The 60948-nt window shown below is 37.5% G+C and overlaps 2 protein-coding genes across 3 annotated transcripts; one reads left to right on the forward strand and one right to left on the reverse strand.

Moving 5' to 3' along the window:
* Positions 1–33309: 33309 nt before the first annotated feature.
* On the forward strand, positions 33310–39070 carry LOC108682620. Its single transcript, XM_018171822.2, has 3 exons — positions 33310–33501; positions 35723–36161; positions 38837–39070. The coding sequence occupies exons 1-3, from the start codon at positions 33486–33488 to the stop codon at positions 38919–38921; spliced, it is 540 nt and encodes a 179-aa protein (XP_018027311.1). The 5' UTR covers positions 33310–33485; the 3' UTR covers positions 38922–39070.
* Positions 39071–41139: 2069 nt separating this feature from the next.
* On the reverse strand, positions 41140–60390 carry LOC108682618 (Krueppel-like factor luna). 2 transcript variants are annotated; one of them, XM_018171820.2, is made up of 3 exons: positions 59228–60390; positions 41927–43542; positions 41140–41841 (listed from the first exon to the last, which is right to left on the reverse strand). In XM_018171820.2, the coding sequence occupies exons 1-3, from the start codon at positions 59267–59269 to the stop codon at positions 41649–41651; spliced, it is 1851 nt and encodes a 616-aa protein (XP_018027309.1). In that variant the 5' UTR covers positions 59270–60390; the 3' UTR covers positions 41140–41648. The 2 variants fall into 2 exon arrangements, with proteins under 2 accessions (XP_018027309.1, XP_018027308.1); XM_018171819.2 differs by having other exon boundaries at positions 41927–43545.
* Between the last annotated feature and the right edge of the window lie 558 nt (positions 60391–60948).

The raw sequence follows: 60948 nt of genomic DNA on the forward strand, positions 1-60948 counted from the left end.
GTTTCTCGATCGTTCGAACCAGAGAGGAGACTGGAGGGTAGATTGTGGTTGGAGTTTCGGGATCGTTCGAACCAGAGAAGAGACTGGAGTGTAGATCGTGGTTGGAGTTTCGGGATCGTTCGAACCAGAGAAGAGACTGGATGGAGTGTAGATCGTGGTGGGAGTTTCTCGATAGTCAAACCCTCGCGATCAATCAGGCACGCCGTTAAATTATGAGACACCTTTATGATCGATTGCCCTGGAAACTAAACAAACTGGTTGCTCTGTCTGCACACAAACCTGGCGATGATTCGATCCAGAGGAGGGACTAGAGTGCAGATCGTGGTGGGAGTTTCAGGATCGTTCGATCCAGAGAAGAGACTGGAGTGCAGATCGTGGTTGGAGTTTCTCGATCGTTCGAACCAGAGAGGAGACTGGAGTGTAGATCGTGGTTGGAGTTTCTCGATCGCTCGAAACAGAGACTGGAGTGCAGATCGTGGTTTAAGTTTCTCGGTCGTTCGAACCACAGAGAAGACTGGAGTGTAGATCGTGGTTGGAGTTTCTCGATCGTTCGAACCAGAGACTGGAGTGTAGATCGTGGTTGGAGTTTCTCGATCGTTCGAACCAGATAAGAGGCTGGAGTGTAGATCGTGGTTGGAGTTTCGGGATCGTTTGATCCATGAGGAGGACTGGTTAGTACGGTGGGAGATTCGTTGGATCGAGGTAGAGAGGATTGGAGAGGAGATTTGCAAAAATTGATTGGATTAAAGGGGAGTGAGATGTGGAGATTAAGGCAACTATGCATTATGCAAACAAATTTTCTCGCTCATAGTTACAGCAAACGATTAGATTTTCAATAATGTTTCAATAATAATAATCAGATTTGCAAGCATAATAATAATAAACGTATAGTCATTATTTGAGCGTCATCATTACAGAAGATCAGCGGTTAGTTTGAAATCTTGGAAAAGAAATATTATGGATGCTATATCAAAAGAGTAGCATCACATTTATAGCCTTAACCTTTCGTGCTTTACAAAGGGTTTAATTATTTTTCATGTCATTAATTTTTCTACGTAGGCGCATTACTTGTTTTACCGCAATCGAAGTCTTTCGAGTAGTTTTGGTTGAGTTTTTAAAATTTAATAATGTAACAAATTCGAAATGTTAGGCTATGTTTCTGATTTCCATCTATAGAATGAAATAATGGAACTGCAAAACAAGCAAACATACTCGGGATTTATTACCTATCATAACTGAAATATTAACATTAGTGCATGTGCTGTTCGCAAGTGTGAGCAAATACAATCCTCATTGTTCACTAAAATATTGGATTAATTTCGTGACTGGAGGTCGGTTCAGAGGCGGGGGCGACGTGGTCTTAGGTTGCCGTGTTCGGTGCAATCGTCGATAACATCGCGACGCACGGAATCGAACGCACGCAAGCAGGCGCGTAATGATACGATTGGCGACCGTTGCGTATTGTCTTACGCACGGCTGTCGTGCAATTATTGTGTCACGCATTGTAGCTCGAGGTGAAGTTGAGGCAAATTATGCGAGCATGGAGGGCATATACCAACATAATATGCTCTATGCCTGTTATGCGCATCTTTTTCAGTGGATCAAGTTACCAGATATACATAAATATTGGACCTACAGGTTAAGTATTTGCATTTTTGTATTTTCATAAAGCGCGCATCGGCCATTAAGTTTTTCACTTGTGTTTGAGGTCGACTATTAAATTTCAATCAGACTGGTACATCTAATTGAGACTGAATATAATATTTCTTATAGACTGGTACATCTCATTGAGACTGAATAGAATATTTCTTATGATCACTGAATGTGAGAGTTCGAGTAGAATATTGTTCTGGTGATTGTCGTAGGTGGAACAGAAACTGTTTCTAACGTGTTCCCTTCCTTGTCTTAATCTTGTGGTCCATATTGAAGAATATGTCACCGACGGCGAGCTAGTACACCATATTATTCTGATGGGTTATTTATGTGTTTTTCCTTAAGAAGACACGCATGCCCCCAACATGGACACTATGCATCAATTCCATGGTAATGAATGTACGGAAAACCGTCACCAGCCTTGCTTGGTCTCATGACTTGCCTGCTTATTATTCTCGAATATCCATTGCAAAGTTCTTCTTTGGAACACCGGCTTCTAAATCGCCCTCAAGAACGTATTTTTCAATTACCATAGGAAATTTCAATGGAGCATAAGACAATATAAGAGCCTCGGTCGAGCATTGCAGTGCCCCAAGATTTATGGCCACATAACCCGCTATAAATGTATTACCATAATGAGCGCCTTCACTTCTATTAAAGGGCCACGTGAGTCGTGTATTTTATGACAGTTTTCATGTATTTTAAGCTACGTTTTGTCTACCTGAAATGAAGGACTGCGTGGGTGATCCTGTTGGCACACGCTTGGCAGCGTGCGCCATTAAAGATCATTTCGACGTCCAAAATTCTAAATATTCGTCAATAATATCCTTTCAGTTATAATTATTAATATTCTACATGATTGTGAAAGAACAACTGACAACAATAGTATTTATGCTCATAAAGTCTGTTTTGTGGTTAAAGCCTGGCGCTCCGAGCACAAGGTGGTTGTTTCATTCGATTCTGAAATTTGTATGCATTAAGTTAAAATTGAAAAGACGATGAAATCATTTTTTCCATTTATGGAAACAGAAGTAAAATTTGTAGTTCTTTACTCGGTTTAAAATGTGTGAGAAATTCTTTCTCACCAACTATTTATTTTTTCGAGACTGTACAAATACTTCATAAACAGCCTTTATTTGGCGCGCATTGCAAACTTCTTTTGTTAGGTCGGGTAAGGGAAACCAAAATCGGGCGTTGTATGCAAATTAATTAAGACTTCATTCCACATTTTTCCACAGTTCCGAACGGCGGTCAACTCTATCAGCAATACATTCGAACTACAGTTTAGTGCCACCTGAAATTTGACCAAAACCGGCAAATAAATCAGTGTCAATTAAATCAGATTAAATCAGTTCGTCAATTAAATCAGTGCCTTCATGATCGTCATACTCGTCATTCGTTAAGTATTTCTCAAACTTCCTATGAACCTTGTTCTCTGTTCCTTATTTTGTGCAAATGCCGAGTTATTTTTCTTTTGTTTGGTTTGCAACAACTATGCTTAGTTTGCTCCAGCCTCTAGGAAATTGGACACTGTTTTAAGAATACCATAATTTGAATAATTTTAAGCAACTTTGTGTTAAGATTCTATTAAATTAATATCTAACATATTCCTTATATATACATCAAAGCCTGTTTCATTTATAAAAAATCGAAATTAAGGCTGATTCTTAAAAAGCTATAGCAAATCAATATTAAACCTGCATCAAAGTTGTTATATATATTTATATCAAATCTATCAACTTACAGCAAATCTACATAGATTATTCAGATCTGTATGTTAAATCTATATCAATATATCCAATTGACAGAAATAGGGTCGTGCAATTCGCGATGGCAATTGACTGTACTGGCATGGAATTTGTCATCCTAATTTAAGTCTGTGACCTTCTTTCAACGCAGCAAAACCTCTTGCTATCCAAGCTGTCTTCTTCCGTCTAACTTAATACTCCTCTTACTTATTTATTCTGAATTTTTAAATTAAAGTCCTGATTAATTTCATCATATAGTATTTACACCGGGCGTTAAAACCTCTGGTTGGTTTAACGTGTTCATTATAGCTTTGTACCAAATCCCTGATATTAACGCGCTTATTCATTTTGACGGCTAATTTCTCTACGAGCCTGATGAAAACTATACTTTCTTTCTAGTATAAAATTTAGGTCCTTTAATATGTCGACGTGCTTTTCGCCCTCCTTGCGACGTCTTTTTTTTTTTGCCGCGTCCACGTTGTCTGGCGTCACTTACTATACGTCACAGCTCCCGGGAGACGACACCTGGAGGCCTTAAACTTGGAATAGGCCAATCTTAATGAGTGCCAATTCTCCTTCAGTGCTACTGTTACCAGAAGAAAGGCTGTTTGCAGCGTTTTCAATGAAATTTCTCTATAAATGCAACCTTTCGAGGCATTCCTAAAGCTATTTTTGGATGCGCTTTTGCCGGTTTTGGTAAAATTTCCTTGTTCTGATTTCGTCACATAAAGGGACTTATAAAATCAAACTCATCTGTGTAAAATCCTTACACATGTTCGTTCAAATTTTCTTTCTTTAATAGACACACAATAGTTATACTCCAATTAACGGGATCTGTGATAACGGAATTCTAAAATTGCAGGGATTGTCGATGCACGGCAACGCCAGGCTATATAACCAACTAAGATAAAATAATTACTGGGACATTCATTATGATTGCAGCAGTAATCACTTTAATCATACTATAATGATGATTAAAATGAAACTCAATTAATCAACAGGAAATCATGTAGCAAATAACGGCATAATTTGAGTCGCAAATATGCCTGTTTTTCAATTGCTGACGTCTGCAGATAAGAGTCGAAAATGGTCAAACCAAGCGATATTTAAACCTTCTTCGCAGTTTGTTAAAGTTTTTATTATTTTCTAAAGACATATATTGCGGTGAACAATGATCTGTCTAAGAGTTTTATTCACTTTGAATCAATGAACCACCAACAGTGACATTAAGTAAGATTTAATATGTGGAATAACTTGATCAATACAGATTGAAAATTTGAAATACTTTATCTGTACATTTTGGTCATATCATTTGTTCACCGGAGAAGCGGATATTGGATTGCCCTGCATAAATGCGCGAATAAAATTCTGATTATCTCGATAATTTTCAGTTCCACAATTGGAAGGAAGTAAAAAGTTATGCTGTTACAATCCGATGAATGTAATTTTATCGTTGATTGTATTAAACGTATCGATTTTTTAACTGGCGTTATAAACCTCATATATATTTTATATGGCGAGAAAAAGAGACTTTGAAAACGAAAATTTTACTTACCAACGTCGATGTCTCGCGAGCGCGTATAGCGATTTTCAATAAGAATTTATTTCCAACCCGTCGAATCACACGACCTAATATAGGCCATATCTTTCAAATACTTCCAATAAACAATTCAAATAAATCTATAAAAAAAATTACATGCTTAATAAAGCTTCGACTGACATATATACTTAGTGTACGGAATGACATCGCAGATCGGAGAGCCCCGAATGGGTTTACCGACGCGTGACATTTTATGAATCGTCTCTTTCAAGTACTTCAAATGGATAATGCAAATAAATCTAACAATAGAAGACACGATATATATAAGGCTTCGACAGACAGACGCTCAGGGTTTGAAATAACACCAAAGAGCCCCGGGGGGTTGGGGGGGTTCACCCGATCCGGGGTCGTCGCGCCCCGTATTCTCAAGAGCCCCTATATGGTGCACAAGTGCAAGCCCTCTCTCCCGCAGCCTTATATGGGCCCGCCTGAGTCTCTATTAACTCGTTCATTTGTATTAGAAGGGCGTAAGCTTTACCGCTGAGCTATCCCAACAAACTTGGAGAGATTAGAGCTTTTCTTGGGAGGAGTTACACCTTTCAAACAAACCTCTTTTGTTTCCACTGAGTGTGACTGTAGTTATTGAAGTGTTATTGGTGCATATCTGTCATTGGACCCTTATATTTGTGAAAATACGACTTAATTACATTCCATAAATTCGCAGACATGACTTTTTATGAGGTATCTACAGCAGTAACATGCAATACAGCAGAGTGAATGACTTAAATTAAACATGATGTTACATAAGTGATGTCTCCATAGCCACCTATAGAGCAGTGAGATTTTTACTGAGTTATTTTGAACCATAATTTCGCCTACTCGTTTCATTCAAGTTGGAATCGAAGAAAACTAAAAGTTCCAGTTATTCTCCTTTTCTACTTTAATTGCTTTTTACTTATCGTGATAAGGCTTTTTAGACTTAGAATCAGTTGAGTTATTTAATTTAAGAACAAAATTAAATTCATAAATGAATTTCGTGAGTGAATGTCCCGTTGCACCTCACTGTCCATGAAACCTAATAATATATACAACTATATACATATAAGAACATATTAGCTTACAGATAACATGAAAGTTAATAATAATAATAATAATTAATATAACCTTGTTCCCAAAATATAAGTTTGCAAAGAAGTCAATGAAATTAAGTTAAGGTATAATTATTTAAATTTCAATCTTTATTTCCATTAAATTACACTCTATCAGATCATGCCCATGACAGCCACCTATGTTTCCTCCTTTCCTGTACACCAGCGCGAGGAGGTTTCGCAATAACCACACTGATATAAAAAAAGCCTCCCGTAATCTGCGTCAAATGAAGTCGGGCACTGCAATTTCACGTCACTAATTTGTTTGGCGCAACACCTAAACCGACGGCGCAGGGGCAAAAAATGACGAAATCACATCGAGTCTCCGCGTGCGTAGCTGGAGAATCGCGCGTGCGAGGCCGGAAAGAAAGACATGCCGTTTGACCTGCGAGTGATAACCTTCTTCTTTAAATTAAACGTTGCAACAATTCTTATTTTTAAGAAGTTTTTGCACGTGAATTTATGTTTTTTTCGTTTAAAATCTGTCTTTCGTCAGCGCATCAAGCAATCCTAGTGACACTATACGCCGATGCGACATACATATACAGTACCCCTGGTTATTCAAATAACAGTGATTAAATAGATAAGACGATGCAAATCAAAGCTCAAAGAGACTAAATACAAATTAAAACGACACTCATCGTTGTTTTCACTATACTAAACAAAAAACTAAATAAATTTCCAGATGCTAGAATAATCTTTTTTGATACACACTATAAATACAGGGTATCCATAAAGTCTGGACACATAGGATAGTTGAATATTTTTGGTACGTAATTAAAATTAAGTTTTATTCTCACTATTTATTTTATTCAAGTAACATCTTCAATATGAACGTCATAATTCTTTTGTAAAAGCTATAATTGATCTGTGGATGGAAAAAATACATTATTAATTTTGAATACTATTTACTAAATATTTAACTTTACTATGTGTCTAGACTTTACGGACACCCTGTAGGCTATTAGCTCACAAATTTGCGTAACCGGAATAAATCTAATCCCCCAGCAGCTTCTGCCCTGACGATAATAAAGTCAACGAGAGGCTACAGGCGTAACGAGAGAGGCTATGCGTAAAAATGCTATCAAAAATTGTGTTGTGATCTGCGATGGCGTGTGACACTAGCCTCGCGTGGAGGCCGCATCATCTCGTTACTGTCATGCGAATTCGTCAGCGCATCAAGCAATCCTGGTGACACTATACGCCGATGCGACATATACTGTATATACCCCTGGTTATTCAAATAACAGTGATTAAATAGGATAAGACGATGTAACAAAAGCTCAAAGAAAATAAATACAAAATTAAACGACACCCATCGTTGTTTTCAGTATACTAAACGAAAAAAAACTATTTCCAAAAGCTAAAATAATCGTTTTGATGCACATTATAAATAGAATATTAGTTCGCAAATTTGCGTAACCGGAATAAGTCTAATCCGCCAGCAGCTTCAGCCGTGACGTTAATAAAGTCAGCGAGAGGCTATAGGCGTAACGAGAGAGGCTAGGCGTAAAAATGCTATCAAAAATTGTGTTGTGATCTGCGATGGCGTGTGACACTAGCCTCGCGTGGAGGCCGCATCATCTCGTTACTGTCATGCGAATCAAGTGCTCAGCGATGGCTTAGGCAAGATTGTTATTTCACACTTCAAATCGCAGTGTCATTGATGCCTCGTATTCTTCGTAATCCGTCAAGGTCTCGAGTCTTCAATTGGCGACTCGATGATTACTTACCTTATTAGTAGAAGGTGGTTATTGGTAATTCCTTATAGTTGCAAGTATTTTATTTGCACAATTATCTGTAATAAATTCATCATCACTATAGAATACGGGTTTGCTACACATGAGCGTAATGATACAAAAGTATCACACAAACACAGGGAAGGTTAATGAAATCGCGGCCCCTGTAGAGTGCAAGCGTTGAGAGAAACCCGCGTTCGACAAATTGGTCCTATATTAATTTATGTTCATTAAAAAAATAGATGAGCGGACTAGAAACCGTATAGGAAAGGCATTTAAAACTTACATTAAGCTTTGCAATTTTATCTGTGATTTTATTTTATTTGTATTCATAGAGATTTGAAGAATTATGGTCGAAATTATTAAAAACATATCACAGCTATCTTTATTAGCAATTACATGTTATTCTTCGTTCATCTTGTTGCAGGACAGTTTACAGACCAAGTCTGAGGAGCCATGCAACAAATGACATCGTTTTCTCATCACAAATTCGACTAGAACTTGGGGAAGCTCGAACCCGGGAAAATACGTACGTGCGCCGCGATACTAATTACTAGGTCCGTACAAATTAAGTGTTAAACCATCTCAAGCTTTCAGGGAAAACCTAAGATGCGTACACAGTTTTTGATTCCAGCTACGCATATTCGTCCATGTCGACAACTTCTCACTGACTCACATAGATGAATATGCGAAACTGAAATCACGTCTTGAAGGAAGGTTATGTACAGCCCGTTATGATACTTCAGGTGGGAATATATTTCACGATACTTCCTGTTATACTTCATGATAACTCTGGAAACTCAGCCAGTGGCTCACGCTAGATCAAAATCAAACTCGAGTATGATCTTACTGTGTTTTGGACAAATGACTTTTATGTTTGAAAAAACATAGCCGTGCTGCTTCACGCTTACAAAAGCCTTATAGCAACTCAATAGCGCCGCTGTGAAATAGCTCACCTGCGTTACTGGCACTTCAATGCATATAATGGCCAGCCGACAGCTCGCAATCAGTAATACGTACACGGTGGCACGTTTGCGCTAAGCTGGAATAAAAATATAAAAAACGAATGAATTGAATAACATGCATTAATAAAAACACAAGCTTGGAAACATTCTTGTACTGTGTAATTTATTTCCTATCGATGCCATTTGCAGCGGTCATGAACCTTTTTTGTACATTTTTTCATTATTTACGGGTTTTCAAGATTGTCACTTGTCACCGAGTATTACCGGAGCTGTACGCTACTTAACTAAAAACTTAATTTAACTAAACTTACGCTACGACGCAGGGACAAGAAAATGCCGAACAACTATTTCTGAGGTCCTGGGCATCTCAGCTTCCTGGTTTTTAGGTCAGCCATTTCACGGTCATGGATCTGCATGGGATTTAACGAGCGGAAATGTTGAGAGCCTCATCCACTCATCACCCAATTATAATTCACGTTATAAACCGTAACTGCCACTAGGCATATGACGTTGAAATAAAGTTGATATAGCGAAATCAACTCAAAATACACGTCATTTTTATTGAGGTTAAAACGCAGACCGTTATATGCAACGTTGCAACAAGCAGCCTCTGAAGTGGTCCGGCTATAAAAGCAGGATTTAGAAGCGCTGACCACGCTCCTAAACTGAGGTCGTAAATCTTTTAGGACAAATTGCTTTGGTGGCTCATGAGGTGACCGCCATTTTAATTGTTACTATAATTTACGAGCTCACTTTTACTGAAGACGGATCACTTCAAAGCCTGCGGAACGAACGCCATTCAATTTGCATGCGTCCGGCAGAATAAATGTCGCAGCAGCGGCTCCGTATATCATTTGCGATACAACGCGATAGTTCGGTTGAAAAGTTGGACGTCGGCCAACCGGTGGCCGTTGATTTACCGCCCTTAAATGTTTTCGACCGGTTCCTCTAAATCCCAACTGAATATGTTTCATTGAACAATTTAATTGTCAATTGAGTGCTCAAAAATATAGCATTACCCAGAATGAAGACTTGAGTGGAATTCCATTCTAGTTATATTTTTCATCGATTTCTGTTTTCAACAATGCTTTTATTTTATTGGTCTCTATTTTATTTCTATTCTATTGATTTGACAAAAAAAATCATGTGCAACGTTTTTTCTTTATTTTTCCGAAGAATAAATCTCTTGTCTTGAGGAACGGCATTCACAGGGATATCATGTCACATTGTGCTGAATTTAACAGGAAAGAACAAGCGGTTATCTGCTATCTGATCTGCGCGGCCTCCCTGACTTCTAAGAAATATACTGACGTGGCAGTTTCTTGGAGACACAGGAGGCCTGCAAACATCTGCAAGACCCTGAAAATGTTGCAAAACATCGCATCTTATCATTCTTTATCAAAGCTAACACATTTGTAAGCCGACTCACTGAAGGCACTCAGTGAAAAATTCCCGAGTTTTCTGCAAATTTAGTCTTAAAAAGTGGAATGAACCCTGTAACACTAGGACAGTTTTTTTTCTTGGCATCTTGTTCTTTTCTATTTCTGACGCTAAACAACTTTAAATTTTTTGTTCTTCATGAGCTGCCAGTAAACTAAATTATATTTTCTCGTTTTTCGAAACGATATTTCATTGTAATATGATTATTTTCATTTACCAATAATTCATTGGTCACATTTGTTTGATCTCTTCGAATTTAAACTTGTTAAAGTTATGGCATGAATTACAACCTCTCCTTACATATTGTAAGACACATACAAACGAAAAAAAGGCAAACTATCCGCTATTCTTTTGCCTGACGTAAAAGTTTACGTGAAAAAAACATGATCAAAGATTTTTACCTAGATAAAATATTTAAATTTGAAAGCGTCACTACTTGATTCATTAAACCTTACTAATGATATCCGCAATATTTCCTTCGGAAGAAGTAGAGTAGATCAACAACAGATACGCCGGAGACGGTCACGTTCTTCTCATGTCCATACGAGGCAGGCGAGTTTGTCAGGTGCCAGTTAATCACTTCATAAAGGATGTTCCTTCAAATTACGTGGGTTAATTTTGCAGGAATTCGGGTTACACGTGCAGAATTAGATTATAATAACTCAGGCATAGCGTAGTTTTGACAGTCTTTGACCTATGAAAATAAAGTAAGACATAGGCATAAATAATGCATGCTTCGGGACGACAGACTGAGATATAACATGACCTTGAATTTAGAAAATTATTTAAATAACTTCCAGAAATGATAATTGTACGCATGTTAACTCGTTTGCGATGAGATACTCTATTTCAAATTCGATGAGCAATAATGATGCTTCAAAACTAAATTAACTCCACAATCATAATGGCTGAGAGGAAATCTAGCTCGCAGCTTTCATGTCGACATCGACTCATTTTATTTCTTTTACGCCTTTCTGTTAGTCACTCTGCTTTCTGACCCTTTGCCATCAACTATTTATTCCGACTACGTCATTAACTTTGATTCATTTATTATTTTTTAGCACTTTCCCATTCTTTCTTCAATCACAGTCTTTCACGTCACTTGTTGCTATGCAAATGTTCTCTTGTTATACTTCTCATTTTTCCTACACTAATAATAATAAATTGGTCATATTGTCCAAATAGCGACAATTTCTGTACGTAGCACTGATACGCTTTTTTTGATGGGTCATTTGAATTTTGGTATTCACTAAACTTAAGAAATATGTTGATCTTACACGTGCAATATTGCTGTAAAAATTTCGTCTTTGTGGGTTCACTCGTTTCTGAATTAAACGAGTCACCGATAAAAGTAGAAAATTAAGTTATATCTTCAACTAACATGAGAAATTTTAGCATGTTATACCTGCGCAAAGTCAAAAATAATCTCCTGTATGCGAGTTTAATTGTTTCATAATTGGGTGCCAAATGAATTCGGATCTCCTCCTTGGTTGAACTTTCATTTCTAGAAAAATTTAGAAATATATTGATCATACTTCGGCGCAGAGGCTGTAAAAAAGCTTTATGTTTGTTCAGTTGTTTCTATATCAGGTTACTCACCAATTAATGTAATGGATGACTAATACGAGGAAAAAAATTAGATTTAGTCTCTTTATTTCTGTGAGTGTACATCTTATTCGCCAAACCTTGCCCGGAGCTTCGTTTGATGATGAAGCAGATCGTGGTAGGCAAGTGAAGCAATCACGCTGCCTACGATCTATTGGTCGTGCTGTCGTCTTATCTGATTGCTCCAGGGGCATTTCCTCATTGCCTCTTTGATGCCCAATCAGGCATTTGGCAGCCTCGTTAAAACTAGAATTCCCTCATAATGGCATTTATCAGTTATATTCAATCTGATCGGACGACGCGTGGTCAAAGGCCTGTCAGAAACTGGAACAGGCATTCTAAAAAACGACATCGTGACTTCTTGTTCGTCTAACTTCGATTTGGTTTCTCTTCTTAAAAAACATGACAGCATCTGATAAACTTTGAGCGGGTCATCATTCATGAGATCCAGCAATGAATGAAGCATTAAGGCTTTTCAATATTTCACTACTTGAGAATTGAGAGATCCCATCGTTTCGATAATTTTAATATATGTGTTTTTTCTGTAATTAACGTTTCATGTACACGAATGCGTTGGAATTGTGTACAAGTTGCAGTACATTTGCCTTAAGTCCAATTCTCGAACCCCTCACAAATTTAAATTTAATCATTATCAGGTTTTTTGTAATTTTGCGGTTTAAACGATTCTCAGGGTTTTGCATAACTCATCCCAAAGGACCTGATGCTTAATTACTGTAAATCTTATGCGCTACAGATAATTCATGGACGATTTTAGAGCTCATTTGAGTGAGCGAGGCCGTTCCAGCGGCAGCGCGGCGGCTTCGTTAATTAGGTAAAAGCCTCATCCATCCTCTTTAGGCACATAATCACCCCCACGCGCTCACATCCACTATAAATTCTTCACATTTGATTTCATAAGCAGTCGTGGTTTTGACTTATTAAAGCACCCTGAGTTCCTTCAAGAGGCGCTTTATGCTCAAGACCAATCGATTGGACACGGCATGAGAAGACCGAACAAAAGCGGCTTTTCGGACCTTTACCTTACTTTTAATTGCGGGCCCAGACTCCCTTCACTTGATACATTCTCAAGCGAACAGGTTTCAATAATTCGGATGTTAACATCTACATCAATTTGCATCAGTTTAAAATGAAAAACGATTTCGGTTGTGTTTTATACGCGGTTTTGTAATCTTATTTGCAATTTGTTAAGTCAAGGTTTAGAGATTTATTCATGGCATCTCAACGATAAAATAACTATAAATGAAACTAATAAATTATCCGTTAATAATAATATCTCTAATATAATTACTTTTTATTATTGCAAAGTTACTGTAATCGTTTGATTGGGTGATGTGTGTTACTTTTGAATACTTGAGGGCGGCTGAACTTACATCAGTGCAGCACAGTTCAATAAACAAAAATTATATAATATATTTTAATGACAAGTATAGTCTTTATCTTGCATAAATTTTGCCACAAAATCTTGACCATAATCTTAAATTTAGATTTCAAGACAAAACGTCCATTGAAATTTTTTTTTAAAATCAGAATTAAAACAGGGCAATGAATTCTTGACTGCAACTCTGGTCGTATAAATTGAAACTTGACTACGGTACTCCCGCACGAATCCTACAACGAGTCCGTGTAAATCCGTTAACAAAGAAAGAATGTTGTTGTTAGCGCGAGGTGACTGCGCCTTGAATGCTTCTGAGCTTATATGGCGGGATGCCCGACGCTGTTTATGTCCCTGGCTCCTTATAACTGCGGAAAGGGATCGAAGTCCTTCAGGACCTCAGCCATCAAAGATCCTCTCGAACTGTCAAGCTCATCAGTCAATGCTCGAACAAATTGTGCAGAGTTGTTTGTCTACTGCGACGAAGATGTGAGCATTACTCTGGAATCCCTGCGTCTTGAGTGCATCTCATTATAGAGATGGAAATGCCGACACTAACTTTGTTTTTTTTGCGAAGCATGTTTGTGCAATATTTTGTACTGCATGTTTGTGAAATATTTTGTAGTGCATGTTTGTGAAATATTTTGTACTGCATGTTTGTGAAACATTTTGTCCTGCATGCTTGTGAAATATTTTGTAGTGCATGCTTGTGAAATATTTTGTACTGCATGTTTGTGAAATGTTTTGTACTGCATGCTTGTGAAATATTTTGTACTGTAGGTTTGTGAAATATTTTGTGCTGCAAGTTTGTGAAATATTTTGTACTGTAGGTTTGTGAAATATTTTGTACCGATAGTTTGTAAAATATTTTGAACTGCATGTTTGTAAAATATTTTGTACTGTAGGTTTGTGAAGTATTTTTACGTGCATGTTTGTGAAATATTTTGAACTGCATGTTTGTGATATATTTTGCACTGCATGTTTGTGAAATATTTTATACCGCAATTCACTAAACATTTTATCGTCGGTCAATGGGATCCCTCCTCATTGAATATCGATAATTTATTTGGGTTGCGCTATAAACAATTAAAACGATTACTATGATAACTTATAATTTACTTCCCTGAAATGTGAATAATTTAGAGCTAAACCAAATTATTTATCTTGCATATTTATCATGAACCTATCGAAACATCGTAAATTATACAATAAAAATTAGCATAAACAAAAAAACTTTCTTCATTGCGATTATTATGTAAATGAGACGGGCATGAATAATAATTGTGAGTGTCTCAGGACGCCAAAGAACGAAGACATTATTAAGGCGAATCAGGCGCCGTAAATTCAACCGATCAGAAGCCACGTCCACGAATCAAAAGGCGACAAACCAAACACGAAAATTACCGCAACCTCATTTTCTCAAATCGATTCGCTGACCATATGAGGACTCAATACTCGGTGCAATTTGATTCATAATCTTTTTTTTTTTTGTTCAATAAACATACGGTAGTTAATATTCATATTAGAGGCAATCTGTGAGTGGACGATAACGCAGTCTTGCAAACACATCGGACAAATAGCCACACATGTATTAGACTGGGTCATTGTTTGTATAATTGGATGGCAGCCCAAGGGTCGGTTATAATTATGTATACTCTGTAAAACTTGTTTTGATTGTAGTCGCCAATCCTTACTGGATATTTGGACTTATTAATCGCCGCCAAACTACCGCCAATTCACTGGCAACTACAATAAAAGGATATAAGTTTTCAGTGGGGATTGTCCAATGCAAATGCGCCTTTCGTAAAACAGTCAAGACTGAAGAAGAACGGGACGCATAGTGGCAGGTACAGACGTAGAACAGCCATAGAATTCTATAAGGAAGCTAATGCTTCGAGCTTCCAGAAGCATTTGCGCAGTCATTCTCAATTTATTGCTGTTTAACTCATGGGTCGGGGGCCTGATCACAAGGCAAAAATTATCTTCAAATTCTTCCACATCACTTTCAATTATTATCCACCCATTTTATGAAATGCGTTTAGGGAGTTGCTAATGTGCCGTAGTTAGCAGGCCGATAATTTTGTACATACGGTGTAAAGAGCTTGGCAAGAGCAGCTCTAAGCTTCCAATTAGATGCATTCATGAACCACTGCTGCTTATGGTAATGGTATTAATCAAGTCCCAAATACGGCAATGAGCATTGTTAGGGACCGCCTGTAGATACAATAATTTTATCGATAGTTAGGTTACGTTTTTGTCATTTTGTTTTTGAGTTACTATTACGTGACCTCGTGTAGACCCGCCCTGTAACTTGTCATTGCTATGAGATCCACCACAGAGGTTAGTACTTGCATTATTTATCGTGTTGATCTTCGTGTTGACATAGTGGTGGATTATTTGATTATATTTAATATTTATATTAGTTTTTATTTGTGTTATATTCATTTGTTAGAGTTCCGTTGATTCAAGTCCTTAATTTGTATTTATTTGTGTTTTTTCAGCGGGCTCCGAACTTAGGACGTGATTTGGAATTAGTGGGCAAGAGCTAGAAAGCCACGCGGTTTATAGTTTTGATATTTGTTTTCTTGTATTTATATTTCATTTATTATTATAGTTCTTTATTTATCAGTTTTTATTCATCCTTTTTATTTACGATCATTGGCCAAGTGTTTGGGGTCAAAGAATGCTAATTATTGATTAGTCCCCAACAGCATCACGAAATACCGGCAGAATCTTTAGTTTCTAAACGCACGAACAAGCTATGTAGATGAAAAAAGGAATGCTATGTGAATTAATTTCTCCTAATTCTCACTTAAATTATTTTGTAATTTTGTACTTACATTAACGATAGTTACCAGGCCTTCTTATACGACTGACATTGAACGATTACTACTGCATTGGCAGGAAAATGTTTGAAAGACATTAACCCCTACCGCACTCTGGGTAACAATGTGAAGTGTTCAAGACCCCAAACCGCAAACACGGTCGATGAAGTGTACCTACGCAACCTGTGGTATGAGGTATGATGAACTGTAACCTATACCAGTTGTTCCACATCATAAAGTAATCTACAGATGACCTATTAAATTTCATAATCTCATATGGATGCCCCTTTCCCTTACTTATAAACAGTACGGAATGGATACAAAAACGTTAACTAGTATACCAGAAAAAACCGACTCAGTGTGGTGTTCTTATGTTCCAAACAATGGATTAATCAAAAAGACATATTCTCGTGGAACAGACCCTTTCTGACACTTGTCATCCTTCCAATGATTTTGATTCCGGCATTACAAATCGACAAGAGCAAACCTAGAAAATTTGTAATTTGCGTATGAATATAAGTGCATTAGAACACTCATGTCCATCAATTAATACAACACCTGATTATCCTGATAACACATCAAATCAGAAAACCAACAAATCGCCTTCTGGTATTAAAATCGTGAGTGGTAAGGCGTTAAATCTTCTAACCCTTCACATCCAAGTACTCTGAACGGTGAGTATGTAAATTATGAACGCTTTGCGAACCACGCGAACCTCATAGTTTTCACCTCGCTGTTAAGATCGCATTTGACATGCAGATCTGCGGAATGAAGTTGCAAGTGAAGATCCACTCAGGACTGTTGATCCTCGGTCAGATAGCGGCACACTAGCATCAGTTGGGAGGTTAGGAGTGAGTAGGTTATGTGATAACCTTCTATGCAGGTTATCACATAATTTTGAATTGTGTGATAGTATTGTTTTTTCTTCAATCTAGAGCAAAAATCTAATGTTATTAATTAGATCTCCGCAAATTAAATTTTTAATGGGAGCATAATGCATATATATGTTTTTATAAAATTTAGTTAGAAAGGCTGATGTAAAAAAATTTGCATTCAATAATGTAACGCTTTGCTTCTATATTTGTGCGACTACAAGTGACCTAAGTATATGTACAAAATGTGCATACATTTAGAAATATTTGTAACATAGTTGAACAATTAGAAAATTTATATTTATTTACTTCAGTTTCAGCAGTGCAAGATTTGAACGAGACGTATTTCTACGTAACAGAATCTATAGCTTCAGACTGACTGAATAAAGAGACTGACTCATAAAGAATTTGGCTTTCCATACTTTCACTTCTATACAAAAGTCTGCTATACCCACGAGTGCATAAAGAATATATGAGAGTGTTTCCTTTGCTACTTTTCGATGTTGTTCGCATAGTTCTTTTGCAATTATTATGTCTAACATTACCGATCAAATGTACAGCTCACACCACGGAAGAATAAGGTTGATAGTACCTTTTCTATAACTTTAAAGATCTTACTTTCATGTTCCCATTCGGATATTATCTTCAAAACTTCGTTGACGAAAATTTTGTTACATCAAAGCAAAACTTAGAATTTGAAGTTGAGTTCATGGTTGACTGCGACGCGGTCGAGCCAACTCGATGACTTGTTAGGCTCATCATAAACGCAATGTCGGTACCTGTAATTTGCGCATGTAAATTACTTTTAAGTGGACGAGGGTTCTCATGGAAGCAACATCAATGCTGACGCACGGACCCTTGACAAGATCGACCAACTCCCACATGAATATTACTTGCAACTTGATCATGTTGAGCTCTCCGGTGCCGTGTCGATGTGTAATGCTGCATTTACAATTAGAAATCTCACATTTCGCCCATAAAATTACAATTCGTGGAATTTAGAATCGAAATATACCACAGATCTTTTGAAAAATTAGATGTTGTGCATGCATAAAGCGACATTTTTTGCCAGTTCAATGCCGTTTTCTTGAGCGCTTTAGGTACTTTTTTATTTGGAGATCAAACATTCTTGAAATATTTGATAAATGAGATGCAAGTCTTTAACATTAATTCACTCATTTAGACCATTCGTACTTTCCTGCTGACATCTTTTCATCACAGGATGAAAGTTGTCAGTTTGTTGGCCGCCAACAATACATTTATAATTTCATGTAAACTATATAATTTGTCATAGCAGCAGTAAAAATAAAAAACGTCGTGCTTTAATGCTGGCATATCAGACCATTGTGCAGAAATTTATGCCGCGCCTAGAACTTCTGTTTCAATTTCAAGTCTTTATCTTGAACAATTGAATTATATTCATCTACAATTTTTGTATCCACAACTATTACCACCAGTAAGAAAATAAAGCAAACGACATTTTACAAATATTAAGCAAAAGATTGTCTTTTTATTCGCATCTTTTTAATCTAAAATGTGACATTTTAATTTTAGTCTCTGATAAATCTTCTTACATTATCAAAAACTTCAATATTATTGCTCATTTTTAAGCGAGAAATCGTAGTCTTTTACACACTAATTCTTTTACCCTGAATTTAAACACCTAGACAGCTTGACAATCAACGAGATGGACGTCCAAAAATGCACAGAATTTCTTGAAGCCTTCATAAAAAATTAAGCTGACCGAGGCCGCGTTTGACGGACAGAAGGCTGCAGGCTACGCGGCCTGAATGATGGCCTGTGGTTGATTACCAGCCTAAAGTGTTTTATTATGGACACGATTATTGCTGTTGATCCGCATAAAACAGCGCAAAAATTCCCATCAATCCCGCCATCGACCCATACTGCAGAGATGAAGCTCCGCTTATGAAAATCTTTGGAAACATTCTGCTGCGATATTGTTGTTTTCGCCAATGAATATACATAGAATAGAATAAAAATACCTTATTTTTGCTTTGATTTCTCAGAAGATCTCAAAAAATTCTTCAGAACTTTCATTTTTCCGTCCTGGATTGAATGGCCACTTAATTATTTCGCAATATACTTTGTGAACTAATGATGAAGAAAATTAATCGGACTTGATTTTTAAATATAAAATTGTTAATTTTATTTATTTTAGCATATTTATTCGTGGCTTTTGAAAAGCAAAGCAATATAGTTTATACCATTGAAATTTTTCACAGTTAGGTTTGGGATCTAAAAACATAGTTTGCAAAACATTAATAGTTTAACTAAAAACTCATTTCAGAAAAATAACAAAGTTACTTTTAATTCAATATTTTGGATCCGTAATCAATCTAAAGATTTTGTTATTGTTTTTGTTTTTGTTGTGCACTAGCATAATTATTAATATTGGAAATTACATTTATTACTGACCCAAGGAAACTCATTTTCTACTGTTGATTTATAGCATGAAGCTTTTTTATCTGTTGGTTTGTTTCATCAAAGTTATTTTGTTCATCAATATCGCCTACGTGCCGATAGTTATTTTGTTCATCAAAATCGTCTTTGTGTCGATAGTTATTTTCTTATTTTCTTCATCAAAATCGTCTTTGTGTCGATAATTATTTTGTTCATCAAAATCGACCATGTGTCGATAGTTATTTTTCGATAGTTATTTTGTTCGTCAAAATCGTCCTTGTGCTGATCGTTATTATGTTCGTGAGTAGTATATGCAGGAGGCGCAAAGATTGTCTGCAGGATACCCTAATAGTGTCTGCAGGAGTGTCTGCAGGAGTGTCTGCAGGAGTGTCTGCAGGAGTGTCTGCAGGAGTGTCTGCAGGAGTGAGTAAGCGACAGCGAGCGGCCTGTAGCGCCAGCGTCTCGCTGCCATCAGGGCCGTGGCTGCGGTTGGTAAGTGTATCGGTATTGACTCGGACGAAGGTCTGGCTTCATTGTTCAGGAGTGAGTAGCGATTAATAGCCAATTAGGTCTCTTAAAAATGGTTGATCTCTTTTCGTGCTGGCTTCAGATGGGGATAAAAAATTAATTTGAGGTTTTATCTCCCCATAATGGAACATGAGCTCCCGCGATATGATGTGGATTTACTTGAGCTGAGCGATTATAGTAATAATGTGCAGTAAATATTATGGTTCTCTTCCGTGTGGGCTTGAAGTTTCATCTAATTTTCTAGCGATGAAGTTGTGGTCGAGCTCATTGAATCTTAAAGTTTATTACTCGTCTGAAACTGTTTAGTTTTTACGAAAAAGTGTCCACAGTAATTTCGTTATTTCCTTAATTACGGAGCAGTAAACTTAGGATCATAATTGACCTTCACCTAATTTATGATTTTGATTAACGACCTGAGTGTTCATTTCATGTGAGGCGAGTGGCAAGACTGAGAAATAAGCTAATTATTTGAGGTCTCCATCACTGGGGTACGATTATACATATTTATGTTCACCTCAAGAACAGACACTTCAGATCTTTTTATGTATTCACAAATGCCATATTTACGAATCGCGTATTTTCAAGAATTTTAACGAATAAACTTCGATTTTGTCTAAATTATTGATTATTTTTTTCAACAAAAGTATGTACATAATTTTTTCTCGCTCTATAATAGAAGAATTGCTACATTAATGCTTTGATTTTTCTTATTGCTACGCCATTGCTGGACGTTTGGATTCTGGACGTCAAGTGTAGACTTGTTTTCATTCGTTAGTGCTGCTAGATGTTATCTGGCAGCCTTCTTTACAGGTGCCAATCATAAGAGCTCGAGGCACCTCTCATGTTCACAGGTAAGCGGTGGTTGCACAAGCTTTAACTTTGTGCTCACCCACCGTAGAATTAGTAGATGCTACCGTACAATAATCCAAACTCAAGAAATAGCTACGGCTCTCACTACAACCAACACCGAACCTGCGATTAAAGTGCAATCAGTTTCTTGAAGTGACTTGCATCTTGAATTTTCTGCTGAAGGTGATTGTCAATTTTAGCTCCTGCTTGAACATGCGTTATGTTAGTCCAGCGGATCACTTGCCATAATTTCCTGACTCGGAAACATAGAGATCAATAGAAAAATTGGTAGGTGAGACTCAGATGACTATAAGAGATACGTTCAGATGCATTATCGCACATCAGCAATACCTCCTGAAACACTGGTATTGTCCCGAATAATTGACAATGCTGGATGGGTCCCGGACAAAACTTATCCTCAAATATGATTCGTTTAATGCCAAAATCGGAGCTTCTTAGCAATCAATGTTAAGACGAAAATTACGTCTTGATGTTAGGAGCGTTAAGTGTACCTAAGCAGTTAGCCTGTAGCGCCGCAGAGGCTGAATTCCAAGCTTCTCCGAATTATAGGAATTTTGTTTGAAGAACCGATCGCTCTATTCAATTCAGAGTCTCTTGTTATGCCATTTGATTAAGTTGCCTTGTTGTTATAGAACAAAATATTGTCCCGCTATAACTCTACAGTAACTGCGCATTGAACTTTTAACAACTTCTTCAGTGTTTCAGGATGATGGCTGCTCTTTGATTATTATTGTATGTCCATAATTTATGATGTGATTGGCTTTTAACAAATTTGATAATTTTCTTCCGATCGACAACAAGCGAGAAGATTGTAAATATTATGATGCTAATTATTTTCTTCAATTCAAAGGTTGCTGATATATTTTTAATTTTAAGACAAATGGTTGTTCTACAGATATTACATTTATTTATATATTTTTACATAAGTGGGATTTATTCATATATACCTCTGACGTACGATGTGGATCGATATTTTGTGCGATATGCCGATATCATATAGTCATTATAGTGTGTTTAATCTTCGCCGTGTAGCTAACGGGCTTGAAATTAATAAAAAATTGCTCATATCGCTCAAACCAAATTCATAATATTGGCAACTAAAGAAGTACAAACGTTGACGGCATTTGATTTCACTGCAAATCTTGAACTAGAGCGTAGAAGAGCGATCAGAAAATGATTTGATATCTACTGTTATTTATAAGCGACTTTCCTGAATTAATTCATTTAAAAAGAGAAATTCCCTCGTGCATGAATTGAGGTTGCCTGCTTCTGATGTTTCTCAGTAATTCGGTGTACGTAATCTAAAATATGAATAATTTATATTTAACTGCTGGTTTGATTAGTATTCTGCAGTCATAAATGACTTATAATTCAATCCAACTTAGGTCATTCTCTCTGTCACTGACAACTTTTGACAAGTTGACGAAAGGAAATGTCTTGATCACTGACTAATCCTATTTATTATTGCACTCTTTTATGTATTATGTTAATTTATGTTATGTTATATTATATTATATTATATTATATTATATTATATTATATTATCTCACATTATATTATGTTACATTATATTATAATTATGAAATTATAATTTTTATAGAATTCATTGCATTATCCTACTTATGAATATATCGACAACACCTTATCATAAACATAACCACAGTGAGATACTCTTCAAACCCTGATATTTATCTCCGCCCTTCGCATCTTTCGCTGCCTTATCAGGCAGGGTTGTACGGCGCGCCTGCCGAGCAGCAATCTTATCTCTTGACGATATCTTCATATCTACATCTCTTTAAGATGTGCTTACATGCAACGGCTTGCTAAATACGTGACAAACTTTCTAACATCGCCATAAACAATCGTCATTTCAATTTAAGTTTTAGTTATTTTAACGGGCGCTATTTAGTCTGAAACCTGACAATTATAATTTTTTATCGTATCATATATTTTTTTAGAAACTGAAAATCTCGAAATCAATTTTTTTCAATAAAATTGAAGAAAATTCTAACTTATGCGAGATTGAATGAAAGTAACATGAATCGTCCCTATACAGAGGATAGCAAATAAATAAACTACACTCAAAAATCAAGGCAGAAAAAATGCATGTTGCAATTAATGTGCAGAGGAGGTTTACATTGTAAACAGTATGAAGTGAAGAATATTTTTAGAGCCTTGATTTAATTGCTCCAGTCTCACAAGTTTTTAGTGTCTTAGCAGTTAGGCTCTACACTACCGTGCACTTGCTGCTCCTACACTACCGTGCACTTGCAGCTGCTGCACTACCGTGCACTTGCTGCTGCTGCACTACCGTGCACTTGCTGCTCCTACACTACCGTGCACTTGCTGCTGCTGCACTACCGTGCACTTGCTGCTCCTGCACTACCGTGCACTTGTTGCTCCTAAATATCCTTCGTTTTTCCCTCACTTCAAAAATTAGATACCATCTAGATATTTAAAATATCTTCTTCGAACATTTTACCATCATTGCCCCATTTTTATTCTTGTTCACAAAGCTCAAGTCAGTATAAGGAAGCCGCTGGCCGGCTAGTCATTATGCCTTGTTTGAAGCACCTTTACATTAAGTTGCATAAGATTTATTTAAGAACTGATCTGACACCGATATTAGGGAAGCGGTTATCGGTAGCGGGCTCTGTATTGTGAGCAGAAAGTTAATATGCAGAGCACGCTCGTCGGCAGCTATTTCCCCATGATCTCGGGCTATAATTTGCAGCTTCTAAGAACGGTAGCAGTGATGCTTCATAGCGCTTCAGTCTCTTGGCCAAATTCATACGACATCGGCTTACGACTTGTTTTTTTATATAATAATGCCCGAGCTTAAATGCCATGAGAATTTGTCTACTTTACTAAATAAGTGATACGTTTTCTCATTACATGATGATACTAGAATTAGCTATAATCTTTGTGTGGTCACACCATATCGCGGAACTCAATAATTGGTCATATTTTTTATTTTTTTCGGGAATAGGAGCTTACTTTGTTCATATTTTAGTGTGCTTTAATACGAAAAAATATCGAATATTTTACCTAGTCTCCGCAATTTGTTACAGTTACAAATTCCGATGCTAGATGACTAATTTGCATCTGTTTATTTTGAACCTTTTCATATCATTATACAGATCAGTGAAATAATCGACGTAGCATGTGCATAAGATTAATTATCACAAGCCGGGCATGTATCAATTTATAATAATTAGAAAACCTTCTTTGCATATTATTAGACGATAATCAAATTCACAGAAGCCGTTGACTACCAATTATAGGCATCGCTCATCGTGTAATGCCAAATATATGCAACAAACAGTAGCCAATGTTGGGCATCTCCACAATGATGAACGTCCATAGCCTTCCCTTCTTTTAATTTACTCGAAAGGACCTAAGCATCTGTGTTAATGGCGAACGTCGGTCTATTGCGCTCTCATGGTCCATTAATACCCTGTGTTTGAGAGTCCAGCCCCCTGGTGTCAATTGTAACACTTACAGTGGGACACCTAAGTCTCAACACCAACAATTACACTTCTTTACGAGCCAAAGACCGAGGTGTTTTAGCGCAGCTTTATATGCAGCGCATATATACGCAAACGCAGAAACTCTGCGGCTCGGGATCTCTGCGTGGTTTGAATGCAAACGCCTCATTAGAGTCAGCAAGGGATTGAAAATGAGTGCGCTTTGAATAACTTTTTTGTTGCCTTTTGCTATGCGATTTACTGGTAGGTTATCACCTTGCCACCGTTTTTGCCGTAAATTCCATGCTAGGCATATCGCCGTGCTAGATTTTGTTTCTTGGCCTGATCTGTCCATTAAATCTTGAGTAAATAGCATCGAATTCCTTTGAATCTCTTACAATGAAACCCTAAGGAAATGTTATGGAGGACAGCTATCGAACAGTCATCTGAACAGTTTTCCGTTCTTTTTCGACGATGTGATGTTGATGATTAGAGGCTATGAATATGAAATCGATAACCATGGCAATCATGCAGGAAATATTAAAATCTTACAGAAGTGTCTGCGGGGACACTGTGCAGACTGGTTCGGCCCACTGAACCAGTTGTTGCCAAGTATTGAAATAATTCAGCAGGGATGAGCTTTATCACACCTCATCACAAAGGGACGACGATAGAAAATTATAACATTGCAATTTTATGATCAGATGCGCAAGAACTGTTTATTAACCTTACGTTTAAAGACGGAAAGTTTCACGATCCTTTATGTCGGGATGCAATGATTTCTGGCATCTACTCCTTAAAGCTGTAAAAATGTTATCGTTAAAATAAATCGTGTTCATACACTGGACGATAATGTTTTAGACGAATTTCAATTGTCAAAGAAAGTGGTTCGTTAGAATACAACTATAAGGTAAATTTTTCCTTTGTTAGATCTGCAGGATCGCAGGATCGCTATCAGCGCTGCGTCGAGGTCACCTTAGTTGACGTCTCATTTGATCCGTTTCATATGATGCACCTTTTCATCAGAAAGCCTCATTATTTCGGCTCTTGCTTTAATTTTCAAAAGTCTCTTTGTCACGAAACCTGTAGAATTACAGTTCCACAGATAATATATCATACCCTTTCACGAAACCTTTGCTTTCTGAGGTCGTTTTTCAAAAGCCACAGAACCTGCCGATCCTTTGAACTTCTTCCGCTCAAAATGAGGATTGCTGCTAAGCTTTTCTCATGCATTAACTCGAGTTGCATGGAGCTATTGCCATGGTACGATGACAAGCAATTCATGACTTTATTTCAACTTGGGATGTCGAACCTTCACTTTGGCGCAGTAATGGCCTCAGATAATGAACAACTTGCACAGTCAAATTGCTGCATCCACATTTCGACGTCGTGCCTTTTGGATCCATCATTAAGGGATGGCAGAGGTCCAAAGAAGGGTTTTACTGTGGTCTCATGGTACTAATTAATTCATTGCAATGAAGGCGCCCATTAAGCTAACCTTACGGCACACGCTCTGCAATTGAAAGAGCGCACTTCTTCAAGATCATGTGAACTCCAAACGTAACCAAATTTGATCGATGGTGCGGACTTGTGTGTGGTCCCGTACGAGTCTCTAATTTGTTGTATCAATCCGAGTTTTTCGTGACTCAGTCCCGCCATCAATTTCGGGCATGCGAGGCAATGAGGTGCTTCAAGAGCTGGGCTATTTTGAGGTTTCAAAACCGAAAATTACTTCATTTTTATTTGATTTGCGTGATTAAGAAATTCTGGCTTTGCTGTAATTTCGGCTTAAAAAATTATTTCGTCATGAGGGCCATTGAAGTGTGGAATAAATTGAATTTCGTGGAAAACTTCTCGGCAGAACGCATGTCCGGATGGGGAATATAGTTTTTAAACGTAAGATGGAAAACGATAGTACGAAAAAATAATTCAGGATACACATAAAAAACTGGTTATGACAGGTTTCGGGATTATAAACGTATCAGAATTATATAAATAAATTTTACTTATGACGATAAAATTTCATGCACTGATAAAAGCAATCCAAGCAAAATATTAACATTTGAAAGAAATGTAAGAAATGTGGCGTGACGAGTGGCTTCTAGTTTGTCATACTGGTTCAATAAAATTTATTCCTCAGCGGCCGCCACTATTATAAAAATTTGATTGTATATGAACAAGAATTTGCAGAGAACGTTTATTTTCATCAGAGTTTATTTCCGTCACAACGCAATTCACTAAAGGAAAGTTCACTATTATCGCTCTGTAAGTTCAATACGATACTACATCGCGAAAGCAATATCGTACGATGTCTATCACGTGTTGTGTGTTATTTAGGACATCGTACGAAGCATTCTTAACTATTTCATTCTGTGCATTATAGTCCATAATGTATTTCCAGAGAGTGCATCATTATCCATACGAGGCTGAGCAAAACTACACCATAGGTACCATGCATTAATGACTGCACCAGACTCTGCACCATGATCAGCGCAAGCTTCATCAAATGCCTCGCATAATTCGACGAGATATTTTTCAGAAACCGCGAATATTATTAGCAGGCACCTCGACAGCGTATACATGTATTCATTGAAGCCATTTATTAGAGACACGTGATGCAAACAACTCGTGCATCAGACAGCTCTCGCTCACAATTCAGGCTCTAGAAACATCATAACCAATTGCTAAACAATATCCTTCTCGTACAACGTTTACTCAAACACTGTTATTTGCCAAACCGAAACGACATTAAATTATCGGAGTCGCTCACGCTTCCCACGACATGAGATTAAATCGGCCCGATTCCTGGTGTTTCGGTAGGAATAGAACTGGAATGCGTATGAATCATGGATGTATTCTTGGTTGGTGGAGTTTTGATCGCGGCAAAGAGGAAAGGTCTTTGCGATCTTTGGCCAAACATGTCATAATTGGAGAGTTATGCTTCGTCCTGATGGCTATTGAACTTTTCTAAAAGCCAAAATCAGGTTCAGGTCACGATAGAAGGATGCAACATTACGTTGAGTGTCGCCGGAAAGAACAAGCGGAACTGCTGCTATCCTCCGTGCTCAGGTCGCTGTGTTGGTTGGACACCCACGAAGACAAATGCTGAATTTCGTAAATTTTTGTTTGTAAATGCGCACGATTGCAGGTAAACGAAAACAATGACTGCAAACACGCATGTATAGGATTTCAAAATGTCGAAGCGCACGCAAGGCTTTTCCGTATCTGTATTTGTCGGAAGTATATTTCACCATTTCCGTGAAATGGTGTCATAGCGGAACAAAGATACGTTCATCGAACTCTACCGTTTAAAAACTTCCGTAATACCAAATAAATCCGTTTTATCATATTGGACCATAATTTTCGAAACAAACTAAGATTACGACGACTTCCCAAATGTTTGCGTCTTCAAATTTGACTGCATGAGTACGACGAACGACCTTCCATTGATCAATTAGAATTCATTTACTGCTAATTGATGAAAAGTTTACGACAGCGGCTCCTGAATCATGAATATGAATGTAAGCATAAATGAAAACTAATTTTGAAAGTAAAATGAACCTTTGAATATTAAAAAATTTAAAAACTCATAATTTTGTTTTATTTTGAATTTTCCTAAGGTAATAAAACTGAACTGCCTTCTGCTAAAAAGTAAAGAAAATCCATAGTGAATTCATCATAATTTCATTGGAAACGTGACAAGTAGAATACAACTAAACTTCAGTTTAATATGTAGTTCGTCTAAGTAGGGTAACATGGGGCAGCNGCTCACGTTACATTACAACACGCAAACGCAATACATTCACACTCACGTTACAGTCCAACACGCTAACTCAATACAGCAACACTCACGTTACAGTAAATATTTTAATATGATTTAAACACACCTTTCCCTGTCACTTGCATCTTGTAAATTGTAGGCATTTTATTATTAAAAGGTTATTTTATTATTAAAAGAAGACGCGTTAACTTTAATGCCCATAACGAACTTATCACTTGCGCTCGGTCATCAGATTTTCCATTGTTTACATGGAAACTCCATAAATAATGATCATTAGCTGTAATTACCATTCAATATACTTTAACTCATTATTTATGGTTTACTTTTAGCCTAAATCACAAATCACAATTTGAGAATTCATCCCGATTCTTTATCGTCGAAATATAACATAAATCTCAATTTAATTTCGTTGTAGTTCAAAATGGCGCAAAATTTTAAGTTAATTTTTATTGATGACTGTCAAAAGTGGTTGCACCCGCGAATATTTAATTATTGAACCTCTTGACCACGAAGGATGAAGGAGTTTACCTTTTCTTAATATTCTTTTTATTAAAATAATGACAGAACCCGGTCTTTGCTTCATGTAACCAAAAATATTGTACAACATAATACCTTTAAATTTTTTTTATGAGCGGTTGGAACTTATATCAACGACTTAGGGGGAATATCAATTTAGGGGGAAGTGCACTTCCCCCTAAATTCAACGACGGTAGTTAGAATAGCAGCTCTTGAATACACTGTACAAGTTAATCTCGGCGTTATCCTGGGAACATTTCTTCAATGCATTGCCTTGTTTATCCTGCCAAAAATTCGTCACGAGGTCGTCCTGGTGAACTCGTCTTGATGCCCTTGTTATTGCGCTTTCCTTCTTGTGCCCTCATTTTGATGCCACCGTTTTGATACCCTGGTTACAGAACACTCATCTTGATACCCTCGTTTGATGCCCTCTTCTTGAAACACACTCATTTTCATGCCCTCGTCTGATGCCTTGGTCTTGAAACATTTATCTTGATTTATCCTCTTTCCTGAAACCCTCGCCTTGATGCTCCGATTTGAATTTTACCAAGCAAGCCGAACAATAACATCCATCCGCGGAAACTATCATATTTATCAATGCGTTTTTAGCCCTTTTTATTTTTTCTTCGTTTATATTTTATATATTTTTACACTGCATCAAGATCGACAAGAAAAAAAAAACACTTTTCGTTAAGCCATAAGGATTACTTAAAATGCATGAAGATTTTTCCGTGATACTGTATAGAGTCGTTTGAAGAGACGGCTTCCATCACCCAATATAAACAAAAAATAAAACATCGTCTAGAATTTTACTACTTTCATTTTAACTTGAGTTTCAATTCACTTTTCGTCCCTCCACGACCCGTCTTTTATGAACACGTTTCAAATTGCCGCAACTTTATCGCTTTATCGCATGACTTCAACGTGCACCGTCTTCGATTTCATTTTTCCTTATATTGTTCTCTTATTTTCAGAAGTTTCCATTAAATATTTTCTAATTGATATTAAGTTTCACTGACTTTTTCTTCGTTTCTGGATCAGTTTTTTATTTGCTTCAGGAAAATAGTGATGGAATGAGAATGACGTAGTTTAATTAAATTTCAATCAACTTCGATGAAATTAATAGTGAATCCTGCATTGGGATCCGGAAAAAAATGTCCTATTATTTCTGCCACGATATGTACGATGCGGCATCAATCCTTAGTGCACGTCCATTAGGAATTCCATCTTCATATATTAAAATGTCGGTTTGACGACAACGAATGAAAAATTATTGCGTTGATTGATATCCAAAACGGGACAAAGGGTCGAGTTGACGATGAAGATCAAAGATACGTTGATTCTCTTCACTAGAAGCACGGATCAAGCATCTTGGCTTGAGTGTTGACATAAGCACACATTCTGTGCCTGATGCGCTCGCTCTCTTGCAACTTGATACTCAGCTCAACCAAGTCCATCTGTAGACAATCCCGCTCGCGCTCTAGCTCATAAATAATACACGATTTTGCATCTATTTCTCGATCTTTCTTTTTCCTAAGCGAATCAATTTCATCTTTCCAATGTTCGTTCAGCGAATCCATTTCTTTCTACATCTCTTTCAGTTTCCTCTACAGTCTCACGTTCTCTTCTTCGAGGTCCCTCAGTTCACCAGATTTGCGTCCCGATGTGTAATCTTCATTAACGATGTTTTCTTTCTTCGCTTGTAAGGCTCCTTGCAGGCATGGACCGGCGCAGTAGTGGTAAACGGCATTCCCGGGCTATTGCAAATTTTAGGAAAAAGCACCATTGTTTGGACGAATAAATTCCTAATTTTAATTCGCATTACAGCAGTAGTTTCCAGCCCTACGTTTTTGCGGACAGTTGTGCAGTCTAACTCTTGCATTTCCGCAGCAGTGAGCCATTATCTCGTCAGTATACCGCGGCTGTACTTCAGACAACAAGACGATCTGATGAAGATGAGATTAAGTAATTTTTTCGCGGTTAATCGCAGTCACGAGAACGTGATGAAGAGTTTACGCGGTGAACAACCAACAGACATGATATTGAAGATCGCTGCGGTATCTTGTATACAGAAAATGTTTCTTCTCAGCTCTGACGTCTTGATTTGGGCATGTCAGAGGTATTTAAGATACTTCTGATCGTAGCCCCGGCCAATATCAACAATTCGGTTCTGGCGAATAACTTTAATAAACTGTAAATTTTGAACGTGCAGCTACCTTACTACTGTTGGTGAATATATGGCACTAGATCACAGTATTTTAATTTAAATGAAGCTGTTATTTAAATTCTTGATTGAATGCATCTCAGACATTAACGAACATATCTTTATAATGCAATGGTTTCTTTGCTAAGGAAATTCAGAAACACATCTATTTTTATATGCATTTTTTATATGTCTTAAATCGCATAAAACTCAAATCCTTGGAATCTTCTAAAAATATTTTTTTCGCTCTTCTTTAGTGTGAAGATTCAGTAAAGCATTTGTGAAGTCTTCGTTGTTCATTCAACAACCTCATGATGGCTAATCGTTCATTTCTCCCTTATGTCCCACCAGGCATTTCACGTTGAAATAACATTGTTTCAACGAAACCAATTCGTAATCAACGTTCTTTCAACATTTTTCTGTACTTGAGCTTCACATGATACAGGAATGCGCGCAGCATACTGTACGTCGTCTCTCGTTTACCGTCTTCTCAGATGCCCGACGTCGCGCGATAACGTACGCGTGACGTCTCACCTGCTCTGCTGCGTTACAGTACATCAAACTCTGCATCGCCTGGTAGTTTATTTTACACGTTGAACCTGTCAGCACAGTTTAGTTCTGCAATCCTTAGTTTTATATTGACTAAATTTTTACATACTGCACATTAATAATAAGCCTTGTTATCGTAATTATAAATTTTTCACTTCAATTAAACACTTTTTTACTAGGTTACTTTAACTAACTCAAATTAACCCCCTCAATGGCATCAGACATTCACTTTACATAGTATAAACATACATTACTTAGTGCATTCATAGTGTGTAAATCGTGTATAGCACATTCATGGTATATCCCTATGCTCTTTATCAGCACCAACTCTCTCAACCCACTTACCTCATATTGCTTTCCCTCATAGCCTTCTCTCAACACTCACACTCTCAGCTAACAACGCCGTCCCTCGATATAACACAGCTCTCTCATATATTCCTCTCGAAGCACGTGTTTCAAAACTCATTTCAATTTCGCACTTCCCTCCGATATACCATATTTAGAAAAGATTTTCCCTACTTTTATTGCTCTATATTAATACCCTGTTTCTCCGCGCAATCTTTTATGTTATCTACGTTCAAAAAAGCATTATACAGAAAAGCACACCCATTATATTCTTGTTAAACACTACCCTTTTACACCAATCACTCTCACATGTGCATTACTCTTTGCGTGATGCTCTCTTTACGCATACTTTAACTTATGTGACAGATATCCTACTGCTGTTAACATCCTCAGCCTGTAACCCTCCCCTCTTAATATTTCATTTAAAAATACTCCCTCTTGCAAGCACAATCCCTCATATTGCCAAAATTAGTACCTTCTGTCATAACGCACTCTCTCTCATAAAAACTACTAAAAATACCGTTTCCCATACCGCGCATTCTGCATATTACGCACAAACACACTGCCCTTTCTTACAACGCCTTCTCCCTTATAGTAATCCCTCCATACATACCCTATACGACACCTCACATCACCTCACATTAACCTCTAACAGTGCTCTCTTTCCCTCATGAAAAGCCCTGCAGAAATACCCTATACAGGCTATACCACACTTCACATCCCCCACACTACCCTCTAACAGTGCTCTCTTTCCCTCATGAAAAGCCCTGCAGAAATACCCTATACTACACCTCACATCCCCCACACTACCCTCTAACAGTACTCTTTCCCCTCATGAAAAGCCCTCCATAAATACCCTATACTACACCTCACGTCCCCTCACATTACTCCCTAACAGTACCCTTTCCCTCATGAAAAGCCCTCCAGAAATACCCTATACTACACCACACATCCCCCACACTACCCTCTAACAGTACCCTTTCCCTCATGAAAAGCCCTCCAGAAATACCCTACACTACACCTCACATCCCCTCTCACTACCCTCTTACACTTCCCTCAGGGAAAGCCCCTAAAATACCCCATACACCACACATCCCCCTCACACTACCCTCTAACACTGCCCTCAGGGAAAGCCCCCCAAATACCCCATCCTACACCAAACATCCCCCTCACACTACCCTCTAACACTGCGCTCAGGGAAAGCCCCTAAAATACCCCATACACCACACATCCCCTCACACTACCCTCTAACCCTACCCTCAGGGAAAGCCTCCTGAACATCGTCTCCCGGATCCGGCCTAGCCGGCCCGTGTCTTGCGTGTCGAGACGCTGCGGTTGACTGTCCCGCGCTCGAGAGTGGCGTATATAACCTGGGACATGCGTGACACGCAGCGACTTGTCCCGTCAACGTGTTACTGATCACACGTCTCTTACTTCAGTTATTCATGGATTAAAATGTGTTCGCTGTGTTATAATAAAATTAAGTGAATGAGATTAGTTTTTTTCTAAACGACGTCCCGTGAATTAAGCATATTGTGCACTTAAAACAAACATTTTTTTGCTAAACATTTCAATTTTGAGATAGATAAACCAATTCGTACTTCTTGCACATGACGTTGCTTTTTTTCAACTATGAAAATAAATAATCAAATTTTAAATGAAAATATATTTTTAGATACAGGATTGTATACTTTAGGTTTTTTATAGGTGCAGGATAATTTTTTAAAGCAAGATTGAATTATTTTCAACAGTGGATTGAGCTCAAGTGATCCTCAAGCATGTGGAGGTAGCAATCTCAGATAATCTTATTCATTCCGACAAGAATCAGAGCAAAATTTGCGCTGAAGAAATTTTTGGAATGGTGCACAGAAAACAACATGAAGAAATTTAACGGTGAGTTATACTGTTAAACTGTTACGCAGTTTCTGTAAAGACCTACTGTAGATAAGTTTTTCGAATTTAAAAGATCTCATTTATAATAAGATTTCCGATCAATGATGCGTGGAAGCAAAATTCGTCCATTTATGTGGGTGAATTTTTTTTAACAAAATCTATGTAATTCTCAATCGTTATTGAGATGGAAAAAATTGCAATTACACTGATTATTATTAGTATAATTCTATTTCATTGGTTTCGTGGCGTGACCAAAGCCAGCCTCGGCGGTCTTCATTGAGTTCAGCCGCGATGTATGGTACTCTCAGATAAATTAAGGGTCTTTGTCCAACTTACGATGCACTTCTTGCCAGTGTGTGGGAGATCATGACTCATTCTTGCCCGGCAAGAGTATGTATCAGTGTACATGCATAAAGTGTGTCACTATTCGGACATTATGTCCCATTCATTTTTCTGTATGTGTGATGCATTTCTTTTACTGTATGTCACTGTTCAGTTTAAAAATTCGGGTCAAGTACTACCATACGAATAAGAGTGGAGTGTTTAAAGCGGTGATACCATCAGAGAAAAAAATTCTAATTTATCGATAGAAATATTTAATTTAAATTACTTTTTATGTGGTAGTCACATTTCTGCCGTTAATGCGGATACATTTAATATCAGAGCACAATTCTCTATCACAAAACTTTCTTCATGAAAAATGCTAAAATACATCTTGGTAATCTTGGTAATCTTGGTGCTTGTTTGGGACGTAGCAGTCCCAGGCCACGATGGATCGCCGCCTCTGATTATCGTTCATCCGCCCTCATTTGGGCCACCTGATGCACGATGCTGTTGCTTGCTTCTCGCCGCTGGTAGTGTTGCAGGGGAGGTCGATCTGGGATTGTGCTCAGGAACACGTCTAGTTGTCTCTTGAAGGTCTCCAGGGTGAACTTCCTCTCTCTTAGATCCTTTAAACAGCCTTGGCCGTGCCACGGAAAGTGATCCTTCCAGCAGGGATTGAAATCTGACTGCGGATCTGTTACGTAGTGGGGGGGGGGATCTAGCACAGTCTCCCCCTTCTCTAGTTGTGAGAGAAGGGGGATCTTCATCTGCTTGAGGCGCGTGCCTGAATTATTAATGAAGTTCAAATATACTTTGCGGTTGTGGACGCTCACTCATTGGCCGGAGGCAGCGCTATTTAAACTCCTCAAGTACACACAACAGCCCATGTACACGTAGCGGCCTAAGAGCCCATAGTGGTCTAAGTGCAAGTAGCAGCCTATGTATACTTAGAGGGATAATTACATGTAGCTAAGTAACATTGCTGTAGTTTGGGCGACGTTGTTCTTTAATGCAGGTTTCATTGAAGGCCAGAGAGTATTTCTTATTGACAATTTTCTTTTACGTAGCATAAGAAAATTTTATCGACGTAGGTAATTTTATTAGCGTAGGTACCCGTAGCGACCTAAGGACACGTAACGGCCGAAGTACACAAAGTGGCCAATTTATACATAGCTTGATAAATTAGTATAGGTTGGCGGGATTTCTTCCTTTAGGCAGGTTTAATTAAAGGCCAGAGAATTTGTTTTATTAGCTTGATAAGTACATGTTATTGAGTAAGTATACGTGGCGACTCAAGCACCCGTAGCGATTCAAATACACGTAGCGGCCAAAGTACACGTAGCTGTTGATTTCTTGTCTGTGATTGATGAGTTTAGTTTTAAAGGCAGACAGTGATTAGCTGATGGAATTAATTTTGATAGTCCGGCCCCAGGGCGGTGTTGCGTGACACAGCGTTACGCTCTTATACCGCCGCGTGACGCAGCGCCGGCGCAGTGAAAGCAGATCATTTGAGGCCGAGCGCGGCTAGTCAGGGAGAGCGCGGCAAGAAAGTGCGATGACACACGATAGTCTCGGTTTCAAAACTCTCCTCGGGTGGCGATATCCTCAAACAGTTATCCCTATTTCTAGGTTATGAGGTATTTGGGAGTGAGCTTGGTTGTCATGTTCTCTTGCTTAGAGTCTCGGCTTTTATACGTGGCAGGTGTCGCAATGAAGTTCGAACAGTATTGCGCGGAGATGTACTAAATCGAACACACTCCATAATCGTTTATTTACTGTACATTCTTCCCGGCTAAATTAAGCTTCTAGTGTTTACAACCGATAAATTAAAATAATATTATCGTTTGTAAATGTAATTAACATAAATATAGTTCCTAATATAATTATTTCTGATCAGATAAACGGATTTCTGCGTGGGCACTCCTGCTACTCTTCACTAGCAGCCTAATATTTTCAGCCGTCGCCGACACCAAACTCTCCGCCTCTAAAGCCTCTTTGCGCGACAAAAGCAGCAAAAGTGACCCAACCTCACCCCAAACAAGCATAAAGACATGGAAACTTGTACGTAATGCTGCCGATGGTTCTACCGAATCGCTGACTGTGAAAGAAAGCGATGAAGATGACGGTCGCTACATCATCATCGATGGCGGCAACACCGACACCATCGGCATCACCGAGTTCTTTATTTACTTTGGCGCTGTTGCGCTCGCCATCGTATGCGCTTTGGCACTCCTGGGCATCCTCTTGGCAGTTCTGGATGGCATCAGTGCCAATCCTGCGGGTGGCGCAACCACCTACGGCTACGGCGGCACTCCTACGGTGCAGGACACTTACTCGTAAGTCAAGTTATTCAAATACTTATAGTTATTTAAATTTCAATAGTTATTTAAATTCTAATATAAAGAAATTAACTAATTAGAAAACTAATTTCTATAATTGCATACCACAATGTTTTTTATGTAAATAATAAACGATCATTAAATATCATGCATAAAAAGAAAATTGTGGGATTATTCATTTCTAGTAATAGTAATTAATTAACTATGTACAAAGTTTACAGCATGCATTGCAAGGAAATTAATGCAGTGTAACTATATCAACACTAAAAGAAACTAGTTCAGTAACGTCAACTTGACTAATAATTTTTTTATATGAGGCCTATGTCATAATATAAGGTCAGCATAAATAATTGTAATAATAATAATAATAATTGTAATAATAATAAGAGCTACATTTATTCCACTACTTCAAGCGTGTCATCGACGTAGTTATATGAATGAATGATGCTACTGGTGTGACATTGCAAGTCTCAGCCTAGAAGTCCCTCATCAATTGAACTGAAAAAGCCGCAAGAATTTATCCTGTTTTATTGGCGATGCTGATACCTGCAGAAGACAAGAATTAGCATCCTATCAAAGAATATAAGTTAAGGAACATTTCAGTTGAATGACGAATGTTATCAAACAAGCGACCTCGTGTCTGCTGCTACGATAGCTGCGACACGCGACACAGTCGATTATCTTAGCAAACTGTTCGTATGGGTGAAAGCGGCAACTAACTTATGATTCAACATCGATATCTTTTGGAACAAATTGTTTACAAGACTGAGATGATAATGTCATAATTAATTGTTACAAAATGCACGCGTAGATTAGTATGCGGAAAACAACGACTTTCTGGACTTGAAAAAAGTGAAGGTCCACTCAGACAAGCTTCTTCAGACAAGGCAGTGATAAAATCTACAAACTTGATCATTTTTCGTGGCAAATTTATAAACTTTATCGTTCATGACAAATAGCATACAAGACGTTGATGATATTGCACAAGAAATCGTGGTGGAAAATCTTTCAATTGATTTCTTTGCAGTCGTCCAGTCAGTGGGTTAGTTCAGTCAACTCTTAGGTGACACTAATGGCATGATAACAGCAAGATAAATTTTCAAATGTTAAATTATTAAATCCTTCTAGAGTAGACAATTACACCCAAATTATTCAAAACATTTTTTCCTTCAGGAAAATATTTAACTGAATAAATGAATTTTTTTCAAGCGAGGTGAATTAATTTCCAAATAGAAATTCAGTATGAATGTATCGCACCAACTTTAACCTAGCCTCTTGAATTGAATACTTTTCTCTTACATAAAATATATAAAATATAAATACCTAATGATTATCTTTGGATATTAAATTTATTAAATTATAAGTTCTAATATCATTAGAATTTTACCATTTCGGTAATATTAACCAAGTAGACCAAAAGTCATTTGTCACAACGAATTTTTATTTCGCGTAAAAAGGAAAATAACAAAAAATTTTATTATTTTTTTCGAGAACATTGTTACTTATTAATTGTCTTCGATGGACTGAAAACGAGACATGTTTGATTTTTTTATGTCATAATTCAATTTTAGTAGAGATTCAATGTAATTTCTTTTTTCGTAGTCACTGCTAATTAAGCTCATAAAAATGCGTGGTATTTAAAAGTCTCTGTAGTGTTTTGAAGAAGACTTAGTTTTTCTTGACTGGTATGTAAACATACTTCCATCTCACAACTGTAATTATCTTCCATCTCATACTTCACAAACATTAATTGTCCATCAAACCGTGAAATGTAGCTTAAAAATCGAATAACTCTTTGACCATATTATTTCAAGAGCATCATCGAGTGACATGTTTTCAGGAAGAGATTTAATAACGTAAGTTGTTGTCAAAGAAGACGTCGTGCGTGAAAGTCTCCGCCCCAGATCTGTCTGAGAGGAGCATCGCTAGAAAGCACTTTATAGGGAGGCTGATCCCGCAACGCCTGCATCTAATTGCCGAGTGCTGTTCCAATGCCATGTTCATATACGTTGTTTCTCGGGCAGGCTTTGCAACAACCTGCACTTCCCCTGAACGACCACGTAACTCGTGTCTAATTTCCCCCTGTTTAACTGAATTTCCCCTGAAAAACAAACTAAAATAAGTCTTGATTTTTTGCGACTGGCTAATGTTCAGATAGAATGGGGTGAAAGAAGCAAGCTAAAATGTTGCGCTATCGTAAACTTTTATGCATGGCTGCAGGCTTCGAAATCTCGCTTAATATCACAACTGATAATACAGTGAGAAACCTACTTCATTTGAGTGCGTACTTTCACATATATTGAATTACTAATTAAATTATTTTGTGCAGATATTTAGCAATTTTTTATGCAAACTTTGCTTTCCTCCAAAACAAATTGGTTGCTACTTATGAAGCTATTGTGATGCTCTATTATCTTCAGAGAGTAACAAGTCGATCAGAGTAACAAGTCGATCAGTAGCCGCTGTCACACGTGACATAATTTGTGTAGCATTTGTCCTTTTCTCACTCTAGCGATTCATGGTTGTTAATTATTTTTTTTTGTCGGGCTTGTGCTTGTAGATTATTTCCTTTAGTAAATTAACTTAAAAACAAGCTTTCTGTTGGTTTCTTTATTTTTTATTTAAATTGATATATATAATGACAATTAATTTTATGGACTTTTATTTTGCAGGTCGTATAAGCGAGTGTTTGATGTCGCTAATGCCTTGGAGCAGAACTACAAGCAGTACGCCGACGTTCTCAATCCTACCATTTAAATGTGGAGATACATATTATGTTTTATGATATGTAATAAATAAAAATAATACCCTAATGTTATTCCGGTACGATAAAACATTCAAGTTTTAGTAAAGTAAATGTGAGAGTTCGATGAAGTGTGAATTTTATTTAGGTGTGACAGGCACGATTTTCTAATTTTATTTGTAAATTGTTTATAATGGTTCATTGAAATGATGATTTGAAGTGATATTATGAAAATATTATTGCATTGAAATTGGAAATTCGATCCTAAATAAGAAACCTAATTCAAAATCTATGCACTTGAAATAATTGCATTGAATATACGCTTTTTATAATTGGAAATCCATTAAAATATGTGTGGTTTATCAATTTTAGTATTTAATTTAGCTAAAATGAATATCTATTTTCAAATCTTACGTTAAGGAACAGACGCGTTAATTTCTATAGATTTTATATCCATAGCATTTCACTATTGTGGTTTGTTCAATATCATATAGATTTAATTTTTTTTTAAATGCCGAGATACCATTCAGGTATAGTTTATTCCCGGTCAATATTCACGCTAAAGACAGACGTTGTGCGATCACATACAACTCAATAGACTAATTGGTAGCAGAATCAGCCTTCTTATTAATTGATTATAATTTGTAAATTATATTATATAATAATTATTTTATTATGAGCTAACACTCGATAATTTTGGAAATAAATATTAAGCCGAATCATATCTAGCTAGCCACAAGCACTTTGTAGACCTCCATCAAGCTATCTTTTTTGCAAAAAAATATTTTAAAATGTTTACGAACGATAATCCTTTTCTGGTCAGAATTTAACGAATAAATTAAAATTATTCAGATCACTAATATAATTTTGAAATGAAATAAGCTGTTGATATTTTTAACTTTTACAGCAAGCATTTTCTGCATAATTCAGAACAACACTACTACCGTGTACGACGTACATTATAGGTCTCGCTTCGTTACGATCCCTTCACAGTGTGCATGCGTGCTTAAGCTGTCCGTTAAAAACCTACAATTTCGTACATTTTCACACCATCCATAATATGTAACGAATGCTATTCTGTAAGAGGGCTTCCATGAGAGCGTTTTTTTAGTATTTGTGTATTAAGTAATTTAATTAATTTAATTTAGATAATTTTTCATTAATATTTATTCAATATCTGATGCAAATGGCTGTTACAACGATGTTTCTATTTATTGTTAATTTTCGTTTGCATTCCTGTTTTCCTGTTGATTCTTTAAAATAAACGTAACAGTTTCGTCTCTTCAGTTATCCTCTACATGATTACACTGGAGGGGAAAGATTCTCCTCTAACAATACAGAATGAATATAGCAGTCTTATTAAATGTGAACTTCTGATTACCACGTTTTCTATGTGATTTTGTTCTAATATATTACATTATATTAAAATTTCACCCTAAAATACCGTTACGACTGAAGCTGGGATAACATATTGACACAATATTCGCTTGGATTTGCTTTCTAAGAACCGTTCTCTGCCAAATTTCAAATAGTTCTCAACAGCCTAAATAGTTCACTTCGAAGGATCATACCTTCTTATGAGAGTATGAATTGTGTAATTAATTCTTATACGGCCGTATTTTCGCTTTGAAACTTCAGTGAAAGTAAATAGACATATTTTTTAAACATTTTCGCTCAAAAGGAATAGTAATTAGTATTCTGTGGAATAAATATTGTATTGTATATTGAAGGTAAAAAAGTACAAAAAAATACAGGTTTCAACAAGCGAAATTAAGAACATTGTTAGGTTCTCTCTAGAGTACAAGAGACAGTACAAGGAAGGAAGATAAATGTACAATATTTATAAAAAGCAAACGATGCATAAGATTTTCTGCAAACAAATTATTCGAATATTAAAGAAGGCTTGTATGAACATTATGTTAGAATTTTTAAAACAAAACATACAATTTCATATTTTTCAAGAACATCGTATAGCCTATATCAACACATTGTGGATATAAAAATTTCAGCTTGCATAAGTATGTAACTATGAAAAAAATCATTGTTTGTTCGATAATTACATTCAGAACAGTTGCTCATAATATTTCAAGTAATATATGTGTGAACTGTTTTGAAACAATATGTGTGGGAACTGTTTTGAAATAATAAATGTGGGATTTATTTTGAAAAATACGCGTGGGAATTGTTTTGAAGTATAGATAACTCTGTACAAACATTGTGCGAAGCCCGCAATGTTTATTAGTGGGTTAAAAGCGAGAAATATTAGTAGTTCATATGCTTGAACTCATAAACTCATTATACATGTTCATTCAGACTCATTCGTACTAAAATGAAGAATTATTTTATTTTTTAGGACGCTTGAATTTCAAAAGCATTGCATGTCATTTGTTTCAGAAACAAATATCATCCAAACTTAGAGATTTATTCTCAAGAAAATGAGAATATTTTACATTTTCCTAGCGCCACAGCAATGACGCTGAATGAAAGAGTAAAATATTTCCCGTAGACTCTGCGCACAGCGGAGTGGTGACAGTCAACATCCATGATACTATGCGTTATGAAATTTATATTTAATGTCGAGTCAGTGTTACATGATTTAATATTTATATTTAAAATACATCAGATGAAATAATGGAGCTCTATTATTCACGCATAATGTTCGAGCAGATAAGATTACATCCATTTCGTACAAACAGAATAATCCTGTAGGGTTAATTGAATAAATCTATCATATATTAGCATCATAGCGCCATATGCCTCTTCATGTGCAGGCTGAGGTGGTCGGAGCGGCTGAAGGCTCGCTCGCAAAGTCTGCACTGGAAGGGGCGGTCGCCGGTGTGCTTGCGGTAATGCCTCGTCAGTTCGTCAGAACGCGCGAATTTCCACCCGCAGCCTTTCCAGTCGCATTGGTAGGGCTTTTCCCCGGTGTGGGTCCTCATGAGTCAGTTCGTCAGAACGCGCGAATTTCCACCCGCAGCCTTTCCAGTCGCATTGGTAGGGCTTTTCCCCGGTATGGGTCCTCATGTGGGCCTTGAGGTGCGATGACTTGGCGTAGGTCTTGGCACAACCCGAGTGAGAGCAAGTGTGCACCACGCTGCGACGCCGGGTCCATCTTCGCCGTCTTCGAGCTTTCAGGGGGGTAGTCAGGTTGCTTCCAGAATTCGGATTAGGAACACCAGTGCGTGAATGCAGCATTGGAGGAGTTGGATATGGAGGTGGAATAGGAGAAAAATGACCACCATTTTGTATATAAACCGAACGAGCATAAATGTTGTAGTGTTGGTCACCTTGATAGTTAATCTGTGTCGAAGCTGAAGAACCGGGCTCGTATGCTGGACCAAAAGAGTTGTTCGGAATCCCCCAACCACAAGAATCTGAATTACTGGAAGAAGAGGAAGGATATGGGACTCCAGGGAAGGGAGAACCTACCGGAGGAGTTGACAGTCCTGGAGAAGATTGAGGATGGTGAGCAACTGGATGTGGATTGTACGAATGGTACTGTAGTGTCTGATACGGTTGAGATTGATTGTGAAAGTCATATGAATCCGGTAGAACTTGTTGATGATGCTGTGAATTTGGAACATTATGGTGGGGATAAAGAGGAGGTGGAGGTGTTACTAATGGATATGTTGGTGGTGTAACCCCAATTTCTTCCTTAATCTTTACTTGCTGACAGTGAATCTCTTCCACGTGCTGACTAACTTCGATCCCAACCTGCATGTTTGTCCCCATATTTGCGACGATGTTACTGGACACCGCGCTTCTGGTATACTCGTGAAACTGATTGTAGTTGGTGCTTGTTTCTCTAACATTGCTGTATGAGTGGGCTACGTCATTTCTTTCGGATTTGCACTCAAGGAAAGGTGCTTGGCTCTGGAAGCCCTCACCTTTCGCTCCACGAGAAGTCTCTTGTTGAATCTTGTCACAACGAAATTCTGGTGATGTCGTAGAGCTTTCGGTTGGAGCCCCTGAAAGCCAGTTTTGATCTATTGTTTTTGATGGTTTTGATGTCTCGTAGTTCCAGGGTTTGTTGACATCCGTGTTGTATCCTTCAATATTAGTTCGTTTGTGAATTGAAAGTACCATTTGATCATAGTAGTAATTGCTTCTAAGGTTTGCTCCAGCACCTTTCTCGTGCGAACTGTGGGAAAACAGTGGGTTTTGGGGCTTCTCTACCATACGTAAAACTTTCGGATCTTCAGATGGAAGAGCCGATCTCGAAAAATTTTCAGTTGTTGTCACAGTCGTTGGTACGGCGTAATATCCGCCGGACAAATGAGTTTGACTCGGAGGATGAGGAGTGATTAAATCCGGATTGTAAGGTGGTGGCTCAGGGAAATTTGATGGGTTGGATTTATCATCCGTATGGGTAACGGTCTGTTGAAAGTGCTGGAAGTGAGGACTGTTAAAATTATACTGGGAAGTGTACAGACTGGGACAAAACGGAGGTCCGGGAGAGCAGGTTGATGTCAAGGCATCGGAAATGGCGCTGGTGAACGGGGTCTGGGTATGAGGAACTTCCGATGCAAGGTTGGTGGATTGGGAGACCAAATGTGATGCCGGTGGATCCCATGGTGCCTCGAAGGTGGATTCCACCACCGGTGAAGGCTGGGACCGCATGGTCTCCATCCACTGCTGCTGGAACAAAAAGTAAATTGAAGTGAGATTTTCTACATTCTGATTTGATTTGAAATGAATAGAACATGAAATTTGAAATTGAACATGAAACTAAATGAATATACATAACAAACTGGAACAAACCTCGACAAGTAACATCACAACGTAAGAAATGGCGGTGTGATAATGAACTGATTTATTGAAAATTTAAAAACATATGAAAACGCCAAATAAATTGACCATATTTTCATGGAAAACGGTTCGGTCACCAGCTCCATTGTCATTAAAAAAAATCAGTCTCTAAAATGTTTTCGAAAAAGAACTAGTGAATTCATTTGGCCTTTTTTTTCTTATAAATTATCGGTAAACTAGCAATTCTAGCAGCCTAATGATATATAAGTGCTTGATCTGATTTATTATGGAGGAATAAGTTAATAAAATCTACTAAATGCTCGAAATGGCTAGATCCATGGAAATAAGTTTAAATCGGTTTCGAAGAGAAAAAATATACTATAATGTCTCATTACTAAAGTTCACTGAACCAGATGTAGAAGCTAAAATTTTCTATATATACCAGCGTTCTACGGTATGACATCTTGCCAGTTCTATACCAAATGGCTAAGCGTCGTGGCAGAAGTCATTGTATGGCTAAAGGGTGCTGCTCCTGAAGCGACCTACGCATCCTTTGAGGGCGGCAGGGTCCATTCGTACTTCATTACCGAATATTTGAGTTCAAACTTATTTTAAAGACAAAATACGATGTCATTTCCCAGCTCATAACCTCTTGCAATGTTATTACTGAGGCAGTTCTCCTTTCATAAAATAACAGCCCTTTAAAAATGTCTCATTTCTGTGAAAATAATTTTCTTCATTTGATCTAATTGAACATTTATCACACATGGCATAGTTCTTCATCAGTAATAATATAGCTGCATCTGCAGAATTTTAGCAGCCAGAGCATATTGAATTTTTTCAGCCTTCTCTATGCTGCTAAATGTTATTTGAATTAATGATTTTCAATAACCAAGTGCTCAGATTAGATTCAAATTCGTGTATTTACGCAGTCTCTAAATTATGAAAACCACCGTCTAAACAACAAAACGTCATTTAACCTTCACATAAATTTGACAGTGCACTCCGCGTTCAGAGAATCGCTCGCCCTCGAGCACGTCGTGTTCAGAGTTCGTTATTTTGCCCTACAAAATTAGCTTAGGAACAGGTATCGAAAAACACCATCAAGCGTATTCTTCCCTGCGTTTCTTGCCATCAAAACAAATTCTCCGTAGCCCTTTTATAGCACAGCAGCCCGCACGCGTCTTCAACACCCATGAAGACTTCGGCAAAATTGCACGGTGAACTCGAACCCTTCTTGTACGCGCCAACTGTTTACTCTCCCTCCGGTGGTCACAAATTCAAAAATGATTGCGGTTTCGATAACACATTATGCGATTATTTAAATGGCATTATTAGTGAATACAATATCAGCCGTCAAGTTTAATTGAACGTGAACACTTAGTAACTGAAGACGTCCGTAAACAGATTGTTAATTTTAATGCCAATTGAAAATTTGTGCAAAAATATTCTTTAATTGTAGAATTAAAGATTGTATGAACTGAGCGACTCGAGGGAAAAGCATCAAGTTTAACTTAAGGTCAAGGGCTGAAGGTATTCGATTGAACAAGGTTGATGAAATTTCGTTTATGATGAAATTAAAGTTATGTTTACGACACTTCCCTCACGACACTCCATCTCATTCCCTCATTACACTTCATCTCATTCCCATACTACCCTTCCCTCACCACTCTCCACCACCACACAACCACCACNCGCAGTCTGCTCCTCCTTCCGGTGCACATCGTTATTAGGTGGGCGTCGCAGCCTCTATGCCCAAAACGGTTCCAGGGGCGCCCTGTCGCCGAACTTCGTCCATTGAACGAAGTCTTCTGAATTATTCAGCCAAATACTACAGAGAACTCCCATCGTTGTTTTCCAAGTTCGACTAGTGAACGAAATTCTATGATATTCCGTGAGCGAGACTTTAGTGTTGCATTTGTGCGGCGCGCGTTGACGGATTTGTTGTGAGGTCGAAGCTCCTCTTGGTTTTACTTCAATTTCCAGTCGAGGAAAATGGGTGGACGAAAAGCATGGCTTGTGTTGCAATAACTTCATCATTTGAGAGCGACTCATCGCACGGCCACTTTCTGACAACAAGATACTTGTTTTTATGGCTCAAGATCTCGAGGGCGAATACAAATGCTAGAGCTGTCAGGGCAGCGGACGATTTCGATCGCTGATATGCATCGATTTGCCGCGATTATGTTCTGTTATGAAAAAAAAATCCTTGTAATGTTTACCTCTTTAGTGGGATGCGAGCATGATTGGGAACTTAAATAATTACTAGAAACTCGAATGATTGGCTGTGAAAGGACTTCTCTGTTCGTAGGCATATTGATCATTTGATCACTCGAAAGTCTTTAATAATATTTTCTAATATATTGAACTGTCTCATTACAATATTTTAAATAAGCACGCTGACATCTGTGTCACAATAATTATGGTCTCACGCTTGGCTATATCTTGATCGAAATTTTTAAGTAAATTACTGCTTGTCGTCAATTGGTTCAGAACTATAAAGCATTGGATGAGCTTCAGCTTGAGCACAACCTCCATAGTTCTGTACTATGTCGAAGTTATTAGCCTCTGCATTTTGAGAAAAATACATAACAAAGCTTTCGAAGTTATATTCATTATAATGAATATTTTTTAACGATAGGGTAGAACTAATCACAACAGTATGCTACGAACAAAATGTAAGAAACAAATACATCAAATATGCGCAAAATTCTCATAATCACAATAGTCATATCATCGCGCACGCTTCACTAAATATGCTCGTTCATGTTTTTCTCGAACCTTGACTCGCGTAAAATTAACTGAAGACAGAGAAAAGCTTTCGTGAAGTTACAGCGATCACTCGAGCGTGAAGATGTCATGCCTCCTCTTCACTCAAGTCCAAGGAAAGCTGGAAATATTCAACTGAGTTAATTAACCATGCCACATTCGCGGCTGGTAAACAACATACCTTTCGTGAGCTCTAATGTAACCTGCATTTAATGTTGTCGCCTAGAAATTGGAGCCCCAAAGTCACTAGTCTGGTTCTTCAGACCGTGTTTTGTGGCAGAAACTTTGACCTCGCTTATTGAGTGCAGAGTTGCAGTGAAGCGTTCATGGTGGCAACCTCTCTAGTTCCGTTTCTTTTAATTCCAACATAAAATATAGTGCTTCTTATTTCCTCAATTTCATTGCAATAGTTACCTCAAAATTTTCGATGTCACACTTCGAATATAATACAATATTTAAATTTACTTGTTTAGGAAAATAGTACAGGTGAATTATTTTCGAATTTTCCAACGCACGCAATAAAATTTTTGAAAACGTGATGTGAGTCTCTTCTAATTTGTCACTTTTAAATTATAATGTTTAATTGTTAACTGGACAACTGTTAACTGTTGTTTAATGGCCACTTAATTGTCCAAGTCTTAAAAAATTGTTAAAACTATCATAAATTTTCATCTGGATTTTGGGTCGAATCAAAAAGATAATCGACGATTTTTGGATGACCTCACCACATCGTAACTATTCTCGAGTCTCTGGCTCTAGTGGAGTTTTAGTTTTATGGAATATAACAAGAAATACTTGCAACGCTGTGTAAAAAATAAACTTTATGTATTCGTAAAAAATACTTGAAAGAAAGAAAGCATGCGTTTGTCCACACGAATCTCAGGCTTGATCATACTTCACTGGCTCCCCGATCCATCTTTCATCTGACAATTTCCTTCAAAGCCTCACTCGATTTATCTTAGGACGCTAATGTCTTCATCCATCAAGCGTTTTTTCACTCATCAAATCGAGCCGATGGCCCCAATCGAACCAAGACTCGCTACCTAAATAAGGCCTCTGCAAAACTCATAAGCGAATCAATTAAGCTACTTTGCGATCACGCGACTGAATCTCGAGAGGAAAAAGCTGCTATTTTTACAATGGAAGCTTGTGTGTCCGATCCTTGTGTGTGTGGACCTGAACAAGCGTTTTGATAGGACCAGCTCCCTCGGTGATGAATAACAGAGCCCAGCAGATGATCTTTGGCACTCTCTTAAGAGCGAACAAGTGGCCAGTGATGAACAAGCGGTGAGTCAGCAAGTCAGGTGCAATTCAAGCCTTTCAATGAGCTTCTCTTATGCTTGTAGTGTTGATGTCCATCTCGCCTTGGCTTTTGTTGGCAATTTTTAACGTCTTTTTTATCGCATTATAAATACCTTTCTATCAGCAGCAATGTTTTTTATATGTCTCCATTAAAATTTTCTTGTAGCTTTGTTTAAGTTTTGGGATGAGCTTGTGACTAAAAAATTCTTCTGTGTTCATAATTTTATTTAGTAGGTATAACCAACCATATGTGAGTGTTATAGCGGAATAAAAGCTTCAGTTTAGCACTATAAAATGGCCATGTTGGCGACTGATGCGATGACATTCAGTATTCATTGTACCCAAAATATTCAGTTGACTGCCTTATAAATTGCAAAATTCTTATACGTTATGAGTAGATGCTTATACTCTTAACGTATAACAGCGAGCATCTAAAGCATTCAAATATCTATACCACTCATGCAAAACAAGGCTCAGAAAATCTAAAAATCATTTTCTTGCTCAGAAAATCTAAATTAGTATTTAGAATCGTCTGCGACGAATAAGGTAATTAACATATCCTCTGCATATTTACTCGAACCTACCCTAAACTCGAGAAATTCTTTAAATTTACGCCTGCCTACGACTTTAAGGATTTCGGGTATTCGATTTTGCTCGGTTTAGAATTAGGTATTTAAGAGACAACTGACACAAATGAAGTTGGATCTTCTACTAATTTGAGAATTTCCGCAAATTTACTACTACGAAGTGGATTTAATAATTTAATGTACATGCGTTCAGTAGATTCTGCATTAGCTAACTAAATGAGAACTGCTTCATGTCAACTTGGATTTACACCAAAGTTGAGCCTCGGGAATTTTATCAATTTTACACCTACCTGCTCAGCGGCAGTAATCATTTTAGGGAAGGGGATTTATTTGTTTTTGAATTAATTAACTAACCGATAATTGAATAAAATGTAATTGAATTTCCACTTGACTCATCAAAATTGAAAACAGAATTTAAACGCGTAATTCGGTTATCGTTTTATTTTACAAGCTTGAAATTTGTTCAGTCTTTTTTATATGTTTCATCTTAGGCAAAGATAAAATATATCAAATGAATCTCAATCTCGGACAATCTTTTCCCATGACCAAGTGATGATGAACATCAATTCTAATGACATCAACTAAATATCAACCAAAATATAAAATTAACGAAATTCCAAAAAAATGTATTTTATCTTGCCCCGAGTTGACAGATAAGCTAGAAAGGATATGCTCGTATCCCTGATCCAGATAATTTATTATATTGTGCTGCTATATCACACGTGTTGTTCCTCTAACTGAGAAGCATCGCTATAGGAGAGAGCTGCTGGTGTGGGCTAGACAAGAAAGCTACAGGCGTTCCAGCAGCGTGACTTTCTTGGTGTCGACTAGAACCCAGGTAGGATAGCCGCCTAGAACACTAGGAATGACAAATCAAGACGATCTGTCTTTACGAGAGAATCGTTCCGTTAAAGTAATCATGTTACCACTAGAGTAATGTGCGCATGTTTTCCCACCCATGAACTAAATTTAGCCACTTAAAGCAAATTAGTTCATGAAAAAAATGTTCGCTTCCGCTCCCCGAATTATTCAATGAACAAAAATTTTCGATTCCGCTCGCCATATTTTTCATAATTTTTTAGCATTAACCATGTTGTACCTCAAACGAAGTAGCGACATCAAACGTTAATCGTCAGATGAAACGGATTAATCAATAGCGAGTCAATCATAAAAATACTCAGCTGCCTTATTAGCGTATTTTCTCATTTATGAAAAAAGCGCTATTGTTTGAATATAACCCTCGGTTGAAAATCATCTTTCAAATATTCATGATTCTTGCTTCTTTGCGAGATAAGTAATTAATGGCTGAGCGTTTCCTCAACATTTCCTCCAAGTTTAAATTTCAGATCAATTGTTTAGTTGCTGTCTTAGGTGTATGATTTTCTACAATAGCAATCAGGACGGATACGTTTTCACGATTCATAGAATCGTTACCCCAAAATACTCAGGGGCTATAAGATATTATAATACAAAAATTTACGTGATATTTCAGTCCTCCAATGTGTCGAGGGCGCAAATTTAGCGACTAATTATTTTTAATATCGAACATCGATTATGATCGCATGACTCATCGACCAACAGCCAGTGGTACAGTTAGTAAAGGCAACAGTTCACTTTCACAATGGAGCATGCATTTAACTCTAAGACAGTCCTTAAGAATCATAATCATTTAAAAGATTATTCATTAATCAAGGTATACGATCAGTGGACCAAGGCAGAACGATAGCATGCAAACATAGAAATGAGTAAGAGTTTGTTCAACTGGCGATGCACTTTTTGTCATAACCCAGTCATCCTGACCCAGTTTGGCCCGGAATAAAGGGCCCATCAATGCTACGAAAGAAAGTGTGTCATGCACTATTTCGACAATGTGACCCATCCTTTTTAGCGCGTTTTCTCAGTTATGGAAAAAATACACTATTGTGCTCGCCATGTCCGTCTGTCTGTCCGTCCGTCTGTCTGTCTGTCTGTCTGTCTGTCCGTCCGCGACTTCACGTTTTCGTCGACGAGAAAATGCGCTCTCTGTCACTCACTGCAGTGAGTACTGAGTTATATTTTTTGAGTGCATGGACGTCACGCCGTCTGATCCCAGGTATGCCACCGTGACAAGTCTGGGGCCGTTCTATCAAAACTAGTTACGTGTTCGTAACAACGTCACCCAATCACTGACGGCTTTTCATGCTAAACCCACCAATCACAGACGAGAAATTGGCAGTTACGTGTACTTAGGGCGCTACTTGTACCTAGGCCGCTACCTTTACTTAGGGCGCTTCGTGTACCTAGACCTCTACGTGTGCTAAGGTCGTTACGTGTACTAATGATCTTAAGTGTACTTAGTCCGCTACGTGTACTTAGGCCGCTGCGAGCACTTGGCCGCTACGTGCACCCAGCAAGTTTTGATAGTACGGCCCCCGGTAGAGCATCTTAAGCTGCCTATTCGCGTTGCCATGTCTCTGGTGTTGTAGGAGCGGTTAACAAAATGTTAACACTTCATTAGCATGACGCCTTATGTCGAATGGGCGCCTCGCATCAGCGGGTTGTGCTCCAGCTCTTCTTGACATAACAATTATTCAGTGTTAGTGATCTACGAATTTTAGAATCCCTGTATATATTCAAACAGAAGCCTAGTCTGAATGCCGCTTTTAGCTCCATTCCTCTTGAAATAGTAAATAGATAGGCCGTTTACGTTTACTAGCATTATTTTCATGTCTTATCTATTTATTTTTAGTGCATTTACTTTACTAATTGATTTATTTGTGTTTCTAGGACTGAACTTTTTCTGAACAGAATTTTGTGGTTTGAACTGACGATGGAGCTGGACTCCGAAACGTTTTCTCTTATAAAGATATGGTGAATTTTTTTGGTATTTTCTTTGCTTTTAAATTCCTGGTTAACTTGCGACTCAAGCAAACAAGTGATTTTAATACTTATATCCAATCAAAATACGGTGAAGATGAATACCGCTGTTTTAGAAAACAATTATTCGAATAAGTCGAAAATAATAGACCAAATATTTATTATTGTTGGCTGTCATTCAAATCAGTCTCAATGTGAGTTGTGAGATTTTGCCCACCGGCGACTGTTGAATTGCAGACTATGATTCTCTTTGTAGTGATTTCTATTCCTACTCAAAATGGTTCCCGTATAGTCACTGATCATTTTTTATTTTTTCAACTTGTTGAACTGAATCACAACAAAAGTGTCCATGATCCAAATTTCAATATTTCTGCAGAAATTGTTTTCAAAAACTAATTTCGGCGAAAATATTCTTTTTCTCAGTACTGTGCCTTCATTCGTTTATATGAATTTGCGGACATCGTTGGTTTTAAACGAACTTCGTTTCGTCGCCATCTCATAGGTATTCATGACTATTTTTCGTAACTCTTACCCAGGACTATTGACTAGTGACTGTAAGAACCGTCACTGCGGAGGTCTTGAATTAAGTTAGGTGGGTCACTTACAAATTACCGGCTGTTGCGACACCAAACTCGTGCGGCCGGGCGTATCTATTAAAAGCATGCAAATATGCCTGGCAAAGTTCGACGTGTAAATTGATCGCTCTTGTAAAATTAATGACATTATAAGCGATGGAGGTCTTCGAAAGCTTCGGTCCAAGGGCGTCTATCAGGTTTTGTTGTGACGTTCACCGCGCATTATGTATGTTCGTCGTAGTCTTCCAAAACACTGTATAATTACTTCAAGCTTCGATGAAATTTTATTGAGATTATAAATAAATTGAATAGTAGCCTTTGATTTCGGAACATGTGCGTGAATTGTCATTCGTTACAGATAAGATTTGTCGGACAGTGTATCTATATTTACTACAGATAAGATTTTTCGGACAGTGTATCTATATTAAAATTTTCGTACAGTATATCTACATTTTCTAATTTGTGATCGGCACATACAGTATCTTCAGTAAGATAGGTCATTCAGAATCCCTATTTCAACGGTCAAAAACCGCGAATCGTCAAAATTAGTGCAACGCCAATTAGGCTGAACTCGAAAATTGTATAGTTTTAATAGAAAACAATATTAACTTTTCTAATATTCTGTAATAGTGCAGCAACTTTGATGCTGGAGTTAATTTCACGTTAGAGTTCTTAAAAGTTCTTACGCAAAACTGTATTATGAAATTAACCTGAACTTTTCGGTTGCTGTTGTATTTTTTTAGTCGTTTGAACCTGGACTTTTTCTTCCCTCTGACCGTGTCCGAAAATTGCTCACTTGTTTTCATAGTCTAAATAAGTTAAAAATAAATATACTCATATGCAATAGTGATTAATAATTCTAAACAGAATCTAAACTCGAAGCTCGGTGATATTTGTGTTATACTAGGGGCCAATTTTTTTAACCTATCTTCATATGTTTCATCTGTGTTAAATTTCATAATGTATCAGGTGAATCTCACTGTTGTACAATTTTTAGAATATGTATCCTGCTCTATCTTATGGGAAGTCTCTACGTATATTTTGTCTGAAGTTATAACGTGGGTACTGTACCTATAGCTAAGGCCTATGCTCTGTGGTGAACATAAGCTCCTCAACCAACAATAGCAGCAGAAATGAAGTATTGCTGTTCAGATGAACGTCTCATGCCGTGGTATAAATCATTGCTATTTTTCTTCTTTGCACATACTATATAATTCTGCATAAAGTGTTTATTATACTATTTAAAATTATATTGAATATAATATTGCATATATGTACTTATAAACAGAGGTGGGCAGTAGAGCGCTACATATGTAGCGGTAGCGATAGCGGCGCTACATTTAAAGCAATGTAGCGGTAGCGGTAGCGCCAGTTACATATTTAAGTAGCGATGCGAGGTTTTGCCGCTACAACGCTACCGCTACATTCATAGATAAAGCCTTTAGATTTTACCTTATAGTATTAAATATTATTTAAAAACCAGCATGATACATACATAATATGAATTACAGAATAAAACTGTACGAAAGATTTCGGTGTAATGTTGTCAACCTGAGCCTGTTATGTCAACATGTTAGTTGTTAGTCCAGAGGTGGGCAGTAGCGGTAGCGGCGCTACATTTAAAGCAATGTAGCGGTAGCGGTAGCACCCGCTACATTTAGAGCATTTAGCGGCAGCGGTAGCGGCCGCTACATTTCAAAGTAGCGCTGCCCAGCTCTGCTTATAAATCAGGTACTATGCGTCGTTTACTCTCTAATTTCCATCAGAGTAGTGAAAGACTATAAAATTTTTAGCGTTAGAGAAAACGTATGATATGACTTCCCTATACTAAGAGAAATGTTAGGCTTGGTAGCGCGGCAATGCATGGTTGGACGCAACTGTAATTGGACGAGGCAGTGATATGACGCGAGAAAGCAATGGGACAGGATGGTAGTAGAACTAGGCAAATAACACGAGAAAGCAATGCTATTCAGTATACAGGCTAGTCGCAATGGCAAGTTCAAGTTGCCGGGCTTTCTTTAAAAAGTTTAAAGGATGGAACGGACGACGACCAAAGCCGGACAACCGCCTCGAGCCTAAGCAGTTCCGAGAGGCGAGTGCATGTACCGTGAGTCGGCAAGTTCAGGTGTTATTTCTTTTATTGATGATTATGCCTACCAGTTATAACTCTCTTACGTGATTAAATATATTTCCTAAATGCGTAATATCTTTTTCTGAATGCGTAATATCTTCATTTGCTGATTAATTGCGTGAATTGTAAGTAAAATCTTGCCTTTTCAGTGTTTTATGAAAAACTTTTAAGTTACTGTCTGAAACAATCAGGGTCTCTGATCTTGGCTGTCTATAAGTGTTAAAATTAAATGACTAATAATTATCAAAACGACATTTTTTTGGTACTTATTTGTATATGATTTTTTTCTAAACTTATGACTTGCAAGTGAATTTTTTCTTCCAAAATTGCAGCGGCTTGTTTTCAATGGTATTTTTTCGATAGGGAAAGAAGCTTTGCTCTACTAAAATATAGAAATCATTTCTACGAGAATCTATCATCATCTCGGATATCCACAAATATTTTTATTGCTTCTATATTTGTTCATATCTTGGAATTAGAGAAGACAGCTCTGAGACAAGGCAGCGCCTCGATCTCTGGGTGTTCCTCATCATCCGATTCAGGTGAGACAAGAAATTCGAGTTGCCTAGTGTCTTTGAATGTTTCTTACTGTGAAATTCATTATTTACCGCAGTTCTTTCGTGAAAATTTAAATTACTTTTTACTTTTATTGTTTATGTGTGCTTCTATGCTGAATCCGTTAAATGCCAGAAAATAAAAATCTCTTGTCCTTCTTTTTAAAGCGAATGAGACTCGAAAGCTTCGCTCCAAACAATTTTTTTCGTTTGGTAAACTATGCATTGACCAATCCAATTGAGATTGCGAATATTTGTGTTGGTATTGCTTCAACAATTAACTATTGACATCTTAGCCAATCGAGTCTATTGTTTTCAGCGTAATTGACTTTATTGTGAATAGAAATATTTAAAACTGCTCTTGGATTCTCTAAACAATGCGTTCCTCTTTAGAATAAACGAAATTTTTTAACGCGGATGGAGCTTTCCGCTGCCGTCGAATCTTAGGTTAGCTAACCTAACCTCATGGTTGAACTATATACTACTAGTTCAACCATGCCTAACCTAACCTATGCGCATTTGTTCGGCAACTTGCCCGATTTGCTGCACAAAATGCGAATGACATTGCCGGTACTCAGAGCTGATTGGCGGACACGTTACCTGAATTGAAGCATTCGTGATAATCGTGGCTTCGTGAACATTTAACTAGCAATTAACATGATAATTACTCGGCAATATTTCGAGAACAATGTTACGCTAATTGGGTGATTTGTCTTGTTTAAAGTTAATCTGAAAACGATCACGATCTCCTTGTTTCTTTCCTAATCAATTTCTGTTCATTTTTTCATTTCATTTTTTTCTGTCATTAGTATTAAATTAATAAATGGAATATATATTTTCAGCTCGTGAATTTAAAACTGCGTCGAAATCAAGATCCTCTGTTGAAGAATTTGCCGTCATGAAGCATGTGCTATGAACGCCTGTTTGAGTCTGCTAATGTATCATTTCCTATATATATTCATTTGTGAATTATAATAGACTCATTTCATAAGTTAATATTATTGAAATAATTCAGTTATTCACAGCGTAAGCTCGTGAATTTAAAACTGCGTCGAAATTCAAGATCCTCTGTTGAAGAATTTGCCGTCATGAAGCATGTGCTATGAACGCCTGTTTGAGTCTGCATGGATTCTCTAAACAATGCGTTCCTCTTTAGAATAAACGAAATTTTTTAACGCGGATGGAGCTTTCCGCTGCCGTCGAATCTTAGGTTAGCTAACCTAACCTCATGGTTGAACTATATACTACTAGTTCAACCATGCCTAACCTAACCTATGCGCATTTGTTCGGCAACTTGCCCGATTTGCTGCACAAAATGCGAATGACATTGCCGGTACTCAGAGCTGATTGGCGGACACGTTACCTGAATTGAAACATTTGTGATAATCGTGGCGTCGTGAACATTTAACTAGCAATTAACATGATAATTACTCGGCAATATTTCGAGAACAATGTTACGCTAATTGGGTGATTTGTCTTGTTTAAAGTTAATCTGAAAACGATCACGATCTCCTTGTTTCTTTCCTAATCAATTTCTGTTCATTTTTTCATTTCATTTTTTTCTGTCATTAGTATTAAATTAATAAATGGAATATATATTTTCAGCTCGTGAATTTAAAACTGCGTCGAAATTCAAGATCCTCTGTTGAAGAATTTGCCGTCATGAAGCATGTGCTATGAACGCCTGTTTGAGTCTGCTAATGTATCATTTCCTATATATATTCATTTGTGAATTATAATAGCCTCATTTCATAAGATAGTATTATTGAAATAATTCAGTTATTCACAGCGTAAGCTTGCAACTTTAATCTCTCATTTCCTACTTGCTGCTTGTAGATCAGCTAGACTTTGTTGCTGTTATAGTCACCCTCCGCCACAGCAGCAGTGCCTGTGAACGCGTCCTAACCTCAGTTTTGCTGCCATCCTGAAATGCTCCTAAATTTTGCTCGTATCATTACGCAAGATTAACGGCTGGGAACTGAACGACGATACAAAGACATGGGAATAAAAAGTTTTCACTCGCGTTGCCGGAGCAAAATTAAATTTTCCGAGGTTAAGGAATTATAGTCTGAGGTGGGAAGAGGGACTTGAAAAACTGGATGAAAACCTGGTGCTCAGTCGCTGTCGTTAATGCGAGTTGGTGTTCAAAACTTTCATTACGTTACTTCCTACTTTCTATTTTACTGCCTGCAGTTTCCTCTCAATTTTTTACGTCATCAAATGTTATATACATTTTATTTATGGGGCTGAATACAATTCGTTGCTGTTTGGTCGTAGACTGTTCACTTGGTCGGAACTGACCGAAGGTTGTGTTTGAATATGTTACTGACGTGAACTTTCGCTCATCATGAGGCTGGTTATGCTTGATTCAAAAATGCAAAAGCCAGTTTTCTTTTCGATTGTATTTTATTAGACGAATCCCAATGATTGCTGTTTCACCCCTTAGGCCCTGCCTCCGGTCACCAACCGACTAGGCCCTGCCAATCAAATATCGGAACCAAACAACACCAAATGTCAGCTCAAAATCACGATATTAATAGAACTTACGATTTTCATATAAATTATAAAACATGAAGACAGAGGCCTTTACCGGACGACTGCAATGCTGACAAAAGAGTGATCCACGCAGATCAGTGAGGTCTGACACTGTTTTTTTGAGGTTAGCTACATTGAATTTATATTTAATCTTTGCGGATTTAGCCACAAAATGTCTTTTTTGTATATGATTGGAACATTACCAAATAATAAGTTGAATTTAGGCTATAATAATACGTATAAGCAGTTTCCTAGCATCAAAACAGAGTCCATAAGTCGAATCATTTTTGAAAAATGCTCTCACTTTATTGTCGGGATTAAAAAATCTATTCAATTTACACACTAATAGGGGTTGAGAATAATCATTTGTAGGGATTATCCTGCTGAGCATTAAAAGCTGAAGAAACAAGAAAGGTTTAGCGTCAGAATTTAGCTAAATGCTCGTATGTTCCTTCAGTATCGGGCACAAACAGAAGACTTCATCACGACTCTCCTAAAACTATAAGCACGAGCAGCGGCTCTAGTCGCCCACTCGTGCATTCATGAGCGATGACGAGTGAATAGGATTACTTTTGTCGTGTTGTTCTCAGGTGTTGGTGACAAGGCAAAAATTATCTGCTTTGTCGAACTGTCGAGTCTTGTCCTGAGTTTTCTTTTACTCTTGATGCTAAAATATCAGTATGAGAGAATTTTTATTTTGTCGAGCCGTTGAGTCGTGTCCAGAGTTTTCTTGCGTTTTCTTAGAGATTGCATTACGGTATATTAATTTAGATTTTTTTAGATTCTCTTGATATTCTATTCATGAAGCTGTCGGTCAAGCTCGACAGATTTTTTTTTCTATTTTGAATCGAGAAGATTATAGTGAAATAATCGATTTTGTTAAACAGGCTAGCACTTCTAAAAGTTTTCCTTCACAATCAAAACGAAGATATAACTTTATCTATTAAAATTATATTTTTTCTATATTAGTCGAAAAATTTCCATTATTAATTTTTTTAAATTTACCAGACATTAATGATGTTCGTCATCGTTCTACCTTCCACCCAAACCTGGTAATATTCCTCTAATATATTTAATTGTTGCATTGATGACTTCCTAGAGCGAGAACGACCTCAACTCTATTAATTTTACAAGCAAATTTGTATTAGCAGTTAACTTTTTGGTTTACCAAAAATTATTGCATTTCTAGGCTGAAAAATGTATGCCTGAAGTCGTCGTACGTGTGCCATCTCGATCAGTTGGCATGACCGCACTGGAACAACCCAAGAATATTTCGCACCGTCATGCATCGATCACAATAAATTGACCCGAACATGGCGGAAAGCCTCATTTTCTCGCCACAAACATGCAAGAACAATTGCGTGTCATGCTACATGACAGCGACTCACGCTGTGCAGCCTTTACCGCCTCTCAGTTACATATTCTTCGTCATCTTCACAATGTTATTCGTACGAGGAATGTGGAGTCAATATAACAGTAACGGCTTCAAGTTGTCGTGTAGCACCGATCGTGTCACGTCATCCGAACTTTGCATAACGAGCAAAATTTCCGTCGCTAGTTATGCGCGGAGTCGCCGGCGCCGGACTGAGTTTCCGGGCAACTTTGCCCGAGGATTTTTAGTTCGGCAAATGTAATTTAGTGAAATTAGTTGTTAAACCATTATCAGTCGAAAAAATCGTCGTAATGCACTTACATGATTATTTTCTATTGACGAAGCAACATATATAGTGTGCCTTAAAGGCAATGCATGCCTAGAAATCTCCTGAAGGGCAGGAACAGACAAACAACTTAAAAAGAATCCAGCACTAGTAATTAAGGATAGTTGCATGGATATTAGTTAAGTTACGCCATAATTGATAAAATTAAAAATGTGCTCAGTAAATTTAAATTTGAACTCAATTAGGCGTATTAAGAATGTTTTTACAAAGACAAAACTGAAATGATATAGTTCAAATCGAAAAAATTTTTTGATAATTTTAGTAATTTGCATGGCTTCATTATCACTCTTTAGGAATTTTACGAATGATTTTTTATATATAATTATACACAGAAGGCCATTAATATAACGCATCTCGAAATGTACATTTATGTTTGTTTAAATTCAGGCTAACTTTGTTATGAGTTTAATTAAACAGAAATATTTCATCTCTCAATTTTGATCTTCATGAAATAATGGCAAGTGACAAGTGGTTCAGTTGATTTGGACAGATATTTTTTCCAAGATGTTAAGTTTTACTAATTAATTATAACTTATATACACACCTCATCCTTGTGGACGCTCACTGTCATCAATGGTAAGGCCATGAGAGAGCAGCTTCCTTCAGACCGACGAACTAATTTTATTTGCTGAAATGAGTCTGGTTTTTTTTTTGTGCCACTCGTTGTTGGCAAATAACAATTTTTTCCCGTTAACAGATTTCTCAATCACGGAATTGATAACGCCCGCCGGTAAATTTAAAAATAGACTTGTAAATAATATGAAGGTTTTTGTCTGCACTTTCTCGCTTCATTGATGAGGTAATAAACGAACTGAAATTCTAACGAACGCTTTGCCACAGATAATTAGATCAATATGGACAAAATTCTCCCGTCTCTGATGTATGTCAATGTCAATTAATAATGTATAATTCAAAAATAAGACTTTTTCTGAACACTCTATACGCCAACTCGTTTCAACAATCATTAATTTGAGCAAAACTTGTTAATTTTCTCCCCCTTGCCATCCTTTGGTTGAAAATATCAGTTTTTGTTAACAGAAGCGTCACTCAAATCTCAGATTCAGTCTCAATCTTCTCTTAAGGATAAATTTTCTCATTCTTCACATAGAGAATAAAAATTATCTATTCATAGAATCTTGCTGGAAACTTAACTGTTGGCACTAACGTGTCAGCAGCAACGTTCAATGTTTTATTACTTGATATTTAAAGAGCAAACGTTTTCAAGTTAACGTACAAAATGTCACCTTCTAACCACCATTTTCACGCACAACTTCTAATTTCAAGCGTCAATTTTTTCGATTTTATAACTTAGCATGTATAGAGCCACTGTTTTTACGTTAACGTACAAGATGTCCCGTTCTAAACACCATTTTCACGCGCGTTTCAATTTCAAGCGTCAATTCCTTTTTTTCACCATTAAAAATCACATGAGGAACTAAGAGTGTCTTATATGCAGCAATTATGTCCCATTTTATACACCATTTTCACGTGCGAGTTCCATTTTCAAGCGTCAATTCATTCGGTTTTACCGTGCAAAAGAACACGCTGAGTTCACGATGTCTCATCTCCAGCTAGCCACGCGCGCCGGGCATCGAACACAGAGAGAGAGAGAGAGCCTCCTTTATTGTTGTGCAGTGCAGGATTTCTGGGCAAGACTCCCAGTGGGTATAAGATGATCATGAGCGAGACTCTTCGTGCCATACGCCCTCCTCCTCCACCTTCTTGGTCTGTCCTTAGCTGAGTTTTATGCATGCCTTCTTCGCTGGAGCGAACACTGCTTTCTGGCACACCTCCGCTGGCCCTGTCACTAAACGATGTCTATTCAGGGGTCTCAACCTGGTACATTATTTCAATGGAATTCCAAGTTTCATGTGCACAATATGGCGGAAATTTTTCTCGAATTTTGAAAATAATTCACGAGTTTAAGAATGCTTTTTGAGAGCTTTACATTGTGGAACGTGAGGTTCTCCCGCTCTTCGCGTGACGTCAGTCACGACCAATGAGCGTCAGGTTCAAGCTTAGAATCAGCCAATAGGAGGCCGGGTATTTCAACACGTTGTGAGCGTGTCGTCACGCACATTTCGTCCAATGAGGGGTGCTGGCGCCGCGTAATATTGAAAGTAAGTGGAAAATTATAATTAAGGCATTTATAAATCAGAGACCGGCGAAGTACCAAGACACTATCGCCGTGAGCGCGCGATCAACGGGGTATTCCTTAACCTGAGCCGAAATCTGGACAAGCCGAAACGTTTGTCTCAATTTGTC

This window comes from Hyalella azteca, unplaced genomic scaffold (genome assembly GCF_000764305.2).
Source record: "Hyalella azteca isolate HAZT.00-mixed unplaced genomic scaffold, Hazt_2.0.2 contig3210, whole genome shotgun sequence".
Lineage (NCBI taxonomy): Eukaryota > Metazoa > Arthropoda > Malacostraca > Amphipoda > Hyalellidae > Hyalella > Hyalella azteca.

Bases quoted from the DNA above. Each gene is read 5' to 3' on its own strand.
- LOC108682618 (XM_018171819.2), bottom strand. From the start codon at position 59,269: ATGGCCTTACCATTGATGACAGTGAGCGTCCACAAGGATGAG. The intron at 43,546-59,227 runs GTGTGTATATAA...TTTTTGTTCCAG, and splicing joins TGAGCGTCCACAAGGATGAG to CAGCAGTGGATGGAGACCAT. The intron at 41,842-41,926 runs GACCCATACCGG...CTGACTCATGAG, and splicing joins CACCTCAAGGCCCACATGAG to GACCCACACCGGGGAAAAGC.
- LOC108682620 (XM_018171822.2), top strand. The intron at 36,162-38,836 runs GTAAGTCAAGTT...TTTATTTTGCAG, and splicing joins ACGGTGCAGGACACTTACTC to GTCGTATAAGCGAGTGTTTG.